The sequence below is a fragment of the Nomascus leucogenys genome, unplaced genomic scaffold (assembly GCF_006542625.1).
Source record: "Nomascus leucogenys isolate Asia unplaced genomic scaffold, Asia_NLE_v1 000865F_78081_qpd_obj, whole genome shotgun sequence".
Taxonomy (NCBI): Eukaryota; Metazoa; Chordata; class Mammalia; order Primates; family Hylobatidae; genus Nomascus; species Nomascus leucogenys.
The window spans coordinates 2,294-73,400 of record NW_022096692.1 but is presented as its reverse complement, the minus strand read 5'-3'; the positions used below and the strand labels follow the sequence as shown (position 1 = coordinate 73,400).

Genomic DNA, 71,107 nt, shown 5'->3' with positions numbered 1-71,107 from the left:
AACCCACATGTGCTCACACTCACGCACTCACGCAGTCACACACACATGCACACAATCCCCCACACACGCACTCACACTCACACACACACACGCACTCACACATGCATACTCAAACCCAAACACACACGCTCACACACATGCAATCTCACACACAAGCACACTCTCAAACCTATACATGTACTCACACACATGCACTCACACCCATACACACATTCACACACACTCATACCCACACATACACTCACACATGGACACCCACCCCTACACTCACACACACACACCTTGGCAAGCAACAAACACGTCTCATTCTGGATAAATGAATTTTGATCCGTACCTTCCACCACATACAAAAATTAACCCAGAACGGATCATTGACCTAAATGTAAAACCTAAAACCATCAAGTCCCTGGGAGGGAATAGAGGAGAAAGTCTTTGTGACCTTGGCTTAGGCAAAGATTTCTTCAATATGGCAACAAAAGCATGATCCAAAACAGAACAAAATGGATAAATTGGACTTTATCAAAATTAAAAAAAAAAAAAAACATCAGTTCTTTGAAAGACACTCTTAGGTGAATAGAAAGACATGCCACAGCAGACTGGGAGCAAATATTTTCAAAGCACGTGTCTGATAAAAGACTTGTATCCAGAAGTAATACAAAAGTAAGAAAACAAAACGTCCAATGAAAACTGGGGAAAAGATCAGAACAGACACATCGCCACCGAAGACGCACAAGCAGCCATCAAGCACGTGCGCAGGTGCCCCCCTCGGCGGCCATCAGGGAGCTGCCACTCGGAGCCACACGGGGGCGGCTGTCTGGCTACCGGAAAGGCCGACGTGCTGACGTACAAAAGCGGCGCCAGTGAGGGTCGCGGAGGGGCCAGAACGCCCACGTGTGGCGGGTGGGGACGGGAGGTGGCGCAGCCACTTGGAAAACAACCTGGCCACTTGTTGAAACATAAAACGTGTGGATATTTGAGCCCGGAGTTCAAGCCAGGGCCTGAGCTAGACATCCGGGACTGTTTGCCTCCATTAGACCGGACTGAAAGGCACAGACAGAGGGAGGAGGCCAAGGCCTGAGCCCTGGAACCCCAACCTCGGAGCTCCACAAAGGCCCAGAGGCTGTGGGCTGTGCGGCCAGGGAGGACCCAGGGCAGCCTCAGCGCCGAGTCAGGGGGAGGCGTCGGGAGGCAGCGTCACCTGCCCGACCGCGGCCGAGGAAGATGCCAGCCGAGAATTTGCACTGGGCTTGGTGACAGGAGGCCTCAGCGAGTGTGATTTCCACGAGTGGAGGGTCCCACTCTTCTCCCCCCGCGGGAGAAGAGCAAGCGGAACCAGTGGCCGCGAGCTTTTCCGAGGAGCAGGACCGCCAGGCAGAGCAGAGGAAGGGGCAGGAGGGCAGCAACGTCCTCCGGCGGGAGCCACTGAGTCCCTTTTGCGTCTGGTGCTGCCGGAAAAAGCGAGAGACGGTGGAGGGCGTCGGGGAGGAGCCCGTGCCGGGTCCCAGAGCCCAGCGCGGGGTGGCCTTTGCCCGGGGCAGGTGCCGCTCAGAGCAGGAGGGTGGGGCGTAGGAAGCTGGGCCCATGGTCAGACATGGTTTCAGCTCAAATACCAGAAGTGACTGTGAAGAAAGCAGGAGTTTGGCTCCGTGGATTCGGGGCCGAGGGCAGAATCGTGAAATAGACGCCGCTGGGAACGTGTACTTGGGGCAGGTCTCAAACGCGCGGGGCCGGAGCCCGGTGGGGTGGTACGTGGTGCCTGCTGGGACCCTGGCCTGGCTGCTCACTTTCCGGTGTCTAACCAGCTATGCAGGCCTGGCCTTTGCCTGCAGCACACACAAGCGAGGGAGATGGGCGCACAGGATCGGCCAGTTTCCCCAGATAACTTAGGCCCAGCCTGTTTTATAAACAGCTTTGAGGCCTGAACTGCACAGACGGACCCTCTCACTGAGGGCACCCCCAGGTGACTTCGGTCTCCAGCTCTGTCTCAGGAGCCATGCTCTGGAAGAAACTCTTCAAAGAAAACTGCACCTGAGACTGCTCTTGTTTAGTTATTCCAACAAGAACAAGTCCCATTTAGGGACAAGAAATGAAATAGGGTCACGCCTTTCATAGGATATAGTGCTGAACAGACATCTTTTATAAAACAGTCCATTGACTGTGGCCAAGACAATTGTAAAATATGGAATCAACAAACACTGAGCTTGGCAAACAGTGAGCACCTCTGATCCTGGGTGTGAGAAACAGAAGCTAAGATGTCATAGAGCGGGGCTGGGAGTCAAGCCAAACCCCGTGTCTCCCTGAAATATGATCACCAGGAACCTCCTCCAGAAGGCAAAGGCAGGCACAGAATCCTGCAGGCTTCACGGAGCCCTGCCCAGGGGCAAACCAGAGAGCTGGGGCCTGGAGTACCCAGCAGGTGATGCCACCTCTGTGCCCTGCCAGGTGCCACCTGGGGATAACTCCAGGGACAGGAGCCCCCAGGAACAGCTGGCTTCACACGTTAGCTCTTGCGTGCATAATGGTTCCGATTCTACAACTGTAATCAATAGGAACTCAATTTGACTTTAATTGACTTCAATTCTTTCTTTAAGAAGAAATGGATCTGATGTGTCTGAGGTCCCAGGTGGAGCTATCGGCCGTCATCTCCCGGCCAGAGCCCGACCACACGGCCACGGCCACAGCCACAGCCACGGCACCCTGCAAGGGATGCCAGGAAATGTGGTCGTTACTCTGGCTGGAGCCCAGATACATTTCAGAATTCTATCAGGGAGGAAGAGCAGGAGAAAAGATAAGAGGGAGATGACAGTCAGTCATTGCCACACAGAGGGAGGAAGAGGAGTGGGGTAGGAGACAGGAGGCAGAGATTCAGAGACAGGAAGGAGGAAATGGAGCAGAGAGACAGAGAGGGGGAGGAAGGTGGGAAGGAGGAGACAGGGGCAGAGAGAATGAGACAACAACAGCACAGTCCTTAAAAGTCAAGCAGAGGGGAGAGCAGGTGCCTCAGCCGCCGCTGTCCACAGCTTCCCCACGACAGACGCTGCGCCCGTCACTCTGTGCCCGTCCCCCATGTGCCCTTCAGTGCTGTGTTACTGTGGCAGCAGCAGCCACGTGGGGCCACACGTTCTCAGCAGGGCGGTCACATGTGAACAGCCTGTGTGTGTCTCTGAGCCTTGGGGACACATTTGCCAGCCGATGAAACTCCAGTCACCCGCCACTGCCAGGGCTCGAGGGCGGAGGGAGGAGGAGACAGGAGAGAGGAGAATGCCATCACACCTCGCCCGGCTTCCACCCGTCACTCTGCACCCGCCGCTCCCACCCGCATACCTGTACATCTGCCTTCTTGTGTGTTTCTTCTAGGTTTCTTTATCCCATTTTGAACCAATTTTATCACACCATAAAATTAAGAGATTGTCCTCTTTAAAACAATGAAGCCATGACAGATCCACGAAGCCTCCCTCCAACGCCCACCCTCAGGCCCCGCCCCGTCCCCCGAGGTGACGCCGACGTGGGTGTGACAAGTGTCTAGGTCTGCCCACAAAACACTGGCCTGGCGCTGTGCCCTGCTTTTTAGGCACAAATGGCATTGGGGCAGCTGTGGCCTCGTGCCTCGCGTGATGCTCCGGCATGGGGTCTGTAAATGGGCCCTGCCGGAGGCTGTTTCAGGTTCAGCCTTGGCCGAGGTCCCAAGTCAACAGGGCCAGCGACGGCCAGGGCCCCAAGGCGGGCAGGGCCCTGCACAGAACGCGCAGGGAGGCTCCCATGCTGGGGAGGCTGTGGCTGCCAGGAAGGCCCGTCCCCCGTGCACCTTTCAGTGCTGTGTGTGTTACTGTGGCGGCAGCAGCCATGTGGGGCCACATGTGTTCTCAGCAGGGCGGTCACACGTGAACTGTATGTGTCTCTGAGACTTGGGGACACGTTTGCCAGCTGACCAAACTCCAGTAACCTGCCACTGCCAGGGCCAGAGGCTGCACTCGAGGGCGGGGGAGGAGGAGACAGGAGAGAGGAGAACGCCATCACGCCCTGCCCAGCTCCCCCCACTCAGAGCAGCCCCAGAGCCATCAGGGGAGGCACTGTGGGGACGTATGCACGGCAGGGACCCCTCTGTGGGCTGCGCATGCTCATCACGGGACCCAGGCTTCTGTTACCAGCGAGCAGAACCCTGTGGGCCTGGCCCAGGTCTCACGAGGACCCAGGGAGGCGCCCCCTCAACGGGACAGAGTGGGCAATGGTGCGGGGCGGGACGGGGTCGGGGCAGGTGCTTCTTGGCGTTCTGATGGTGGCTCCACACAGGCCCTCCACGATGCCCCTGCAGCAAACTTGTGCAGAAGAAAATACTGCAGCGCCACCACCCCACTGCCGGGCACTTAAATTAGTTCCCGGCTTCCGTGACACCCAGCAGCTGTGGGAGCGCCTGGGCAGGTTGCTTGCACATTCCTTCTGGACTTTTCTGTGTTTTCCGCAGGAGAATGCTCTATCTTACTTCATGCCATTAACGTGCACCTAACACCTGACACTCATCACAAACCTTTGTAGACAAATTGCTGTTTAAATTGGAAATAATGGAACACATACACCTCATTTTTCACCCAGCGCTACTTAGCATAAAATAATTTCTTTTATCCATAATACAGTACCCTTCTCAATTAACAAATTGGCTTTAATTTTTAAAGGGATATTTATCAAACATACATCAAATATGACGATGAATGAAGCAATACAAAGCCTGTGCCCGACGCTCAGTCTAGAAAAGTGGGTGCTCACCCCGGCGTCCACCCCCTCCGCTTCGCAGGCCACCGTCTCTGGATCTCGTGTGCGTCTGGGCTGGGCCTTCCCTGTGGCTCTGCCCCACACCTTCCCATCCCCAGCCGTGCCCGGCTCCCCTTTGAACTCGACGCCACGGCCGCTGTCTCCCGCACACGGGCTTAGGGCCCCACTCCCCTTGACGCTGAGTTCCTGAGACTCCCCCCGAGTGGCTGTGAGCACTGTGCTCATTCTCGCAGCCAGGCCGTGTCTGTTCTACGAAACTACCGTTCCACTCTGCTGGTGGGGGCAGCAGTGGCTTCCGGACTCTCCTTCTTTCTTCTTTATTTTTGAGACAGAGTCTTACTCTGTCGCCAGGCTGGAGTGCAGTGGTGCAATCTCGGCTCACTGCAACCTCCACCTCCCGGGTTCAAGCAATTCTCCTGCCTCACCCTCCCGGGTAGCTGGGATTATAGGTGCCCGCCACCACACCCGGCTAATTTTCGTATTTTCAGTAGAGATAGAGTTTCACCATGTTGGCCGGGCTGGTCTCGTGTGATGCGCCCGCCTCGGCCTGGGGCTCCTGTTCTTGTTCGGTGCAGCTGCTGCTGGCTGCCTCCTGGTTTCCAGCTGTGCCTGAATCAGCTCGCCCCACTTCAATAGTGGCAAGGTGCCCTTCCTGGGGGCGGGCAGCCCAGGACCCACAGCCGGGACCCCGTAGGCTCCAGCAGCTCTGTGTGAGCAGCCCTGGCCCCTGGCCCTGTGCTGGAGACAGCGTCCTCCACACTCCGATGTCACAGAGGAAACAAATGCAAACCCTTCAGCAGTGGCCCCCGAATAACTCAGCCTGAGTGGAACCCGAGGGTTCTTTGCAGGACTTAAGTGGCGCCGTTTCTGTCAGACAGAAAATAAACTAAGTTTATGGTGTTTGGAAAGCATCAGAGTTGAGCAAGATCACGGCACCCGGGGCCGCTTGAGAGCAGCAGTGATTGAGGGCTGGGCAGAGGTGACGCAGCTGGGGACAGGCCAGGAATGTCGGCCCCATCCAGGGAGCACAGGGCGCCCCTCCCTGGGCCTCGGGGCTCGGAGGAAATTCAACCCTGTCAAGCTTGGAGGCCTTCGGCGCATTTAGCCATTGAAGGAAGACCCACCGTGGTGGGCCCCAACCAGTATTTTCACATTCACAGTGAGGCCAGCTCACTCCTGCTCCCACCAGCCCATCGCAGGTCAGAGAAAAGCCAGATGCCCTGCTCCACATCTCACACTTCGCTCTTCACAACAGGCAGCCTGACCAGCCCCTTCTCACCTCCCTGGGCACTGCGGCTACACTCCCAGGCCTGGCAAGGCCACGGTGACCTCTGCACCAGCCCATGCAATTCCAGGCTTCCCATCGCCCCTGAGAAGGTCAAAGACCCGGGTTGCTCAGCCAGGCCGCTCCCTCCACCATGGTTCCCTTTGGCTCACTCACCTGCGGCCCGGCCCCTGGCTCTGTGGCCTACGCTCCAGGCCTGCTCCTGCCCCAGGGCCTTTGCGCTCCCCACCCCCACCTGGATGGCCACACACGCCCTCACCCTTCAAGAGGCTCACCCTGTGCTCGACGTAAAATCCCACCAGGGCCCTGGCCTCCAGCCTGCTGCTCTGCCTCTCCCGCCCCCACCCCTGGCTTGCTCTTTGCACCCCTGCCCTGCTCTCCTGCTGGCCGGGGCTCCTGGGGCAGGGGTTCTGGGTGTGGGTTTGCTGTTTCACCCCCTCATCCTGGGACCCAGAACTGTAGACGCACACAGGGCTCCATGTGTGGCCTTTACAGAGCTTGAACTCATTGCACACAGCAGAGAGGAAGGCAGGTGATGGGCAGGCGTCATCCAAAGCCTCAGAGCTGTGGGTGAGTCTCCAAATGGTTTTGTTTGAACGTAACATTAAAAGTCTAAGTTGTGGCTTGGGCTGAATTAGAAGCCACAGCACCACACACACACGCACTCATGAGCAGACACCACACACACGCACACATGAACATATGCCACACACAAGAACATACCCCCCACACACGCACACATGTGCAGACACATCTATGAACATACCACGTGCACACAGGATACACCACACACACGCACACATGTGCACACTCCCCCCGTGGGCTCCTGACAGCAGGGGCTGTTCCCATCACTCAGGTGCTTGCCCCTCCTGGGGAACCGTCCAGTTGTCACCAACTCACTTCTAAGCCACCTATCAGAGCTTCCCAGCCTCAGCCCCGGACTGCGCGCTCAGCCTCTCCACACCCAGCCCGGCATGCAGGGCATGACGTGCGACAGGGCTCAGCCCCTCCATGTCCCTTCTTTCCCCCGGGTCTAGGCTGTCCTTGCCAGGCCGTGGTCTTCTGCTCTTGCCCTGCTCAGCCCCTTCCCTCCTCCTCCGCATTAAACATGGGACTCACCCAGCAGGAACTCCCTAAGTAGCTGGGTGGAGTTCCAGCCCCGGATGAAGGGGAGGGCACAGGACCAGGCTGAGCCAATCAGCATGGCAATAGGCTCGGGGAGAGACGCACAGCCCAATCAGAGCCAGGAGAGGTTGGCTGGGCTCCAGGGGACAGGACGTGAGGCTGGAGTGGCTGCAGCCTTCTGCAGACAGTGGAGGCTCAGGCTAAGCCAGCAAGGCCAAGAGGAGTGTGCAGAGCTGGCAAGACGCTGGCCCGATGATATCGCCTGAGCCGTGAATCCTACTGGCCAACGCCAGGGCTTCCTCAGGTCGTCACTGCAGGGACACTTCCCTCCCTCCCTCCTTCTCTGTCTCTCTCCCCACTGCCTCTCTTTCTAGCTTGAGCCAATTTGAGATGGATTTTCTGTCACTTGCTGTTGAAGGAGTCCTGGTCCAGCCCAGGTGGATTTCATGCAAATGAAACCCACATTATTCAAGTCTGTGTGGAATTGATCGTCTGCGATCGGCGCGTGCCCTTCCCCTTGTGAACAGGAGCCGTGGGTGATACGAGCGCCTCGGCCGGGCCGCCGGGGTCTGTCTGAGGTCTGTCTGTCTCCAGGTGTGTGCTGGGTCTGTGGGTGAGAGGCTGTGTGTGCATGTGCGTGTGCCCAGGTGTGTGTGTGGGAGCTGGATCCCAGGCCTGAGAAGGCTCTTTCTGCTTAGAGTCCAGGGCTGCCTGGCATCGAGCGGGCTCTGCCCCACAGGCCCCAGTGAATCCACATTGCAGCAGGAAGCCACAGGGCAGGAACCTCAGCTTTCCGGTTGGCTTCCATGAACCAAGGACAAGCTTGCTTAAAGTTGTGCCCGGAGAGGCCCGCAGAGCTGCTTCAAAGGCAAAGACCAGCCAGTGGGAGTGTGTTCCCCTTGAGCTCACCCAAGGGTCCCACTCCCCCTGAGACATTTCTTGTCCAGGGCACAGACCCCAGGCCTGGACGGAGCCGGGCGTGTGTGAGACGGGAAGATGTCAGCCGGGGAACCGGCCGCAGCTCCCACCCCTTGATGAGGAAAGAAACCTGATAGCTGTCCCTGCAGAAAAGCCACATGGCTCGCCGCATATCTCCACGATGGTGCCTGTCTTCTCCCATCCTCACTGTCCACGTCTACTCCCTTCTCATCACAGAGCCGAGACGCAGGAGGCTTTAGACAGAGCAGCTTCATCAGGAATCTGGACTGGGCTAAGGTACCTGCTCCCAGCTCCTCAAAGCGCCATCCAGTAAATCTGCACCTATTAGAGCTGACAGCCAGGCTGCCCAGGCTTAAACAATTAATATGCATGAAGACTCCGCAAACACAGAGCAGGGGCACGTTACTGTGCTGGGATGTAGGACGGCTTCTCGGATAAGGTCATTCATTTTTATGATTCTGCTTAATTTGGATTTGCCAGTCTTCCTTTCATTATCCCACGGGCCAGTCTTAATAACCAAGACCTATGTTATGTGCTTTGTGGCATAATTAAAGCCACTGCCTAATTAGAAAAGCATCTACGTCTGACAAAGAGAAATCAGTAACGCAGCTAATGGAGAAAGTGGCGAGGAGTTGCGTTTGAAAGTGGATGGAATCACCTGTTGGTGCCAGAACACACACACACACACAGGCACACGCACATGCACACATGCACACACATCACATGTGCACACATGTACACACATGCACACACATCTGTGGACACAGACATGTACATACATCACACACACGTGCACACATGCACGTCTGTGGGCACACACAGATACATGCACACATGTACACACGCAGACACACATGTGCAGGTACAGGCATGCACACACACACACACACACACACTCCTACATTCTATGTGTGTTTCTGATGACCAGCCCTGTCAAACCAAACCAATCAGCAGTGCAGTTTCTGCCGGGATAGTTGGCTTCTGAGGGGTTAAAGCCATGCAGGGAATCCAAGTCTGAGTTTCGAGTGGGCCCGGCTGAGCCTGCTTTTGTTTACTTCTTTAATCATCCACGGACGCTTGCTGGGGCCTGCAATGGCCAGGCACACCCACTCACGTGGGACAAGACACAGCTTCTGTGGCTGCTTGTAGGGGATGGAAGACTCCCACAGACGCCTGCTAACATCACATGCCCATGTGTCACCACGATGCCACGTCCAGTCTGAGCTGTTCCTCGCCCATGTCCCTGTCCTTGTTGCATAGCTGGCCTCCAACGTGTGGCTTCGTGCAGCGACCAGACCGTCGTGTGACTTTCTGCCACAGTTGCTGGGGTTGGCGCTGGGGCAGACCTGCTGGGGGGTTCTGGGTTGCGGCTGGAGCGCTGGGACTGGCAGGACGCCTCTCTTCGTGCTGCCCCAGGACCTGTCCACGTCGACTCCCCATGTGAAGCGTGTGGGCTGCCTCACAGCCTGGCAGCTCCAGGACCGCTGGAGGCTCCCCTGCAGCCCCGCCTCTGCTGGCAGCACTGGGCCAGAAGCAACTCGCCTTCGCACAGCCGCCCTGAAGGCACGTAGCATCACCCTGGATGTCCTGTCTCAATGGGTGCAGAATCCCACTGGTTTCAAGGGGAGGGACATGGTTCTGGAAGGGAACCTTGGGAAATGGGATTCGTGCCATATTCAAGGGAGTCCCAAGCTCCCTCGCCCATTTCACTCCATGAGGATAGGAGGGGACAGCTGCTGGCAACCTGGCAGAGACCCTGCACCAGGCCCCACCCCACCGGCACCCTGATCTTGCACTTCCGGCCTCGAGAACAGTGAGAAACTCCTCATGTTGTTTATAAGCCACCCGGTCAGTGGCGCTCTGACAAGGCCAGCAGCTCTGAGGCCCTCCCCCTGCTCCAGCCCCCTCCCCCTCACTCCCACACCCTCTGGTTTTTCTAAACTCCTTCTCCCCATTCTAACCCCTCTCTGGCCCCTTCCGGCTCTGGGAAGCCCCGGAGACAGTAGGCCGGGGCCAAGCTGCGGGTTCCCCGAGGCCCCTGGGGGCTGGGAGTGGGGGTTAAACCATCTAGGGCTTCACCAGGGAGGGGCTTGGGCAAGGCTCTGTTTAAACCTCCTTCCCACCACCGCGTGGGCGCCGCGTCCCGCCCTTCCCACCACAGCGTCTGGAGGGTGGAAAGAGTGAGGCGCAACCCCTGTCCCCTCCCCACAGTCTTGGCAGTGGTTTCTTCTCTCCAGAGTTACTGTCCCTACCCCCTGTCCTCTCTCTGCAGCTCCAGCTCTTGCTGGGCGCCTGTGATTCTCACCCCTGTCCCTTCAGGCCGTGGAGAGAAGAACATCCCAGTGCGGTCACTTCCTGGATCCACCTCCTGGATGCCCAGTGTCCTCCGGGTCTCCTGGATTCACTTCCTGGATACCCAGTGTCTGCCGGGTGTCCTGGATCCACTTCCTGGATACCCAGTGTCCGCCGGGTGTCCTGGATCCACTTCCTGGATGCCCAGTGTCCGCCGGGTCTCCTGGTTCACTTCCTGGATACCCAGTGTCTGCCGGGTGTCCTGGATCCACTTCCTGGATACCCAGTGTCCGCCGGGTCTCCTGGTTCACTTCCTGGATACCCAGTGTCCGCCGGGTGTCCTGGATCCACTTCCTGGATACCCAGTGTCCGCCGGGTGTCCTGGATCCACTTCCTGGATATCCAGTGTCCGCCGGGTGTCCTGGATCCACTTCCTGGATACCCAGTGTCCGCCGGGTCTCCTGGTTCACTTCCTGGATGCCCAGTGTCCACCAGGTCTCCTGGATTCTGCCTATGTCCACGTGAGGGCACCATCAATTTCCTGCAAGGATCCTAAGAGAGTCAAGGTACATCTAACCCGAGAGCAGGCAGGGGCTGGACTATCCCCTAGATCAAGCCATGCCTGAAGCCCTACCTTTCAGTTACCTGAGTCAACAAATTCCCTTTTTGGGTTGAGCCATTTCTAATTGGATTTTATGTCTTACTGACTGAACTATCAGGATGGCCAGCGGTAAGGGGTTTCTTTTTAGAGGATGAGGGACACAAATGTCTCTTCTCCAAGGTGAGGAGATGCCTGAAGGACAGGAGGCACTCACAGGAGGCCCTGGAGACAGATGTGCCCCACAGGCATTCCTGAGGACCTGCGGCCTGGCAGCACGGAGACTCTGGGTGAAAACAGAACCTTGTGATCTGCAAGTTCTGCCGCTGCCCTGTCTGTGTCTGTGAAGCAGTGTCCAGAAGGGGCCCGCATGGAAGCTTCTGAGAGCAGTTAGGGGAAGGGGGCCCCACGTCCTCCCCGGAGGGCTGGAGAGGGAGGCAGGCTGTGTCCCCAGTTCAGTCGGGAGGAGGCCGGCAGGCGGCAGCTGTGGAGAGGAGGCGGAGCCCCCCAACTCCTGAGCCAGCAGAGGAAGGAGTGGGACAAAGCCAGCCCCAGAGGGAGACAAGACCCCGGGGAAGAGACCCCTCAGGGCGGCCCCCCAGCCCCCCCCCAGGCTCAGCTTTCAGCCTGCACCCCCATCTGGTCCCTCAGAATGATTGAGGTTTCCACTCTTTTTCTGTCAGATCTCTAGACTCCATGTCCCCACTCTGCCACCTACTCTGTGTGGGATCTGAATAAAGAGACTTAACCTTTCCTGCCTCGGTTTCCCCATGTGTAAAATGGGACAATAACAGGCTCTGCCTCTAAGCCTTGCTGCAGGGATTAAGGGAGCAATGCGCGGTCTGCAGCCAGCGGTTGCAGGGAAAGGCCGGGCACCGTGGAGACGCTTCCCAGCGACACTCGCTGAGCTGCGCCGGGTTCGGGTCTCTCCACCCAAGCTCCTTTTAGGAAAGTGGTCCCTCGGAAGATGGATAAGACCCAGCGTCCACCGGGGTCTGCGTTCTAAGTGTTACGCTTGTGAGGGTTGTCGCATGTGAACAATTCCCTGTGATCCATTCCGCAGGCGCTGGGGAAGCTCCGGGCTGGGCGTGGAGCCGGAGAGACTGTGGGCAGGGCTTGTGAGGGGCAGGAGAGCGGCCAGGAGGCCTCCTTCGCGTTCGAGCTTCTCAGCCACATGTGCAGGGGTGGGCTGGGTGTGGGGGGTGTGTGTCACTGGTGTCAAAGCCTCCTCACTTTTTTTGGGAAAGAAATGGGATGTAAATACATGTGTAAATATCTATATAAAATTCACATTCTCTAATTCAGGAGGCAGAGAGCTGTGTGCCTTCAAACCAGAGTATCTGTAAACTGGGTTTCTATCAGTGAGGGTATAGAGCAAATGCCGGCTCTGTCAAGGTTCACCCCAATGTCGTCTTCTGTGACGTAAGAACGAAGCTGGGACTGGCCACTTCTGCCAGACTTTATCTTGGTAGACAGGTTTCCTACAGCGGGGGCCACCTACACCTGGGGGCAGGCAGCAGGATGCTGAACCCTCCAAAGAAGAGCAAGAACCCTCACTGTGCAGCAAGCCCAGGCCTGGGGGTCCCCACAACCCACAGAGGGGGAATCAGCCCCACTACAGCAAGCCCAGGCCGGAGGGTCCCCAATCCCACAGAGGAGGAATCCAATGGGACCCCTGTGGCTCTAAGAACAGAAAAACCAATTCAGATGTGCTTAAACAAAAAATTAAAAATACATGTGTGCATGCATGTGTGTGCACGCACATGTGTGCACGTGTGTTCATGTGTGTGCATGTGTGTGCACGTGTGTGTGCGTGTGTGCGTGCGTGTGTGCAGGTGTGTGTGCGGGTGTGCGCGTGCACGTGTATGTGTACGTGCTTGTGCACACGCATGTGTTAATTTATTGCAAAGCCAAGTGGGTCTGCTTCGGGAACAGTTGGATCTAGGTGTTCAGACACCAGCCCCTTCTTGGGTTTCGTGGGTGACCCTGGAAGCTCCAAGCTCTCCCCTCTTGATGATAAGGTGGCTGCAGCTCCCCCAGCTCCCAGCCTTGGTTTCATCTTATGGGAAAAGGCTGCCTGTTTTTTTCTCGATGGCCCGCTGGTAATTCCAGAATTCACTCTGACTGGACTGGCTTAAACCACCTGACCAGCCCTGAGCCAACCCCTAGGTCTGGGGTGACCTTCACGCTCTGACTGGTTTAGACCTGGGCCGCGGGATCTGCAGCTGGGCCAAAATGGATCAGAACAGGGGCTGTGGACTTCCACCTGGAGCCGGGACTGGACCTCATGAGGCAAATGATGACCATCTGTGACACGCAGGCCCACATCTATGCTAGAAAAGCCACCCCTTGATATGGGGCGAGGATGGGACCCGAGAGACCCTCGCCCCACCCTGCACTGGCTCAGCAGCCGGGTCCAGCCTCCCAGGCCTCTGGAAAACAAACCTCGGGGGGACGCAGAGGGTCACACAGGGCTTCACCCCCAGCTCGGGTTCAGTCCTGACTCAGAGACGACCCGGCCCCCACGACTGGACCCCACAACGCACAGGGCCCCCGCCTGCCAACAAGACCAAGGTCGTGCACAGCGGTGCTGGGATCCTCCAGAGGATTCCACAGGGGACCGAGGGCCTGCAGGGATTCGAAAACCAGTGCCGGACGCAGCCTTCCTCCCTTACAGCAAGAGCTAGGAGATAAAACAGGCAGGCCGGGAGAGCAGGGCCGGGGTCGCCCCTTCCTCACGGCTGGAAGCCTCCCAGGTGACGGGAAGAATGATGGGGACAGGGGCGGGGCACTTGGGGATCTTCCTCTGCCAGATGGCTCTGATGTTTCCACTGTTGCTGTGAGCAGGAAAGGGTTAACTTGGCAGCTGGCTCCTCTACACCATGAGCATCTCCTCCCTGCCCTGGCCCCTCCCTGCCCTGGAACCTCCTGCCGGAGACGCGGGCCCTGCTCACCTGGCCTTGGCCGCCCCAGTTGGTCTGTGCAATGGCGGGATTCACGGTGGGCACTTGGCCTCACGGCATCAGCTTGACCTCTGGAGGGTGGAGACCAAGGTCAGCCATGTCACGAGACCAGCCCGGTGAGGACCCTGGACACCGAAGCTCGGGGGCTCCTGGCTGGCCTCGCTTGACACATGTTGTCACGCATGGGTGCCAGAGAATCAAGTCCACGGGACCCCCTGGGAGGGGACACCTGGGAGCTCGCGCCCGGCCTCTCCCGGGCTGTGCCTGGGCATCTCTTCCCTTTGCTGACTTTAACCCGTGTCCTCTGCCGTGAGAACCCACAGCAAGGAAGAGCAACCTGTCTGGGCTCTGTCTGTCCTTCTAGCAAGTTGTGGACTGTCAAGGTGGTCTCGGGGGTCTTCCCGCCACACAACAGCTGCCTGGAGGCTCACAGCCAAGAACGGTGCTCACTCCAGCAGTGGGGCTATGACAGCAAGCAGATTTCACCCCCAAATTCAGGACACACAGGAGCGTTCAAAAACCACACACACACACACGCACGTGCACACATGCGCACACACCCGCACGCACGCACACACACACATGCATGTGCACATGCACACATGCACACGCGCACACACGCACACGCCCATGCACGTGCACATGCACACACCTGCATCCACCTGCACACATGTGCACGCATGCACATGCACACACACACACGCACACGCACACACACGCACACACCCATGCACGTGCACATGCACACACCTGCATCCACCCGCACACACGCGCACGCGTGCACATGCACACACACGCGCACACACACGTGCACACACCCATGTACGTGCACATGCACACACCTGCATCCACCTGCACACATGCGCACGCGTGCACATGCACACACACGCGCACACACACGTGCACACGCGCACACACACACACACCGTGCACCCTCAGTGCACAGGCTGGCTAACACACACGAGCCGCTTTCCAAACCGAAGTCATTCCAGCCTCATGCCTGTAGCTGGCGCCACATGAAAACACCACTGTGTTCTTATTTATAGAGTATGTTTCTTTAAATTGGCCTATTTTAAAACTACATGCATTTTTTATTTGAAAGGGAATCTTCATTTCACCGCTGCAAATGGAAAGCTGGCATCACTTGTGTTAAATCATGGTAACCATGAAAATAAGTGGAATGAAAATAAAATAATGTTGTCACACTCTGGATGTGGCTGAGGTGCCAAAGCCTGCAGGCCCAGGCTTCAGCCCTGTTTGTCTAAAGGACTCGTGGAGACGCCTCCAGGAGGAATCAGAGCCTCGGGAGCTGGGCATGCCTCATCCGCACTACTGTGCTGTCTAAGGAAGCTTCATCACACCTAGAATCAGTACCCAGCGCGCATTTGTGGCAAAGGGGTGAAGCGGGCCCCACCTGGCTAGAACAGGGAGCTCCGGGTTCCTGCATCAACCTCCACGCGGCTCAGGGTGCTCCCTGCACCGCCGGACCCTGCGGGCCTGTCCAGCCATCTCGCCTCCCTCTGTCCACACGCAGGGAACCCCAGAGCAGGTGAGTGAACGCCCTGGGAACCACTGCCTGAGTCACAAGGAATGGAATGGGGCTGAGACACGCCTTTCCTCCTCCCCTCTCTTCCCTGCCAGCCTCCCCATCCCCATCTCAAATGAGCTCCTAGCCCAAGAATCCTGGTGTCAGGGTCCCCTGACGGGTGGGGCAGGCTGACCACACCAGGAGCTGCAGAGGGGGCTGCGCTCCTGCCTGCCCTCCCTCAGGCAGCTCCAGGAGGAGGCAAGTGTGGCTGAGGCCACCTGCCACCACCCCACGGTGATAACGTGGCCCCACTGGGCAGCCCTGAGTGCCCAGCTTCTGCAGGACAATGCCACCAGGGGCCCTCCCAGGGAGCATCCTGTCGCGGGCTGGCTCTGCGGACAGAGGCACAGGAGGGGCTGGCCAAGCCTGCCAGTCGCTCCCAGGCCCAAAGGCCAAACTCAGCTGAACTTTATCTGAGCAACAATGCCAATGAATCTGGCGCTTGTCGCGGCTGCTCCCTCAGGGCGGGTGTGAGGGTCAGAGACCAGGCTCCATCCTGAGTGGCGCTGAGGCAAAGCCGTGGCCGCCAGGGCTTGGCTCCTGATTCACCCACTCTCGCAGCCTGGGGGCGACAGGATGGGAGGTGTGCAGGCCATGGATGGAACGGGAATGCCCTTCGCTTCAGACACAAGTGACACCCAGCTCAGCAGTGACTGAGGTCACAGCAGGTGGGACCAGGGCTGGCAGGGCCTGACACAGGGCGCCTGTGCTGCGTGAGCCATGGTACCTCAGCCCAGCTTCCGCGGTCCCCGGATGCAGCTATGGCAGGGGTGCCCCAAGCCTGGGGCGAGGCCCTGGGAAGGATGCCCACAGCCAAAAGTGGGGAGGGGGATGGAGACACACAGAGATAGAGAAAGACAAAGAGAGATACAGAGAGATTGAGAGAAGGAGAGAGGGAGAGACAGAGAGAGAGACAGGGAAGACAGAGGAGGCAGGAGGGCCCCACAGGTGGGGGCTCCTGACTGCTCCATTTTCCCACAGCAGACCTTTGCGCGTTTCTCCCAGGAGCCCGCAGCTCGTGGGGCGGTCCCTGGCCAGCATGGGGGTCGCTCATTTCCCTGGCCGGCGTGGGGTGGGGGAAGTCACTCACTTTCTGGGCCGGTAGTCGGGGATGCTCCGATCCAGGGAGATGCGGTCGCTGAGCTGAGCGTTGTAGCCGTACTCCTCATACTTGCCTTCCGCCTCCTGGCCGTCATCACGCAGGGTGGCCGCCAAGCCGCCCTGGCCCAGGCCTCCTGGCCCCTCCACCAGGCCAATGGGCTTGGCGAGGCCTGGGGGAAAGGAAGAGAGGGAGGTCAGGCAGGCCCAGGACACGCTGTTTCCGCACCCAGGAGATGCCCCTCCTGCCCCTCTCCCCGACGGCCGCTTCCCCCGGTAGAAGCCCAGCAAACTCCCTGCAGATGGCAGGCTGCCAGCTCAGGACATTCCAGAAAGTGCAAGGCTGTGTGCAGAGTGAGAGGGCGGTGCCAGGCGGAAGAAGGAGGGATGAATGGGTGGTGCATGAGGCGTTGAGGGCAGTGGACTCTGTGTGATGCTGCAACGGTAGATATCTGTTATTATTATGTATTTTTTGATTCAGGGTCTTGCTCTGTCACCCAGGCTGCAATGCAGTGGCACGATCTCAGCTCACTGCAGCCTGGACCTCCCAGGCTCAAGTGATCCTCCCACCTCAGCCTCCTGAGTAGATGGGCGCACCTCCATAGCTGGCAAATTTTTGTATTTTTAGTGGAGACAGGATTTCACCGTGTTGGTCAGGCTGGTCTTGAACTCCTGACCCCAAGCGATCCACCTACCTAGGCCTCCCAAAGTGCTGGGATTACAGGCGTGAGTCATGGCACCGGCCAATACTTGTTCTTACGCAATTGTCCAAACCCACAGCAGGTGTGACACTGAGTGAGCCCCCTCGCCGCAAGCCACGGCCCTCAGTGAGTCGCCTGCGTCGGGCGGCATCGGCTCATCAATGGTGACACAGTCACACACGTTCACACCCGGGCGCTGTGCCTGGGGGATGGAGGATGTGAGAACTCCACTCAGTCTCTATCAACCCGAAACTGCTCTGACAGTCAGGCCTACTAATGTTAAAAATATTAACTCAAAAATTGCAACGACTCTAAGATTAGGTGTTTTAAACGCCACGCCACTGCCACCATCCCCACCAGCCCTTGACACCACTCGCCTGTGTAACTTGAGCTGAACACACATCCACATGCGTGCTGCTACTCTGGGGTAGGAAGAACCGCGCCGTCGACACAAGGCAGCAGCCGAGACGTGGCTCACACACGTGACGCCAGCCAAATAATCAACACAGGAGACCTCATCCCGTGTGGCTGCCAGCCTGAGGTTCAAGAACAGACGGAATCATAACCCACCCCATGGCCATCGGGGCAGGACAGGGATGCCGGGGTGGAGCAGTGTTGACTGGAAAGGTGCCGGTGGAACTTCTGGGCTGACAGGGAGGCTCCCCAGCTTGGTCAGGGTGTGTGGAGCGGGTGCCCAAGGGGGCTGGGCCAGGGAAAGTTCTAGGTGTTCAGTTGTGCTGGGCAAGCAGACGTGGCTTGGAGATGCTGTTCCCAGGGGAACGGGGGTGAGAGGGGTGTCTCCCCACAAAGATGGCGCTGTTGGCTGTCTCTGAGCTGGGAGTCTCTGGGGCATCTTGGATTTGGGGGCAGGTGCCTGGGCAGTAGTTTTAAGCCAGAAAGAGGCGGCATGGACCCTGGAGGCTGGGCTGCCTTTTGTCAGCTTGCACAGAGAGGTCTGTGGTCCTCGGAGGAAGGCCAGTGGAAACGCAAACTTGGGAAATACCCGATGTGGACGTCCCACAGCTGCCCGCCTGGGGGGGGCCCTTCTCTTGCGGCGCCAGCTTCTGGGGCCTGGTGAGATCTCTGTAGGATTCCTGCTCCGGGGATGGAGGGACCGATGCCCTGGGAAGATTCCAGTCTGTGACCCTCCAGCCCCTACAGGGCAGTGAGTGGCTTTCTCCCCTCAGCAGAGCCGAGGCTTTGAGCCTCCCGGAACCTCTGGACTTTCTGGAATATTCCATTTTAAATGAGTAAACAAAGTGTTCATATTTATGTAGGACTGAAGGATACAGATTGGACACAGAATTGAAAAATGACACAAATCACTTCCCCTTCTTATTTTAATCCTGCGAGATAAATATGTAATCATGCTATTTTAAAATATCGATACTGCACTTGCATTTTTCACTTTGGAAAGTCTGGAATTGGATGTCTCCCAGAGGCAGGCACAGCAGCTTCTAACTCGAGAGAGAGACACCTGATCATCCGCGGGTTCAGGCCCCAGGTGGGGATTGGCTGCCTGGCTACAGGGTGGCTGAGCGGGGTTCCAGACGGCTGCCCGACGCCCAGCGTTGGACCTGGCAGGAGGGTGGCTGAGCGTGGTTCTGGACAGCTGCCCCATGCCCGGTGCTGGGGCTTTACTTTTTCACTTGTAAAATAAAATATGCATGCATTGAAAAATTCAAACAATCCAGAAAATCATGAAACGGAGAGTTAACATCAGCGTGCTCTGTCTCCTCTCCAAGCGCCACACTTCAGAGGGGATGCCTTGTTCTGATCTGAGTCCTTTTCACTGTGTCTGCTGAAGATCCAGGTCCCGCCTCGTCAGCCTGAGACGAGGTCCCCTGACTTCTTGGCATGAAAAATGAGGGGTTGAGCCCGTTTTCACCCCACCTTCTTCCCCTGCCCCCCTCCTCCTTCCCTCAATTTTTCTTAGCTATTATTTTTAGTGATTCTGTGGCTACCTTGGTGGCCTCAAAAGGAACACTTAAGCCTCTATTTCTGGAAGCTTCAACTCTAGCCACAGCATCTGTAGACTCCCAGCTTCATCAGATGAGAAATGGGCGCCCTGATCCACCTGCCGCTCGGCTATGCCGCTGCTTTTACGTCCCTAAAGGCATCTGTGACACCCACGCTCGGCTCTATCACTGTGAGTGAGTGTCCACAGGACTTGATGACACAGTGGTTCTGAAATGTGAAGCAGGCTGGGCGCGGTGGCTCATGCCTGTAATCTCCGCACTTTGGGAGGCTGGGGCGGGCAGAACGCTTGAGGTTGGGAGTTGCAGACCAGCCTGACCAACATGGTGAAACCTGTTTCTACTAAAAATATAAAAATTAGCCAGGCATGGTGGCAAGCACCTGTAATCCCAGCTACACGGGAGGCTGAGGCAGGAGAATCGCTTGGACCCAGGAGGTGGGAGTTGCAATGAGCTGAGATAGCGCCACTGCACTCCAGCCTGGGCAACAGAGTGAGCGAGGCTCTGTCTCAAAAAAAGCAAGCAAGAAAGAAAAAAAAGCAGCAAATTGACATGCCCACGTCAGGATTACGTAGTTATGATTCACCACGGCACCAGCACGGCATGGACACTAGGACGGAAATATAATTCTATCACCCACTAAACCTGTGCTACTTAATGAAGAACTTTCAGAGGTCAAGACAATGTCATTGATTTTCCTGTTACACTATTAATTTCTCAGAATTATGCATATTTTAACTTGTTTTAGGTTTGGATCTTGACTTTTCATATGCCCTTTTAGAGCAGATACAAAGATAATTAATAAGAATAATAATATCTACCGAGCAAGTGTCCTTCACATGCACTAACGTGTCATTCCCCACAACACCCCTGGGACATAGGTTCTGTATTTCACCCCATTTTGCAGATGAGAAAACTGAGGCTCAGAGGGGTCAGGCAACACACACAAGGTCACAGGGCCGGTCAGCATCAGAACCATGTTTGAACCCAGTCAATGTGGCATGGGACAGCTCCTCCCGACAGCTATGCTCTGCTGCCATGTGAGCTTGGGCCTCCTGGCAATGTAATTGGGGGGTCATAGCCCCGTCTTCCCAGAGACATTCCCAACTGCAGGGCCGACCCTCAGCGCCCTCGCCTCACGGCCTTCTCACTCCCAGGTCCCTTTGCATCAGTCATTTGCCCGGCGGCCACCCCTGGGCCCTCCTCGCTCTAAGCCTGGGTGGGCTCCATCGCCCTGTGGATCCCACGTCTGCTCAGGCCCTGGACGTCCTCTTCATCCCAATGAAGTATATCCCTAAAGACTGAAGAAGGGCTGTGTGGAAAGTAAACTTCCTGAGCCCTCACATGTCTGGAAGTCTCTTTCATTGCTCCTCATGCTGGCTTGATAATTGTGCTGGGTATAGAATTCCAGGCTTGATGGCTTTTTTCCCCTCATGCAGGGCCCGGTGCTGCCTGTGAGTGTTCTGAGGTCAGCGGGACCCTCTTTCTTCTTCAGACTGGCGTTTTGTTTCTGCCTGTCTCTGGAAACTGATTTTGTTGTTGTTGTTGGGATCCTAGATTTGGTCAGGGCGTATCTTGCAGTGAATCACAGTCACGCTTGGCAATCCACACTCATGCCGACGTTCGGCTCCAGGAAGTTTTCTCTGTTAATGATGTGACTGTATTCCCATCTGACATCCCTGTTTTCTCTTCTGTAACCTCTGTTAAGTAAACGTTTCCCCTCCCGGTTTATCTCCTGCCTCCCGACGCTTCATTCTCCATTTTCATTCTCTTGGTTTTCATCTCATCGGCTTGATCTTTTGTCGTGCCATGTTGCCAATTAGCTTGTCCATTGAATTGGTTTTGTTGTCATATATTTAATCCCAAAGGATGCTTCTTGTTCTCCAGTCGCCCCTGCCTTGCATGAATGGCAAACTGGTTTTACTTTATGTGGTTGGCAGCAGCCCCAAAACTGTCCACATCCTAATCCCTGGAACCAGTGAGTGTCACGGTACACAGCTAAGGGGACTTGGCAGATGCCCCCAGCTTTGCCTGAATCTGCTTCATTGGCCAGAAGAAGCGGAGGAGCTGGGCCTTCACTGTGGTCCCCAGTCACTTGCATGGGGGTTAGGGGACACACCAGCCACGCCACTGCTCACAGCTTCCTTGCAGAGGAAGTGAGGGTTGCCAGGCCTCCGAATAAGTGTGTTTTGAAGAGAGAGGCTGCCATTCCCACCCTCCCTCCACCCAGGGGCTCCATGCCTCCCCTCACCACTGCGTCTGTGCTTAAAAGAACCAAGCAGCCCCTGGTCCAGACATTGCTGCCCACTGAGCTGCCTGACTTCTCTTGGCTGAGGGTCCTCCTTGGTCACAGGCAGGTCACCACTGAGTCCCCATCCTAGGACTGTGCAGATGGTAGAGATGGAGCTCAGGGGCCCTGAGCCCAGCACTGGTTGTGCACTGGGGGTGAAGGAGCCTTTGCTGCCTCGTATCCAATCTTCTTCCTTGGCCGGTGGAGTTAGTGCTGTCACTGTCCTGTAGCTGCTGAGAGAAGCTGCCTGGGGGACACCAGTGTCAGCAGGACACAGGTTCCTGGCCATGGTTCTTCACTCCTCTCTGCAGTGGCTTCATCGGGGGTGCTGATTTCCCACCTCCCTGACTCAGGGCTTGGACTGTGAGCTGCTTGTGGAAAGAGGGCCCAAGTGATGGTGTCCCAGTTCCCAGCCTGGACCTTGCAAAGCCAGGTACCTGCCCCGTCTGCCTTTACCACACACAGAGCCCCCATCATGGCTGCCCAGCCTGGGCCCTAGGACAGGCCTCGCCATGGAGAGCGGTCCGGCCAAGCCACAGACCCTCAGTGAGAGGCGGCCCTGCCCCTGCGGCACCATGGGTGTAAGCGAGACCATACCAACGCGCTGTGTCTTGGGGTGCTGGGCACTGTGCTATGGAGCCATTGCCGCCCAACAGGCTGTTCTCTGTGCTGTCCTCTGCCTAGTCCAGGAATAGACAGCACGGGAGGAGGAAGCAGAGGCAGAAACAGCCACATTGCTCATGTCCACAGCACCCATGTCCACAGCACCCACGTCCATGGCGCCCACATCCACAGCACCCACGTCCACAGCACCCACGTCCACAGCACCCACATCCACAGCACCCACATCCATATCACCCACGTCCACAGCACCCACGGCCACAGCACCCACGTCCACAGCACCCACGTCCATGGTGCCCACATCCACAGCACCCACGTCCACACCTGTGCTGGCACCCCTGGAGACCAGACGCGCTCAGTCCCTTCCTCCCCACTGCTTCCCCATCCCCTCCCCGTCCCCACACCTGCAGTTGTCCACTCAGCAGCCAGTGCGAGCTTGTAGAGGGTTCCAGAGCCGCTCCCCTGCTGGGAGCCATGGGCCCAAATCCTGCTGCACTTGCGGTTCCGGCTCCTCACGGCAGCTGCAGCCCCCACAGCAGCCACGGCCCCCCAGCTCCTGCAGCCCTCGTGGGTCACATCCTCGCTCGCAGTATGCCAGCCATGCTCCTGCTTCCTGCCCCAGGGCCTTGGCTCCTGCCCTCACTCGGGCCTCAGCTCTGGGTTGCACCCTGGAGACCTCTCAGGTTCCCGGTGACTGCACCTCAGTCCCTGCCTCATTTTCCTCCCAGAACTCAGAACTCATCACCGTCTAAAATTGTCCCCTCCGCCATGCTCTCTGCTTCCCCTCAATGTGCAAGAGACACGGCTTTGTCCTGCCTTCCTGCCATCTACCCCGGCGCCTCATGTGTTCACAGCGTGTACCTGGCGAGCCGCCCGAGGTGGGTGAATGGATCCCTTCCAAGTGGGTGCCAGGGCACTGCCTCCCCCGATCCCATGGGAGAGGCAAGACCTCCCTCCCCACCCCCACAACGAAGAGACACAGACGCTGAGCCACAGACAAGCCCAGCCAATGCCTCGCGGGCTCTGCTAGGCGGGACCCGGGTCTCTAACTCCCTTGCGGGCCCTGCTGTAAGGTCCTGGTCTCCACATGAAATGGTGCAGAGCCGGGTAGCACCATCCTGGTCCTGGCTGGGCCCGACCCCCTGGCCCCAGCATTCACCCTACAACACTGCGCAGAACGTGGGAAGAGCCTTGTCTTTGAAGGAAAGTCTCGAGGCCCCACCGAAGCCGGACACCAGGCTCCACCACCTCCTGGGCCAGAGCTCCAGCGTCCAGCAGGGCAGGGCGTGCGAAGGAGGCACTGCTTGCTCCGAGGGAGTGGGTGTGAGTCCAGAGAAAAGGGAAGGGGAGGAGGGTGGGGAGAGCGTGGAGTCGGTGAGACAGGAAGTCCGGACCACCGTTGTTCAGTGGAATCCATGGGACACTCATGAGTGCCGTGCGGAGGACGCTGCCTCGCGTGTGCAGGGCTTTCACGGAAAATGCTGGAAAGCGAGATTTTCCCACCAGGAGGAGAGTCCTAGGTGGCACAGGCAGAGGGAGGGTCCAGAACGCACGTCCCTAGGAATTCCGCACACTTGAAGGGGTATTTGGGGTTTCAGCTCTGTTCACCAGGTGTGGGAGTGGCGGGGCCAGGGCTGCCATAATAGGGGGCATTGAGCCTCACCCCACAGTGGGGCCGAGCCGGCCAGGCCTCAGCCTTTAGATGCTGACTTGTGGGGACGCGGGAGCACTGGGGTCGGGGGGGCTCGGGCAGCTCGGAGGCTGCAGGGGAGGGGCCTCCAGGCAGCATTCACTTGATGGTTCTCAGGGAAATACAGTCAGTTCTTGTCATCTGCAGTGGTTTTGGTTCTAGAGACGCCGTGGATGCTGAATGGTGGCTGCTGAGTGCTCGCTCCAGGGGGAGCTCTGGGCTCTGGGGCGCCTCTGGCCACACGCTTTCCCCAGCCCCTCAATAGGTAACTTGGTTTTCCATGTGTTTCTGCGTAAAGATGTCTCATTTAATATCTATTTGACGATTCTGATCTTAGAGCCAACAGCTCCATGACCCACGCTGGAGCCAAGCTTCTCCACACATGCATTTCCTGCAAGGCACGTCTCAGACACTTGTGCCCGGGTACCGACAGCACCTCAGCTTGTGCTTGGGGTGTTCTAAACAGTGAAATCACCAAAGCACAAAAAGCACAAAAATGTAGACAACGTGCCACTTAAGCAGCAGTATGGAGAAGGCAGGGGACCCCGTTTACAGTCAGGGTCAGAACGAGAAGCCGGGGGACCCCGTTTACGGTCAGGGCCAGAACAAGAAGCCGGGGGACCCCGTTTACAGTCAGGGCCAGAACGAGAAGCCGGGGGACCCCGTTTACAGTCGGAGCTGGAACGAGAAGTGGAGCCTGGCCCTGTTTGACCAAAGATCTTGCCCCTCTGAGCCCATCTGTGAATGGCCGTGGAAGATCACGAGCATTGGTTTGGGGATTACAGACGAATTTTAGGGAGGAGGAACATTTGCAAACACAGAATCTGTGAATGATGCAGCCGACAGTACTTTGATATTCTGGTGACCACTATGGACACATTGGTGGGGCTGGTGGGACTGGGGAGCACAGGCCCTCCTGGGGCACCAGGTCTTCACCATTGACCTCCCCCCAGAGCTGTCCCTGGAGCAGGTGGGTCCGATGAATGAATGACTCTGACTAGAGTCAGCAGAGAGATGGGAGCTGCCTCCCCACGGCCCCCAGCCTGTGCCCCTGAGGCCCGGTGAGGCCCCTGATGGTGTGATGCTCCTCCGTGAACAGCAGCCTGAGAACAGTGCTTCTCAAACCCAGCTGTATCACCCGGGGTCCTTGTTAAAACACAGCCCACCAGGCCCCTCCAGGAGTGTCTGATCCACAGGTGCATGTCGGGCAGGAGACTCAGGAGCTCTGGTGACCTCCGGGTGATGCTGAGGCTGCCAGGCTGGGGACCCACTCAGGCTCTGGCCTTGGAGCCAGGTCTCAGAGGCTTCAGGCGTCCTGCTCAGGGTGGCAGCGGCCATGTAGTGCCAAGGTGCTGGCAGAGGCTGGGGTCAGGACTTCCAGCCGGGAGGGCAGGGCAGGAGCAAGGAGAGTCTGGGGGTCAGGACTTCCAGCCGGGAGGGCAGGGCAGGAGCAAGGAGAGTCTGGGGGTCAGGACTTCCAGCCGGGAGGGCAGGGCAGGAGCAGGCACAGACCGGGGGCACCTCTGGGAGGGCAGGGCAGGAGCAGGTGCAGACCCGGGCACCTCTGGGAGGGCAGGGCAGGAGCAGGTGCAGACCCGGGCACCTCTGGGAGGGCAGGTGCGGTCAGAGCCTCTTGGCTTTCCCGGTCATGTTCCCTGGAGCGGGAGGGATCTGTTAATAGCTCCGAAAAGTGAAAATCCCACAGATCTGATTTTGCCTGTGAGGAAGGTCGCCGTGGGAGCCTCGCAGCTGGATTTCTGGAGCTCTCATCTTCCCTGTCTCTTATCTCCAGCGTGGCCTCATATCTTCTTTCACAAAGAATTCCTTCCAAAGAGGCAGGATTGCTTGATCCCCCCAGGAAACAAGGACAAACGATGAAGAAACTGGTAAAAGTGCGGAGACGCCCAGCCTGTGGCTACAGGGCTCAAGACCAAATCCCTCTAAACCCACTATGGGATGGAGCCACCAGTGGTCCCTGTGGCTGCACTGGGGGTCACAGGGAGCGGCCGGTGCTGCCATGGCCCAGGGGCCGGAGATGGGGCCTCCAGCCTGGGAAGCCAGCGGGGCCTTCAGACGGGCACCCGGAGAGTTTGCTCTGCTCTTCCCCACCCCAACGCCCTGGCTTTACCGACAACCCCATGCCGGGCACCATGCAGGCAGGGAAGGAGAGGCCCAGTGCCGGATGCCGTGCAGGCCGAGAGCCAAAGGCTGTGCAGACTGTTGTGGGTTGAATTGTATCCTCCAGAAAAACAGGCAGAGTCCCAGCCCCGGGGACCTGTGAACAGGATCTTGTCTGGAAACGGTCTTTGCTGACGTCATCAAGGTAAGAGGAGGTAGTGCGAGAGTCGGGTAGGCTCTGAGCCAAACATGGTGTGTCCTTCTTAGAAGAGGAGACACAGAGACATACGCAGAGGAGGGGCACACACGTGAGGGTGGAGGCAGAGACCGGAATGATGTGGCCCCCAGCCAGGGATGCCCAGGTCACCAGGAGCTGGAAGAGGCAGGAAGGATCCTCCCCTGGAGCCTGTGCAGGGAGCGTGGCCCAGCCGGCACCATGATTCTGGACGGCTGGCCTCCGGACAGGGAGAGCCTCCAAACAGGGACAGCCTCCGGACAGGGACAGCCTCCAAATAGGGACAGCCTCTGGACAGGGACAGCCTCCAGACAGGGACAGCCTCCAAACAGGGACAGCCTCCAGACAGGGACAGCCTCCGGACAGGGACAGCCTCCAGACAGGGACAGCCTCCAGACAGGGACAGCCTCCGAACAGGGACAGCCTCCAGACAGGGACGGCCTCCAGACAGGGACAGCCTCCGGACAGGGACAGCCTCCGAACAGGGACAGCCTCCGGACAGGGACAGCATCCGGACAGGGACAGCATCCGAACAGGGACAGCCTCCGAACAGGGACAGCCTCCAGACAGGGACAGCCTCCGGACAGGGACAGCCTCCGGACAGGGACAGCCTCCGGACAGGGACAGCATCCAGACAGGGACAGCATCCAGACAGGGACGGCCTCCAGACAGGGACAGCCTCTGGACAGGGACAGCCTCTGAACAGGGACAGCCTCCAGACAGGGACGGCCTCCAGATAGGGACGGCCTCCGGACAGGGAGAGTGTCCGTTTCTGTTGTTCTAAGCCATGCAGTCTGTGGTGATTTGTCACGGCAGCCCCAGGAGATGACCGCACAGCCTCATGCTCACGCCAGCCGTCCAGCCCACTCAGACCAGCGGACACAGGTCGCTCTGGGATCCAAGAGCAGGAGATGCCCACGCTCACCACCCCATCCACTGACGGCCCAGCTGTGGGCTCTTCCCCAGATCTCACAGGGTGTCTTCTTGGGCTGCGTGATATCAGTCCCAAGTTTTCCTCTTTGAAATCCCAGCTTCCTCCTCCAGACAGAATCAACACGGCAAGCTTATCATCTCATCCTGGAATAAGATGTAATTTTGAGAATAATGGGAAATTTGCATCTGTTAGCTCAGCCTTTGAAAGGTCTGTCCCACAACTTTCATGAAAACAAACCAAGCTCAACACCCTGCTGTTCTGAGGTCACAGACTAGTGGTGACAGCTGACCTGTCACACACCAACTTTCAGCACCGTTCCTCAAATGTGGCAATTCACAAAGACAAGATATAATTTCTCACACTCCGGGAGGCTGGGAAGTCCAAGATGAAGAGGCACGGATCTGACTTGGGCCTCTGTGCTGTGTCATCCCATGTGGATAGCGAGAGCGCACACGCATTGGGGGCTGGGGGGAGGGCGGAACTCTTCCTTCCATCAGGAGCCCACTCCCACACAAACCAACTCACTCCCGAGATACCCAACTCACTCCTGAAATAACAAAGCCACTCCTGAGATAACCAACACATTCTCAAAATAAACAACACACTCCCGAGATGACCAAGTCACTCCCACCACAACCAACTCACTCCTGAGATACCCAAACTCACTCCCATGATAACTAACTCACTCCCAAGATAACCAACTCACTCCCAAGATAACTAACTCACTCCCAAGATAACCAACTCACTCCCAAGATGACCAACTCACTCCCAAGATGACCAAGTCACTCCCACCACAACCAACTTACTTCCGAGATACCCAAACTCACTCCCATGATAACTAACTCACTCCCAATATGACCAACTCACTTCCAATATGACCAACTCACTTCCAAGATAACCAAGTCACTCCCAAGATGACCAACTCACTCCCATGATAACCAGCTCACTCCCGAGATAACCGACTTACTCTTGAGATAACCAAACCACTCCCATCATAACCAACACTCACTCCCATGATAACCAACTCACTCCTGAGATAAGCAAATCACTCCCATGATAATCAACCCACTCCCGAGATAACGAAGCCACTCTCACCATAACCAACTCACTGCCAAGATAACCAACTCACTCCCACGATAACCAACTCACTCCCAAGACAACCAACTCACTCCCAAGATAAGCAAGCCACTCCTGAGAAAAACAACTCACTCACGAGATAACCAGCTCACTCCTGAGATGACCAACTCACTCCTGAGATAACCAAGCCACTCTCACCATAACAACTCACTCCTGAGATAACCAACTCACTCTATAATGACCAACTCACTCCCAAGATGACCAACTTATTCCCAAAATAACCGTCACTCCCACCATAACCAAGTCACTCCTACCATAACCAACTCACTCCCGAGATGACCAAGTCACTCCCAAGATGACCAACTCACTCTCATGATAACCAACTCACTCCTGAGATAACAAAACCACTCTCAAGATAACCAGCTCACTCCTGAGATGACCAACTCACTCCCACAATAACCAACTCACTCCGAGATGACCAAGCCACTTCCATCATAACCAACTCACTCGAGATAACTAACTCACTCCCAGGATAACCAAGACACTCCCAAGATAACCAACTCACTCCCATGATAATGAAGTCACTCCAGAGATGACCAACTCATTCCCAAGATGACCAAGCCACTCCCGAGATAACCAACTCACTCCCATGATAACCGACTCACTCCTACAATAACCAACTCACTCCTGAGACAATAAAGCCACTCCCAAGATAACCAACTCACTCTGAGATGACCAAGTCTCTCCCAAGATAAGCAAGCCACTCCCACAATAACCAATCACTCCTGAGATAAACAAGCCACTCCTGAGATAGCCAACTCACTCCTAAGATAACCAACTCACTCCCATGATAACCAGCTCACTTCTGAGATGACTGAGTCTCTCCAAAGATGACCAAGCCATTCCTACCATAACCAACTCACTCCTGAGATAACCAACTCGTTCCCAAGATAAGCAAGCCACTCCCAAGATAACCAACACACTCCCATGAAAACCAACTCCCTCCTGAGACAACCAAGCCGATCCCACAATAACCAACTCACTCTCATAATAACCAACTCATTCCCAAGAAAACTAACTCACTTCTGAGAAAACCAACTCCCAAGATTACCAACTCACTCCCGAGATAACCAATTCACTCCCATAATAACCAAATCACTCCCACGATAACCAACTCACTCGTGAGATAAGCCATTCCCAAGATACCTAGCCCACTCCTGAGATAACTAACCCACTCTCACGATAACCAACCCATTATTGTGATAACTAACTCATTCCCAAGGTAACCCACTCCCAAGTTAACTAACCCACTCCCATGATGACCATTGCACTTCAGAGATAACCAAGTCACTGCTGAGATAATCCACTCCCATAACTAACCCACTCTCACCACACCTAACCCACCCCTGAGATAACCAAGCCCCTCCTGAGATAACTCACTCCCATAACTAACCCACTCCCACCACACCTAACCCACCCCTGAGATAACCAACCCACTCCTGAGATAACTCACTCCCATAACTAACCCACTCCCACCACACCTAACCCACCCCTGAGATAACCAACCCACTCCTGAGATAACTCACTCCCATAACTAACTCATTCTCACATTAAGGGCATTAACCCCTTGGAGAGGGCAGAGCCCCTGCAGACCCCTCTCAATGCCATGGTGGGGGTGAAGCTTCCCACGTGGGGGCAGCGGGCGACGCATTCACAGCACAGCACTGACCGTGTTCCTTGTGCAGGCGTTGCACAAGCTTTGCCTCCTTTAATCCCCAGGGTTCCCTCCGAGCCAGCTGCTTTTGTCACCCCCATGTAACTGATGAGACTACTGAGGCTGAAGTTTGGGCCCATGGCCAGGAGGCAGTGAGCCCCAGCCACACTCCATCACAGTGCTCTGGACTGCAAAGCTCTCGAAGAGGGTGTCCAAGGGAACCAAGAAAGGCACCACCCCTGTATGGTGGCAGGCAAAGGCATTAAATAAACAGCCACTAAGCCACGGTCACTCCCCTTTCAGGAGAGGAAGGGCATCCTCTCCCAAGGAAGCAGGTGACAGTGCCTGCCTGGCCTTGGGGACCACGGCTGCGCTTCCACTCCGGGCCCCATTTCACAGACGGAAGTGCTGCTGCGGTGGGCACGTGAGAATGGTCCATACGAGAACCACACAGGAGTTTCTGAGCCAGACCAAGGTGCCAGCTGGACACTTCCCCTCCAGGGCACGTAAAGGGTCCCCGTCCATGGGGCTGCCCCATCGCCGGCGCCTGCCCCTCCCAATTCTGCCTGGAGGTAGGGATGGCTGTGCGAACATTCACCGCCGGCACAGCACGAGGACTGCCTGGTGGCCACGGGGAAGGAACATGCCATGTGGACACATTCAGGTTGAACCAGCCCTTGGAGGAGGGACCTGGGGCCCCACTCGCTGGCCGGAGAGGGAGGCCAGCCCCTCCCTGGCAAATGCAGCCTCCGCCATGCCCTGCATGACCTTGGACAGGGCAGGTGATGTGGATGCGGCTCCAGGGGGGCACGGAACATTCGTGTGCCACCTTCAAGATGGAGGGGTCTGCATTTTGCTTTTGCCTCCACATAAAGTTAGGGCCACAGATGCCTTCTGTGCCATCAGAGGTAGAATTCAATTGCAGTCATAGCAATGATCTTCCAACCACCAGGTAACATCCGTCGGGCGGTTGTCCACAGAACGCCAGCCTGACAACCCCGAGGGGCTCACGCATTTATCACTTATTTATTAATTGCATATTTAGGATTGCTTATTTCAGAAATTGAACCACTGCGTCAAAGATAGAGAAATTTCGTGAATCTTGGTGCCAAGTCATTTTCCAGAAGGTTTAGATTATTTTTGTTTCACTGCCAGCAATATATGCTTCCACTACTTTAATTAGAAAGTGCATCACTTCTGATTGGAAAAGTCACAAATGCTTCTGGTAGAAAATTCTACACACGCACACACAGACACACACACACACAGGATCACCTGGGGTCTCATGCTGCAGGGAAAACTAACATCAGTATTTTCACACTGCATATTATTCTGTAAGATCACATGTAATGCCTCGGCGCAGCTCAATCCATGTATCTGGTGTCTGCCGCCTGCATTCTGTTTTTATCACTACGTCTTGAGTATTTTCCCATGTCACTAAAAATTCTTCATAAACATAACTTTGATGGCTGCAAACATAAAATGTCAATTTGTAGCTGTGCCATTTATTCACCCATCCATTATCAAAACTCACGGAGCGTCTGCTAAATTCCAAGAGCCGCCTGGGTGGGGCAGGCCCAGGTGGCCCCGGTGAACGCAGCACACACCTGTCTGCCCCCAGAGCTCATGCCCCGTCATGCACACAGGTGAGCAGGTGCCAGCCCAGGGCAGCCGCTTCCATGCAGGTGTGGGTCAGAGGCAGGGGCAGGGTCCCCAGGAAGAGGAGTCGGAGGGAAGAGAAAGGCCAGGAGGGCAGGAAGGTGTCCTGTGAGTGGCTGCGTGTGCAGGTCAGGGCTGTGGCGGCAGAAAGGGGACGGGACGGGGTGAGAGCTTTCTGTGCCGGCTGGGATCTTGCTTTGAGCCTTGCAGGAAGTGGGAGCGCAGAGGAGTTTTGAGCTGAGAGGGAGAGAGGAGGATGGGCACAGTGGTCAGGCTTTCTATGCAGATAAACCACTCCGGGGACCGTCTATGGGGACACAAGGGTGGAACCCAGGGGCCTGTGCAGAATCTGATGTTCCGATCAGCCCTGGGGCGTGATGGTGTATGGACATCGAACACTCGGTTTCCCACCCTCTGTCTGTCTTTCTCTCTCAGGAGAGCCTCCCTGTGTATTTCAGGACTAGCCATCCCCCATGCGCACTGTGGCTGTCACCCCTGTGGCCTTCACCGGGTAGTCCCCGTCGGACCCTCCACCGCCGGGATGCAGTGATTGCCCGAGGCTGGGCAAGCGCTCTGTGTGGATTCATCGCCAGGAGAGAGGCCCCCACCCCGGGCATCTTGAGCAGCACAGGGCCACCAGGGTGTCTTCATTTAACACGAGGTAGCTGCCCAGAATCCACCACCAAAAACGGAAGCAGAGGAGAGATGAAAAGCAGCACGCTCACCCAGGCACACCCTCACCCGGGCACACCCTCACCCGGGCACACCCTCACCCGGGCACACCCTCACCCAGGGACACCCTCACCCAGGGACACCCTCACCCAGGCACAGCCTCACCCGGGCACACCCTGACTTGGGTACCTCCTCGCCTGGGCACAGCCTTGCCTGAGTGGCCTCCTGGAGCTCAGTTTGGGGAATGTTTGGTCTCAGTGGGCCCTGAGAGGGGAGCCAGTGAGGCCCTCGGGTGGACAGCGTGGCCCAAGTGCAGATGTGAGTGCCAGGCCTGGGGTTTCTCCTACTGGCTCCTCACAGCATTGGGGGATGGGGACCAGGGAGCCCTGGGTGGGGCTTGGGTCCAAAGGAGCTGAGTCAGGGCTGGCAGCATGGCCTTTAGGACGGTGGCTCTCACAGTGGCACCTGGGCCAGGGGGGCTCACAGCGGGGCCCACCCTCAGGACAGAGGGGTTCACGGCGGGGCCAGACTCAAGACAGTGGCTCCCGCCCTCAGGACAGCAGCATCCAACTCACCTGGGAGCCTGTAGGGACCCCACGTTCTTGACACCCTCCCCAAACCTGCCGAGTCAGAACCTCCCGGGGCGGGGGGCCTCCAGGGGACCCTTACACAGGCAGCGTCGGAAGCGGCCGTCCCAGGTCAGCGGATGGAGCCCGTCCACACCAGAACCACCTGTGGAGTCTGATGGCGCCGGCGCCTGCCTGGGCCTCCCCACGGAGTTGACGTAACTGCCGGGGCGTGGCCTGGACGCTGGAACGTCTAAACCATCCCCAGGTGACTCTCAAGCGCATAGCAATGGGAGCTGCTATCCGGGATGGTGAGGAGTCAGCCTGGCTCCAGGGTCCCAGCCAGGAGGTGACCCACTCAGGGGCGCCCCGGAGCCATGCAGAGGCCTGTTGGGGGTGGCTCTCCTGGGGTCTGGGGGCCGAGGTCCAGGTGGGTGGGCAGAGCGGGGGTCTAGACTGTGGGCAACAAGTTCTTAAGGGAAAGTCAGGTCAGACATAGTGGCTTGGAGGACACAGATGCATCTCCAGGCCCTTCTGGGTACCCCCACCCGCCCGGGCACTGCCAACGGAGTGCCATGGGGCACCCACTTTCCCCAGGACGTTCTCCATGCCTTCCCCCCTGCTCAGAGCCGGGGACACCGCTTGGTTTTGGAGGCAGTGATTTGACTTGCGAGAGGAAAAGCAGCTTCCTTTTGAGATTCAGGGCTGAACACAAGGCTCCCTCCCCGCCGTTCATCATCACTGCGGTAATTGGAAAAGATGGCTCACTTCCGCGCACGGCCGCCGCGTGCCCGTGGTCATTCTGCTTTTATGGAATCATCATTTGAAGTTCCTTCCCCATGACCCGAGGGAACGCACTGTTCTAATTACAGGAGGTAATTTGGAAGACAATCACCGGGGAGGACACGGCCGTCTGGGAGCGAGACGGGGAATGCGATTTCCATGGGGGCTGACTCCGTTTGTGAGCAGTGGGCAGGTGGGGGTGATCTGGGCTGTGAGGGAACCTGTGCCCGCGTCTCAGCCACCTCCTCTCGATCCTGAGGACCCTGAGGAAAACAGTCAGGGAAGTTGAAGGATGAACAGATTGTCACTTGGCGTGTGTGTCTGGGGAAACAGGGAGTGTTGGGGACTTCGGCTCAGACCCACAGATGACTGCCAACCAGGGACTCGGGTCCAGAGATGCCAGATCTTCTAAAATTCCAACAGGAAGTGCCAGTGTACAGATTTATACCTCTACATGTCAGCAGTGGATTCACATTTTGGAAGAAACGGCATTAAGTTAACAAGTACACACTGGGTCTATCTAGATCTGTTCCTCAGGCAGGACAGGTGTGGTGGGATAAATAACAGATCCCAAAGGCATCAGGTTCTGATGTCTGGAACCCATGAGTCTGTCACTTTCCATGGTCAAAGGGACTTTACAGATGTGATTAAGTTAGAGAGACTGAGACGGAGAGTGGCCCCTGATCACCCAGGTGCACCCTGAATACAATCACCAGTGTCTTATAAGAGAGAAGCAGGCCAGGCGCAGTGGCTCACACCTGTATCCCAGCACTGTGGGAGGCCGAGGCGGGTGGATCACCAGGTCAGGAGTTCGAGACCAGCCTGACCAACATGATGAAACCTCATCTCTACTAAAAAAAAAAAAAAAAAATAGTTGGGCGTGGTGGCAGGCGCCTGTAGTCTCAGCTACTCAGGAGGCTGAGGCAGGAGAATCACTTGCACCCAGGAGGCAGAGGTTGCCATGAGCTGAGATCACGCCACTGCACTCCAGCCTGGGCGACAGAGTGAGACTCTGTCTCAAAACAAACAAACAACAACAACCACAAAAAACGAGTGTCTTATGAGAGAGAGGTGGGCTGGGTGCAGTGGCTCACACCTGTAATCCCCGCACATTGGGAGGCTGAGCCAGGAGAATCACTTGACCTTAGGAGGCTGAGGCTGCAGTGAGCTATGATCATGCCACGGCACTCCAGCCTGGGCAACAGAGTGAGACCCTGTCTCAAAAAGGAAAAAAAAAGAAAAAGACACATGGAGGGAGACTCGACGCAGACAGAAGAGGAAACAGCTGCGTGTGATGGAGGCAGAGGGTGCAGCAATGTGGCCAAGGACGCCTGGAGCCCCAGGAGCTGGGAGGGAAGGACAGACCCTCTGGAGGCTGCACAACCCTGCCCATAGCTCAGCTGCAGCTCAGTGAAATCCACTTGGGGCATCTGGATGCCAGAGCTGTGAAAGAAGAAATGCGTGTCATTTTAGGCCGCCCCGTCTGTGGCGATCTGTGACAGCAGCCCCAGGAAAATAATACAGGAGGCAGGAGGCTAAGCTGGTGCAGGCAGACCCCGAAACACTGCCCTGGGCCCCAGCGCTGCCCTTGCTGGGTGCCGCCGCCCCTTCTGTTTGCTGGTCTCGTTCCAGCAGCGCCCAGGTGGTGCCTGCACCTACCGGGTTCCCAGACACTGCTAAAGGTAGGGGAGGCCTTGCGGGATGTGGGGCAGCCCCACGAATGCAGGGCGGGCCAGGGAGGCAAGGCGGGGTGGGAGGGACCCTCGACCACCGGGGCTTTCCCAGGCCAGGGCTGAGACAAAGAGAGGGGCCCAGGACCCACCTGGCACCTCGGGGTGCCCATCCTGTAATCCTCACACTGCCCACGATGTCAGCACCATGCTGTCCCCATTGCATAGACAGTGAGGCTCACCGCGGCCACGCAGAGCCGCCAGGCTGCGGCTCCTGGGCCCTTCCAAGCTGCGTGTGCACCGGCCGCACTCACGCCTCACCCACGGGGCTCGGGATGGCTGCACTGTGACTTCTGTGCCTGAGGAGGCAGGAGGTGGCCGTGGAGCAGGGGTCAGCTGGTGCCCGGGAGGATGCTGCCGACCCCGCCCCTCTGCCCCCAACCAGGGAGGTTCCTAGAGCCCCCTGTTTACGGCCCTGCAGGGCGGTGGGCAGAACCTGGCCCCACCCATTCAGCCCACGTCCACCGGGCTGCAGGCATGTCTGTCCCACGCGACACTCTCAGAATCCTGAGTTTTTGCCAACATCGAAACCCCTGCAGATTTCACCTGAAACCCTGGAGTTCCCGATTCCTCGGGAGGATCCAGCAATCTGACAGCCCAGATCTGCCATGCGGGACAGAGATGGGCTGGAGTGGATGATGGCCCTGGGACACCCACGGCTGACTGGCCCCACTCCTCTAGCTGCCCGTGGGCCTCACGCAGCCGCCCCGGAGGGGTCGTGCCCCAGTTTAGATGAATGGAGCGGGATGGTGGGTTGAATGAGGGCCCCAAAAGCTATCTCCACTCTGAACCTGTGGATGTGGGAGTAAGGTCTTTCCAGGTATAATTCAGGTAAGGATTTCAAGATGAGGTCATCCTGGACTCGGGGCAGGGGGGCCTAAGTCCAGTAAGGAGCATCCTGATTAGAAAATGAGAGGGCTCGGATAGTCACAGGCAGAGAAGAGAGGCCACGTGACGACAGAGGCAGCGACGACACCACGACCGCCCGGTGCCCCCCGAGTGGGACAGGCCTGCAGCAGACCTAGGCCCCCAGGGTAGCTGGCCCTGCCAGCACCGTGACTTTGGACTTCCGGCCTCCAGAACAGACAGAGAGTAAGTCTCCGTTGTGTACAGCCACCCAGTCTGTGGTCAGTGTTACAGCAGCACCAAGAATCGCACAGGAGGGCAGAGAAAGAGACCACGCAAGGGGGCAGTTAGAGGGCAAAGGCCCAGCAGATGCCCGGGCCACCACCCGTCCCCTGTTCTTCAGCAGCAGAACGACAGTTTGCTTGATGGCAGCGGGCACAGGTGAAACCCCGGCCTCCCTGGTGACCTCGCAGCTGAGGGTGGCGCCCAACCAGCACCTAGTCAGCAAGACTCGAGTGGAATTTGCTGGGTGGAATTCTGAGAAATATGTCTAAAAAAGCAGACTGCTGGAATCGGAGGTTTTCGCCTTTTATCCACAGCCCTGTACCGTTTTTCATGCCTGAAACCAGGACTCGATGCTCGGGGCTGGAGCAGCCAGTGTGTGACCATGGGGCCGAATGCCTCCAGCAGGAAGGGAGGAGCTGGGATTCACGTGGGGCTGGGCTTGTGAGGGTCCCACCAGCCCTCCAGGTTTCACCGGCCACACTGCGGTTTGGCATTTCAGACGGGGTCTGTAACATGTAGAAGTAAAGGAACTGAGGCACGCAAAGGCCGGGACTGTCAGGGACTCTGAGTTCCCTCACCCAGAGGAGCCGGGGCCGAGTGCCAGGAGCGAGAGGGCACCCGCGTGAGGTCAGGCTGCCTCCAACCCAACAGCCCCACCCAGAAGGACGGGGCCCTCCGGGAAAGCAGGCATTCCTGCCGGCTTCCTCTGGGTCCCTGCCCCCGGAAGAGTCATTTCACACTTGGCTGCATGCTTTCCCAGCACATGATACCTGGGATATGTGGGCGGCTGTGATTTTTCAACTTGGAAGGAAGTGGGCTTTCAAGCTCCCAGCTTCTCTTTGAGTCACTGATTTCCATCTGTCACAGCAACTGAAGCCAATATTCTGAGAGAGGAAACAGCACAAATTGAGAGGCGGCCGGGCACAAGATAATCAGGGAGGAAGGGGCAGAGGGAGGGTGCCGCTAGGAAGGTGGGAGCCACGTGGGAGCCACGCTGTCCTCCCACACAAAGAGGAACTGGGTGTGGCTGTGGTCTGAGGGAGGTGATCCTCAAACAGCCCAAACCCGGCTGTCCTGTTTTGGAGCCTCCGCCTGTCCACACCCATCCTTCAGGGCACCCGCTCTCCCTGGCCACATGGCGCTGGCAGCCCAAGACAGGGACTCGGCCCCAGCTAAAGTTTCCCATAATTTCGGCCTCTGTGAGCCAGACCAACCTGCCTCCTGCTGAAAAGCACTAAGAATACTGGATTTAAGCAACAACATCAACTTCTAAAAAGCAATCAATACCTGACAAGATGGCAAGAAATTGCTAGGCCAGAAGTGAAGGGAAAATGGGAATCAGAGAAATGAGTGGGCCTGCAATTTGCTTTTTTCTAAGAGGGTGTTCTCAATACTGCGACTTTGACATTTCGAAGAGGGAGAAAGGGGGAAGAAACCAGAGGTGCCAAATAGAAAACTCTCCCTCCATAAACAGGGGTGAGGGTGAAGCACTGGGGGACCCGCCTTCAGGACATGCAGCCTTGGCGTGGTCCAAGCAACCATCAAGACCTGAACTCAGCGTTAGAGGAGCAGCACAGGCAGGGGCAGCAGGGGCAGCACAGGCAGCCCCCAAGAGCCTAGAGGAGCAAACACAACCCTCTCCAGAGGGCAGTGCCTCCAGCCTAGGCCTCGGGTTATGCCTGCAAATCAATGTTCAACAACAATGACCAGCACACGGTCAAATGTAACAAGGCACACAAGGAAAAGAGACACTATGAGCAAGTGCCGGCAGAAAGAACAGAGGTGGACTCCAGACCAGGGCAGCTGCCGTGGGACAGTGGGCCCTCCCTCCACCCTCAGATCCCAGGACACCAGCAGCCTCCACTGTGACCTTTGTCCAGCAAGCAGGACTCCACTCTGTTTGCAGTGAGGGAACCAGCAGCACCATCACCTTCCAGCAATCCAGGCCCTGCATCCTTTGTGTGCGTGCGACCTTGGCTGTCCCCTTCAGGGAGTGTGGAGGGCGGAGGAGAGTGTAGAAGCTACAGCAGACAGAGCATCCCACCAGCTCCCTTGCCCCTCTCTTTATTTCCACTATAAAAATGTAAACTGATTTAACGTGCCTGGCTATTAATTTTGATGATTACAAAGTGAAGATAAAAAAGACAGACCCTGTTTTGCCTTTGTAGATAATGTCTCCCTCTCTCTCCCAGCTTCAATTTTATCCACTCTCTCCAAATACAACAGCTAATTTCACTACAGACTGGTCTTTTAAGATTCCCTGGGGACCCAAACTAATAACATATTGTCAGTAGTGAAAAGACTGACTGCCCTTCTGATACCATGAAGTCATGAATATTTTGCAGGACATGGCAAGACCTGTAAAATATATTCTCACTGAGACTAATACAGCGTTTGATAAATCTTCATACATAATACTTGTGTTCAATGAATATGAATATTTATGGGGCCAAAGCAAGGGAGATAGGGAATGACTGGAAGTATGTGGTGGGAAGCATTTCCTGGCCCTCTACTTCCCTCTGGAAAGCATGCTGGGCTCTGGAACATCCCACGGCTGCTCCATGCAGCAATAAATGCCAACCTGACCCAGGTTTGGGTTTAAGGGCGGCTGGGAGCAAGGATGAGGGACACTTGGGAGTCCCATCACCTTGGTGGCCACCTCTGAGAGAAGCTGCTGAGAGGAGCAGAGTGGTTGGACCCCCACCCCTCCCCACGCCCACGCTGTCCTCTGACAGTGCACACGCCTGGCTCCACTGGGGTCAGCTCTCTGCTCAAATCCTGACTCTGGAATCTCCTGGAAATGCCTGTCCTTTGGACACAGCCCAGCCTTGAGAGTCACAGACAGGAGGAGACCTCAGGAACCCACACATGGAGGATGGGAGGGGAAACTGGCCCTGCGCTTGCTGAAGCCCCCAGTGGAGTCCAGGGGACCTGGCTTTCCCTCAGCCGCTTGCTGAAGGAGAGCCTGCCCTGAACCCCTGTTGCCAGGGGGCAGCAGAGGCTCCGTGTCTCTGCCCCCAGGGTGGATCCCCTTCTGCCGGGGCCCAAGCCAAAGATGAGGTTGTCAGCCCAACACTTGTGTCAGTCTGGGCTGCTGAACTCCACATGGATGCACTGGGACGCAACCTGCCTTCCTGGCCTTCTTTCCTAGTCCAGCATTCCAGATATTGTCTTCCCTTTCTCAATGCTTGGCTGTCCTCACTCTATAGAGTCTCCTACCATATTTATTTATCCTCCACTCATCCACCCACCCATACACACATCCACCCATCCATCCACCCACCCATCTATCCGTACATCTACCTATCCATCCACCCACTCATCCATCCACACATCCACCCATCCACCCACCCACCATCCATCCAACCACCCACCCATCCATCCATACATCCACCTATCTATCCACCCACCCATCTATCCACACATCCACCCATCCATCCATTCACCCACCTACTCATCCACCCACTCATCCATCCACTTGCCTACTCATCCATTAATCCATCCACCCATCCACCCACCCATCCATCCACTTGCCTACTCATCCATTAATCCATCCACCCATCCACCCACCCATCCATCCACTTGCCTACTCATCCATTAATCCATCCACCCATCCACCCACCCATCCATCCACTTGCCTACTCATCCATTAATCCATCCACCCATCCACCCACCCATCCATCCATACATCCACCCATCCATCTACCCACCCACCCATCCATCCACCCACCCATCCATCCATCCACATATCCATCCATCCACCCACCCACCCATCCATCCATACATCCACCTATCTATCCACCCACCCATCTATCCACACATCCACCCATCCATCCATTCACCCACCTACTCATCCACCCACTCATCCATCCACTTGCCTACTCATCCATTAATCCATCCACCCATCCACCCACCCATCCATCCACTTGCCTACTCATCCATTAATCCACCCATCCATCCACCCACCCATCCATCCATCCACATATCCATCCATCCACCCACCCACCCATCCATCCATGCATCCATACATCCACCCACCCACCTGCCCATCCACCCACTCACCCATCCATCCACCCATCCACCCACCCATTCATCTCTCCACCCACCTACCCACTCATTCACCCATCCATCCACCCACCCATCCATCCATCCATCCACATATCTACTCATCCACCCACCCATCCATCCATCTATCCATACATCCATCCATCCACCCACCCACCTGCTCATCCACCCACTCACCCATCCATCCACCCATCCACCCACCCATTCATCTCTCCACCCACCTACCCACTCACCAACCCATCCACCCACCCATCCATCCACACATCCACCCATCCATCCACCCACCCACCCATACATCCATCCACTCACCTACCCACCCATCCACCCAATCCATCCAGCCAGCCATCCATCCACCCACCTATCTACCCACCCATCCATACATCCACCCAACTACCCAGCCATCCATACATCCACCCATCCACCCACACATCCACTCACCCACCCATCCATCCACCTACCCACTTATCCATCCATCCACATATCCACCCATCCACCACCCATCCATCCACCCATCTATACATACATCCACCCATCCACACATCCACCCACCCACCCATCCAGCCAGCCACCCACCCATCCATTTATCCATCCACCCACTGACCCATCCATCCTACCAGTCAATCAATATTTACCAAGTACCTATTATACATCAGGCATCACACTATCCATCTGTCCAAATCCTGCCCCACTTGAACTCTCTTTCTCTCTCCATCTTTGCTAACTTTTCTGGGATCTACCTTGTGGGAGGCACTCTGCCAAGCACTCACATGCACCATCTTGTCTAATCTTCTCCATGATCCTGTCATGGAGGGATAATCATTTTTCACTTTTCACAGATGAGGAAACCGAGGCTCAGAGAGGAGTAGTGATGCCCCAGATCACCCCGTTGGGATTAGGACTCAGATCCATCCAACTGTGAATGTGCAGCTCAAAGATTCCTCTTCCATGAAGCTGTCCTGACCTTCCCCTTCAAAGCAATCCCCTCTCCTGCGCCTTAGAGAACAGAGAGTGCAGGCTGCCACCCCCCTGCCTGACTGTGAACTTCCAAGGGACACCTTCTCGGGGCACTGGGCACACCCTGCTGGGCTCTGCACAGTATGGCAGTAGTTCGGTGAATGAAGTGTGAATCCGATCAAACCCTTCCCCCGATGCCCCCTCCAATTTCCCTTGGAAGCCTGGAGTTCATGCATCTTGGGTGGAGTGGAACTAGCTTCCGTGCAGTGGAGTCAGGCTGGAAGGTCGGGCAAACCTCGGATGGCGGAAATGAGGAACCACAGTGGCATTTGCCAAAGCAGCTCCGTTGCTTACCAAGCACGACCTTGTGCCCAGCACCACTCCCAGAGCTTTGCATGCTCCCCTCGTCCAGAGTCCTCACAACAGAGGTGAGTGCTGTTCTCACTCCATTTTACAGGTGAGGAAGCTGAGGAGCAGGACGCTGGGTGGCCTGACGGAGGTGGCACAGGGGGAGGTGGTGGGGCTGGGCTCTGAGTCCAGGCGGCCCAACGCTCCAGTCACATTTTAACCGCAGGGCTCTGCACCGAGCAACTAAGATAGTCAGGGTGGCCTCCCCGTGTCCACTGCAAAGTGCTCGAGCCTCAGAATATTAACAGGCATTTTTCACAATTTTCTCAAAATAGTGTGAAAATAGCCCCTGGCAGACCCTGTCTGTTCTTTTCTGACTTAGAAATAAAATCAGGGCTTGCTGGGTTTCACGCCGGAGCTACACACAGAGCTGATGCGACTGAACTATTCTGTTGAAAGTAAAAATAGCCCCTTTCTGCCGTGGGACGTGGGTGAGGTTGCGCCGCGGCTGCTGATCTGAGAAGGTCGCGTCTTCTGGGCCAGTCTCTGTGAAGGCCACTGGTTCAGATCCCAGTTCTGCCATTACTAGGCTGTGCATCCACACTCAGCCCCGGTGTCCTTGCGGGAACACAGGGTCCAGAGACAGCCTCCCACACGCAGTGAGCGGGCTGAGCCGCCCACTCATAGTCCCCACCGCATCACACAGGGTGCGAGTGACACGGCCTCAGGGGAAGACCCCTCTATGCTTGGGCTGCAATAAACCCCTGTGCTGGGCCCATTCCGAGACGCCAGTGGGGACTTGGAGCATGAGAAAGGGGACAGCCTCTGGCCCCGAGAACAGTCTCCAGAATGTTCGACAGTGGAGGGTGGTGGGGACGCGGGGTCCTGGAGAGGGCATGGCGGGCAGGCAGCCCCCGAAATGGCCGCCCACTCCCTCACGCCTGCAGGTCTTGGGTTCCATCATGTTTCCTCATCAGCTTTTCGCCTCCTCTCTCACTGAAAGAAGAGGCAGGCAGAGGCAGGAGCCAGCCATGGGCTGGGAGGCGACTCCACAGACCCCAGCGTCCCAGTCCAGGCAAGGCTCTCCAGCAGAGGCGTGAAGCTGGATCACAGTCAGTGCCTGTCCCTGGCCCCGACCTGCAAAGGGGATGCCATGCCTGGCAGACATAGCCATGATTCTCCACCATACAGCCTGCGGGTTCTTCCCCAGCCCGACCCCACGTCCCCATTTCACGATGCATTTTTATGCACCTATTCTGGGAGGAAACAGAGATCCCCTATAACTGAGCATATACTTCCTTTAAAAATCTATTTAGTGCTATAGCTTCACTAAAAAAGAAAGAAAAGAAAAGGAATTTGCAGTTCTCAACCTCAGATGACCTTGCTTCCTTCCTCCCTGGGAAACGGAGAATCCAGGAGCACCCGAGCTTCCCACGCTAACCACCTGTGCGCAGGGAACGGCCGTCCAAGGTGCGAGGTGCTGCCAGGACCTTCCGGGGCTTCGTCCCTCCTCCTGCCAGGGCGTGTCCCTGCTCTCTTTCCTCTGCTTCAGCAAATTCCCCTGTGCTCTGTGTGGTCCCTCAGCCACCCTTTCAGATCCGACAGGAACGCCCACCCCAGCCCACTCCCTCTGCAGCCACCCAGCCTCCTCCCCATCACGAGCACTGGTGTTCACATGGGGTACTCAGACCCACGGGGACATGTGGCGAGACCTGGGCAGGTTTGGCTATCACACCTAGGGAGGGGGGAGCAGCTACCAGCATCTAGTGGTTGGAGGCCAGGAATGCTGCATGGCCTGACCCACATCCTACACCCCACGGAGTACAGCCTGCACCCTACACCCCACAGAGCACAGTCCCATCCTACACCCCAGAGAGCACGGTCCCATTCTACACCCCATGGCACAGCCCCATCCTACACCCCATGGCACAGCCCCATCCTACACCCCATGGCACAGCCTGCATCCTACACCCCACAGAGCACAGCCTGCATCCTACACCCCACAGAGCACAGCCTGCATCCTACACCCCACAGAGCACAGCCTGCATCCTACACCCCACAGAGCACAGCCTGCATCCTACACCCCACAGAGCACAGCCTGCATCCTACACCCCACAGAGCATGGCCCCATTCTACACCCCACAGAGCACAGCCTGCACCCTACACCCTACAGAGCACAGTCCCATCCTACACCCCACAGAGCACAGCCTGCATCCTACACCCCACAGAGCATGGCCCCATCCTACACCCCACAGAGCACAGCCCCATTCTACACCCTACAGAGCACAGTCCCATTCTACACCCCACAGAGCACAGCCCCATTCTACACCCCACAGAGCACAGCCTGCCCCCTACACCCTACAGAGCACAGCCCCATTCTACACCCTACAGAGCACAGTCCCATCCTACACCCCACAGAGCACGGCCCCATTCTACACCCCACAGAGCACAGTCCCATCCTACACCCCACAGAGCACGGCCCCATTCTACACCCCACAGAGCACAGCCTGCACCCTACACCCCACAGAGCATGGCCCCATTCTACACCCCACAGAGCAGAGCCTGCACCCTACACCCCACAGAGCATGGCCCCATTCTACACCCCACAGAGCACAGTCCCATCCTACACCCCACAGAGCACAGCCTGCACCCTACACCCCACAGAGCATGGCCCCATTCTACACCCCACAGAGCAGAGCCTGCACCCTACACCCCACAGAGCATGGCCCCATTCTACACCCCACAGAGCACAGTCCCATCCTACACCCTACAGAGCACAGTCCCATCCTACACCCCACAGAGCACAGCCTGCCCCCTACACCCTACAGGGCACAGTCCCATCCTACACCCCACAGAGCACAGCCTGCATCCTACACCCTACAGAGCACAGTCCCATCCTATACCCCACAGAGCACAGCCCCATTCTACACCCCACAGAGCACAGCCTGCATCCTACACCCCACGGAGCACGGCCCCATTCTACACCCCACAGAGCACAGTCTGCACCCTACAACCCACGGAGCATGGCCCCATTCTGCACCCCACAAAGCACAGCCTCATCCTACACCCCACAGAGCACAGCCTCATCTTACACCCCACAGAGCACAGCCTCATCCTACACCCTACAGAGCACAGCCTCATCCTACACCCTACAAAGCATGGTCCCATCCTACACCCCACAGAGCACAGCCTCATCCTACACCCCACAGAGCACAGCCTCATCCCACACCCCACAGAGCACAGCCTGCGTCTACACCCCACAGCACATCCCCATCCTACACTCCACAGAGCAAGACCTGAATCCCACACCCCACAGAAGCAGCTGGTGGTGTCAGCTTGCCCAGCTTCAGGGACAGGACCTTGGGCTGCCCCCCAGGCTGCGCCCTCTCTCCTGCTCCTTCCACTCGCGTCCTTACAGTGTGTGCCCAGGCCCAGGCCTTGGACTTGCCACTCTTCCATCCACACTGGCTCCCCAGCGTGGGGTCAGCTCCCTCCAGGACCACCTCACCACGGAGACCTGCTGTTTTTATGAATTCCAGGATCATCTGTGAACAGCACAATTGGATCACACTCCAGTGAGTCTGTTAAAAGCATTAATTTGTTACCCATAAACATGTAAATACACCATAATTTTAGTAAGCCTGTGTTGAGATTTTGTGTTTTTAAAAATCTTCCTAAAAGCTCAAAAACGCAGTGGCCAGACCCCCCTCACTCGGTAGAGGCTGCGCCCAGCCCTCCCCAGCTGGCCTGACCTTCGGGCCCCTCCAGCCCCAGGGCCCAGCCTTGTCCCTTCCATCCAGGGCAGGGAAAGGAGGAGGGGTGTGAGTGGGGCTGCACAGGGGCTGCTGGGAGCCTCAGGAAGATCCACGGTCGACCTGGCACCTCTAGATCTCATTATTTCTCTGGTGCTCCACAGGGTCCAGGATGGCGTTTCAAATAACAATTGCACTTGGTTTATTTACTTAAACATAAAACACTGATGGGCACACTGGCTCATGCCTGTAATCTCAGCACTTTGAGAGGCTGAGGAAGGTGGATCACTTGAGCCCAGGAGTTCGAGACCAGCCTGGGCAACATGGTGAAACCCCGTCTCTATCAAAAAATACAAAAATTAGCCAGGCATGGTGGCGAGCGCCTGTAATCCCAGCTACTTGGGAAGCTGAGGCAGGAGAACCGCTTGACCCTGGGTGGTGGGGGTGAAACCCTGCCTCGAAAAAATTAAAATAAAATAAAATGCTGACAGCCAAGGGCCTGAGCACAGCCCCTCTGGCCAGGCAAGCGTGGGCGGCAGGACTCTGACCAAGAACACTGGATGGCACATGGGGCTGGGTGGGCACTGGGCAGGCCTGACCCAGAACGAGAGACAAGGTGGGTGCTCGGGGAACCCACATGGCTGCCTCTCCTCAGGGCCAGAGGTGGGGCCCTAACAGCACCTGCCCTTCGTGACCCAGCTTTCAGTCCAGCCTCCAACACAGGGGCCTCAGGCCACCAGGGACACGAATCCGCCATCCCATTGGCACAGGGCCTCAGGGCCTCACAGGCGGCATCCACACTTGAACCCTGGCGCAGTGTCGCGGCTGCAGCTGTAGGATCACGCAGAGCTGGTGACTTGCAGGTTCAGGGCCACCCTAAACCTCCTGGTGGATCCTGGGATGTGCACCCTGACTGACCTCCCAGCTGGGGCTGCAGCCTGGCGTGTGGGCAGCATTGATGCACAGCGCACGCCGTGGGCCGCCTGCCCTCCTCTCGTCTGCCTGGTGATTCCAGCTGTGGCCGGGTCCACTCAACCCTACACATCGTGGGAGCAGGCCCAGCCCCGCTCCTTCCCCAGCCTGGGGCCAGTTATGACCAGGCCAGTCCCACAGGGCACTTCTCCCACCCTCTGCCAGTGGCTGACCAGGTGCTGAGAGACGACACAGTCCTAACAGAGAGGCAGGAAGCCTGCGTGTCCCCAGACATCCCTGCAGGGCCCCCCGCCTTTCAGGGCCCCGCTCATGCACACCGGGCGGCTGCACGGGTCCTTTGGACGCCGGCGGCGACTCTCTGGGAGGGAGCAGCAGAGACAGACCTGGGTGTCCGTGGCCGCCACCGAGCCACCAAGCCTGCAGCGTGCGTGCCTTCACGTGAGGTGTGCTCCCCGTGGTTGAAGCTAGTTGTGATGGTGAATTCTGCGTCCACCGAGAGGGCCTTGGATGCCCAGGTGGCTGGAAGTATTGCTTCCAGGTGCGTCTGTGCAAGATTCAAGTCTGAATCCGGGCTGAGGAAGAAAGTTCCGTCCTCCCCAGTGCGGACAGGGACCAGCCCCTCCTCGGAGGCCCGGCTGGAACAGAAAGGCAGAGGAGGACAGCTTCATGTCGTGTGTGAACTGAGACCTCCCTCTGCTCCTGCCTGTGGACATCGCGAGGAGCCCCCAGGTCTCGGACCTTTGGAGTAAGTTATGCCGTTTTCCTCAATGTGACCCCGGCTCTCAGGTCTCTGCACTCAGGCCAAAGGACCCCACCCGGCTTCCCAGGCCTGCAGCTTGCAGACAGCAGATGGTGGGGCCTCTCGGCCTGCACAGTCGCGGGAGCCAATCCTCACCCTACATCTCCTCTCGGGTCTCTATCCACTGGCTCCGTTCCTCGGGAGAGCCCTTGACCCACACACCAGCTGAGTTTGCTTTTCATCAAGCCTTTCTGTCTGGGGCAGGTCAACACCCCACTCTGCCACGCACACAGCTGTGCCCAGCACAACACGCGGCCACAGGTCACCTCGGGTCACCTCAGGTGCTCCTCCCGCAGCCCCACGTAGACAAAAGACATTCCTCAGGCCTGGGTGCCCAGCCTCCCGCGTCCTTCTAGGGAGAGCCGGATTTCCTGTGGAACCTGTGTCTTCTCCACTCTCAGCCTCCTGAGGTTCAGAGGGCCTCACTGACCCCGCCATGCAGGCAGAGATACGAGGCAGGCGCTCCTAAGGAGAACGGGGCGGCAAGCGGCCCCTGCCGCTGGGTCACGCTATCCCCTCTGCCAGAACCACTGGGCCACTGGGTCCCGTTAGCGTTCACTCTGTCAGACTTGAGTTTTCTCTGGCTGAAAATCAAAGATGTCAGCTGCTAACAGAGCTGGCGAGCCTCAAGCTGCTCCTGCAGCGACATCCCCAAGTCCGTGTGGGTACAATGTGCCGGGGCCGGCCGCCAAGCCCAGGAACCTCCCCACAGCACATCCACACATGCGCTTGTTTTATTTTTATTTGTTGTTGTTTAAACTCAGACTGAGAGGCACAGAACGCCCTGGGGAGAGTGCTGCCTGCAGAGCCGGGACCTCACTTCCTGGGTTCTGATTCTGCCTGGAGGACGCGGGTGCGGCAGACACGGCCCAGAGCCCTCGAGGGCCACAAGGCGCAGACGCCCCCACCTCGGATCTTTCCGGATTCCTGGGGAATCTGTCGTCTCTGCAGAAGCTTGAGTTCACATTACTTAACAGTTTCTTTTAAATCGACTCATCTTTTAAGTTAAATTAATTCGTTTCTTAAATAAGTGATGGGTTGGCACCAACAATAGAAAACATGGATCGTTTTACTAGTAAATACCAGTAAACAGAATGGAAACGGAATGCTGCATGGAGAGTCTGGCCAGGTGTGTCTGTTAGCAAAGCGCATGTGCCCGGGAGAGGCCCCTCTCCGATGCCGAGGTCAGAGGCCAAGAGGGGGTCCTGGCACCGTGGGAAAGGGTGGAGGAGAGTAGAGGGAAGCTCCCGCGGCGTGATCTGATTCTCTCCAACTCCGTGTCCCTGGGCCAGCTCAAAGCGTCCGCCCCCACCAGGCGCCCTCGGGGTTGGAGAAGCATCAGCCCATCCTCATCTCAGAGGCGAGGGGAGGTGGGCGGTGCCAGTGGGGGGGGTCCTTCTGCTGTGCCGGGTGCCTCCTTCAGTGCCCACAGGGCCCCCCGAGGCTGTTGCTCTGGGCATCCCCCCTTTACAGATAGGGAAACCGAGGTGCAGGGGGCGTGTGACCGGCCCACAGTCGTGCAGCTGAGGAGGGAGGAGTTGGGTTTGAACCCAGGCGGTCGACGCCACAGTCAGCAAGGCAGGTGCCCAGGGTGGACTCTCGCTCCAGGGGCCTCCTGGTGTCCCAGCGGGGAGGAGGGTGCCTGGCAGTGGGTGGAGCCAAACGCTGCTCAACATCCACAACCCACCCACAGGGCAGCCCCGCCACGAAGAACTGCCTGGCCTGTGCCAGCCCTGACTGAGTGTGCCTGTCGGTCTGGAGTCGAGGCCCCGTGGGTCCGGAGTCCAGGCCCCCGTGGGTCCAGAGTCGAGGCCCCGTGGGTCCGGAGTCAAGGCCCCCGTCGGTCCGGAGTCCCGGCCCCCGTGGGTCCGGAGTCGAGGCCCCCATGGGTCCGGAGTCGAGGCCCCCGTGGGTCCAGAGTCGAGGCCATGGTACACCAGCTGATCCGGAGACCTTGGTTTCCCGTCTGCTAATGAGTTGCCCGTCTCACCTGGGTCCTGGCAGATCTGAGTGAAACTGAAAATGTGCTTCAAGCAGCTGGCGAGATGGGCACCACCAGAGATGGGACCTCAGTGCCCCCGCGAAACAGGCACCCACAGTGTCACATCCCTCGTCAAGAACCTTCTGGCAAGGCCGGGAGCCTGGGAGTGCAGCCAGCATCCTTCCGGGGCCAACGGGCTGTCCAGGAGACCAAGAGAGAGCCTGGCAGCCCCCCGCCCTAGCACCTCACCATCTCCCTCACTTCGCGCAGACCACCCCGACCCCAGGGCCCACTGGGGCCTCTGCACCTGCCACTGACACCCAGCACTTCCCCCAGATTCTCTCCTGGCAGCTCCTTCTCCTTATTCACAATTCAGAGAGTGGCTCCCTCCCCACCCACCTGTGTGTGTCCCAGGTCACTGCAGTGGCACCGAGCAGGGAGGCTCCACCCCACACACCTGTCCCCTCACACAGGAGCCCACACACCTGTCCCCTCACACCTGTCCCCTCACACAGGAGCCCACACACCTGTCCCCTCACACCTGTCCCCTCACACAGGAGCCCACACACCTGTCCCCTCACACACCTGTCCCGTCACACAGCAGGCCGGGAGTCGGATGTCAGGCACGCAGGGCCACACTCCCTCTGAAGGCCGTGGGTAAGACACATCCTGCCTCTCGCAGGGCCCCCTGGGCTGTGGCCGCACCACCCCAGTCCCCGCCTCTGCCCCCACGGGGCCTCCTCCCCTCCAAACCGCCACTGTCTCTCCTCGTCTTATAAGGACCACAGTCATTGGATTTAGGGCCCACTAATCCCCAGTCCTGGTTGAGGGCATCTTAACTAATTACTTCTGCAAAGACCCTGTTTCTAAATAAGCCACATTCCGAGGTTCCAGGTGGATGTGAGCTTCCAGACGGACCCCGTTCAACCCGTAACCGTCCCCCCCACCCAGGTACCCATTCGTCCACATCACTCAGGCCTCCTCATAGGTTCGGCTCCGTCTGAGACCATCTGGACGATGCCACTTGCTCACTCCCTGCCTTCCTCCCTGGGATGTCAGCCCCTGAGATGGGGACATCTCTGCTCAGGCCCGCGTCCTCAGCGCAGTTCAGGAATGCAGCAGGTGCTCACGAATTCGCCAGGAAGGAACGGACGTGCGGCACACGAGGTGGTGCCATTGCTCACTGAGACAGGCCTTCAGGTCGTAGGGGCTGGGCCCGCAAATGCCAGATCGAGCACAGCAGGCACCCGGCATCCCCGTCCGTGACTCAGTTGCCCCACAGAAGGCTCCGGGAGGGGTGAGTGTTTGCACAGGGAATGGGGGCGTCTCCCCAACCCCAGCTCCTGTCACCCCTTCACAGTTTGCCCCCTCCTACTTCCAGAACTCAGGCAGCACCATGGCATCCCCAGGCACGGGAGTGGGGTTTGTAGGCTCTGCGAGGATGGAGGCGGGAGCAGGCCTGGGCGGCTTCCTGGGAGGGCCTGGTGAGCCCAGGGGACCGGGCGCAGAGCCCAGGGCTGAGCTGCTTCCGTGCTACGAGATGATACAACCCTTGGCACCTTTTAAATGCCTGGAAGGTGAGTTTCTCCTTTCTGTGAATGGCAACTAGAGGGGGGACTGTCAGACTTGGGCTGACACCAGTCCCCTCGCTGAGTGGCGGGGCGGCCATCGCTCTCCTCACCGTCCCGTACGGGAAAGCCCAGGCCACAGGGGCGTTTCCTGGGGCACGAGAGCCGTGCATCAGCCTTGCCCCCTCCTCCAGCGCCTCCCGGTTTCTCCACCCCCTTGTCCCTTCACAGGCAACTGTGCTTGTTCAAGAGAGAATGGGCCGCTGACCACACGGGTCTCAAGACACGGATCCCATCCTGCCCGTTTGTCCTCAGCGGGAGATCTGACATGGAAATTTACAGACTTATTTTTGTCAAGTTTCCAGCCAATGAAGGATAAACTGTCCTTTCAGAAAATAGTTCCAAGGCCCTGAAATATGCAGGTTGCTGAGCTGAATTGTAAATGCAAACACTCAGCCCAGCACACGCCGACGTTGGGGATCGCCGCCTGCCTGGGTCGTTCCTGGAAGCTCCGGCTGCTGCGTTTGCAGACAGAAGGCTGTGGACCGGGCCTGCTCTACGCAGGTCTGCTCCGCCCCGAGGGAAGCGGCTGACAAGCGTTTAGGAACTCATCTCCCCCAAGACTCAAAGGCGCAGGTCTGCACAGAGCCCACCCTCCAGGTCAAGGGAGCGTCTATGGTCAGATGGGGTCAAAATCCCCAACGAATCTGAGGGCAGCTGTGGGGAGGACAGCTGTGTGTGAGCGCACGCAAGGAAGAGAACGTGCAACCAAAATGTCGTTCCTCTTCTCAGCCAGGAAATGCCAGGCTCCTCCGAGTGCCGGAAGCCCCAGAGGACGTCAGAAAACAGGAGAGGTAATTCCCGTCCAGTAGCCACGAACCAGCCTCATCATCGCAGTCAGAGTAGGGGCTCTGGCCGTGGGTAGTAACTATTTTTTCAGTTTTTGTAGTAAATCCACAATCATGGGGAAGCTGTGAACCTCGGCCGGGGCAGGGGCCAGGAAGTTAATGATCCGGGTGGAAAAATGGTCACCATGTCAACGCTGCTGCCATTTTTGAAGTGAGACCTGCGGGGGCCGGGACTGAAGCCTCCAGGGCGCTGCAGCTGTCTTCCCGGCCACGGCCACTCCGGCTGTTTGGATCAGCAACGTGGGACGTTGTGACACACGGAGGGAATTCAGGGGAGGGTAGAGATGATGAAGTCAAGCTGGAAAGGCCGCCTGAACCAGCAGGAGCCATTTGGGAAATAAAACTCACAAATGAATAGGAAAAGCTTTCTGCTGGAAACCACATTTCCCAGCAAGGAGAATTTCTCAAAGCATTTCCAAAATGGAAATGCTTACGCAGAGCAGATGCTTGGAAAGCCCTTTTTAGAAACCCACACCTGACACCCTCCAGAGCTCTCAAGGGAGGGTGTGCTGGAGCCGGCAGAGTGGGGGCCGCAGGACATTCCAAGACGCACGCGGGGCAGCAGCCAGGCATTGCCCAGACCGACCCTGTGCGCCTCCAACCGCGCCTTCTGCACGAGCCGGTGCGCCTCGGACGGCGCCTTGTGCACGAGCCTGTGCGCCTCGGACGGCGCTGTCTGTGAGCTCCTACCTGGTCTTCACTCATCACACGGGACTGATGGGGCACGTGCTTTGCGCCGGGCATGCAAGGGATGCTGTCCTTGTGCGGCTGATGTGCCGGTGCCGCGTCCGAGACCCTGGACCAGCGGCTGTGGCAGTGTGGGCCGACTGCCTGTCACTTGTGGCAGCGGGGCGCCTTTGGACTGGCTCTCCAAGTTCATGCTGTCAGCTGTGCAGTCAGCCTGCTGCTGAAGCAGGTGCCATAGCCTGGGCTCTTGTCGGGGAGACACCCTCCCATCCAGACGGCCGCCCCTCTGCAGCTGGGTGCAAGGCAAGTGTTGGGTGGCCTGGCATTCTCCCCACACTGCCCCTTTCTCACCTCCCTGGCCTCTCCATGCTGGTCCAGCCAGGTCTTCACTGGTGGTCACTCATGGTGCTAGGACTCCTGACAGTGTTTTGCGTCCGGATTAGAGGTCTGGGACCCCAGTGTGGCGAAGGCAGCCTGGGGAGATACGCCCCTTGGCAACCTGACCACCTCTTCCCCAAGTCCTCCAGCCCCACAGGAACGTCCCCTCAGCTGCTGCTCTGAACACACACACTGGGGCTTCCCAAAGCAGGGGCTGCGTCCCAGTGGGCCCAGCTTGCAGACATGGCTGTGGGCCATGCACGGGCACAGCTCTATGAGACACTGCCCCTCTTCAGGACTTGCTCTCCCGAGTTCTTCTGGCGTCGTGCTCATGTGGCCCCGACTCAGGCCTCCCTGGGGGACAGGGCAGGCCTTGGTGGGGTGGTGCCTGCTGGATCCTCCAGGCGTTCCCACGGCACTCAGTCACCTTCTACTCACGGGTGCGCTGGAGATACACAAGTGTCTCTTAAGTTCATTTAAACAAAACAATGAATTGTTTGGAGAAAAACCCTCTCACTTGCTCACTGGACAGATATTCGTGGAGCGCTGTGTTCGCGGTACCACCAGAGGCCTTGGATGGACACGAGCAAGCTGTCACACAGTAATGGGGGGGATGCATGAGGCACATGGGAATTCCTGAGGCTGGAGGGAGCCTGAGTCCGTGTCCCTGGAGGGGGGGCCATGGGCAGGATGAGGGTGCAATGAGCGTGCACCACGCCCCAACCTTCTCTGGCCAGCAACCGGCTGGCCACAGTGGGGCCTTCTGTTTTTTTAATTTAAACTTTTAGTAACTACAGAAACCTAGGCCCCTCTGAAGCCAGCGCCACCTCGCTGGACCTCTCTGGGCCCCGTGGCCCACCCCGCCCCAGGCTCTCAGCTTTCCTGCTGCTCAGGCCCGGACCTCTCAGACCTGAGCACGCCCTGGGACCTGGGCTGGGGCAGGTCAGTTACAGGGAATTCACACGTGTGCTCTGAGTTTTAGAAACGACCTCCCTCACAACCAACCAACAAAAGGAAAACTTCCCGTCGCCGTCCCTGGCTCCATCCTCCATTCAGAGCCCTTTTTCCTGAGGGGCAGGAGGGCCAGGACCGCGCCAGGCGGGGGCGATTCTCCTCTCCCAGCAGAGTGAGTCCAGCCGCTGCGACGCAGGCGACCATGCTCCCTGGTGGTGACCTTCACCTGCTCCACACCCACAAAACAAACAGCCCGGCGTGCCTTAGTGCTGCCCCGGCCTCACATGGACACAGGGGTGGGCTCTGCAAGCGCCTAGAGAAAGTAGGGGCTCTTTGTCTCTCTCTCCCCTTCCCATCTCAAGGGGCTTGAAAATGTTCTTAAAGGCAGAAGGGTTTGAATGCCCAGACAACTGAACGGAGACAGTTCTTCCCCCTCTTTTCCTTGAGTGTAGAGGCTCTGAAATTTAGTGTTTATGAGACTTACTGTGTCTGCTGCACACGAAACCATGGATGCTGTCTTTTATGTGCAATTGAAGATATTCAGAAGGATGGTTTTTGTGTATAAACATTTTTTCCTTGCCTTGAGCGCTGAATTTAGAAGCAAACCCTGACGTACACATAGAAGTGACTGCACAGAGCTTCCTTCGTGAGCCTCCCTCCAGGGCCTTATGAACTTGAATCTGCACACGTTCCTTAGGAGTTCCTTGCCAAGGTCAACGGACATCCCAAAGAAAGGCCACTGGGCCAGCGGAGGCAGGGTACGGGGAGAACTTTGGATTCTGGGCCCCTCCCCACCCCAATGGCCCTCCCGCTCCTCCAACTCCCATGAAGACGTGGACTTCCTTCCACCAGGCCCCTCCCAGCCAGCAGAGGGATTCCAGGAGGCAATCAAGGCAGGGAAAAGGGATCAGTCCATCTTGTTTTGGATTTCCCCCTCTCCTTGCTGAACTCGAATGGATTAGTATCGAGTGGGAGCTCCCAGGAATCAATTTTGCATCCTGGGATGTCACGTTTTGGAACAGTCTGTGATGGAAGAGCAGGCCGCCTCCTCCAGGGAGCCTTCTTCCACACCTTTTAACACCAAGAGCCTGTGCCAACATCGGAGCAGGTAATGCTGTTTCAAACGGCCTCATGGGGACAAACGTTGGGCCTCTACCGCACCGCCCTCCCCGTACGGCCTCACCGGGGGTGAGAGTAATCTTGGTGTCTCCCACCATTTCCTGGGGCAAAGATTGACCGACTCTTGGGTTTAGACACTGTGCCAGGCCCGCTGGTCACAGAGAGGAACGCAGCACAGCCTCATCACAGAGGGGGATGAAACCCGGCCTCACCAAAAGGTTGAGGGCAGAGACAGAGGCAGACAGATGGCAGGGGCCGTTCCGAGAAAGGCTGACAAGGGAGAAAAGCTGGGATGAAGGAAAGAAGGAGAAATGGTTTTAAAAGAAAGAAAGGAGGAAGGGGGAGGGAAGCGAAGAGGAAGAAGGGAGGGGACAGAGGACAGGAGGAGGGGAGATGGGAGAAGGCAGTGGGGGCGGTGGGCTGTGGGGGAGACACACTTTCCCGGAATGCTTCCTTATCTCCCGCCAATGTCAGCAAATCAGATCATGGGTCCTGGCTTTTTCCACCACCAAGAATCCCGGCCGATTCTCACCTTGAAGGGTGAGGCAGGGAAAACGACTCACAAGGCCGAACCGCCCTCGTGGTGTTACACAACCTCAGCGTGCTGCCAATGTTTTTACGTAATCCTCCGGCTCTCCCCATAAAACAGACCATACCACCGTGGCAAGCGCACTTCAATAGAGCCATGTGCTACTGCCGGGCACGCCGCCTCCCGGGAGATGGATCGCACCGCCGGGCGGCCGGGTGGCTGCTTGAACTACTTTTCTCCTCTCGTGGTTCCAGCTGAATCAGAAAGATCAGAGAAGCCACAGAGCTCACCAAGCACAGCTCTGCGGGAAAGTCAGGGATTCTGTGGGTGATGGGAAGGCGCTCGGGAAGTCCGGGTGCTCTGAGCCAGACAAAGCTGGGACAACCCCTCGTCGTGGGGATTCAGCTCCCCCTCCCACCCCACGGCCTGTCTGCAGCCCACCCTCAAGAGAGGGTGCGGCTCCTGAAGGAAACGCAAGACCACCCCCCGCCTTTGCCCCCACACACAGCAGGCACATCCGGAGCCCCCACCTGCCCGCGTAACCCCAGCTCCCATCACCTCCCACTCGAGCCTGTTACGGATGCTTTCTGGAGGAGGTTTGCTGGGGCTGCCAAGGCAGAAGCCTGAATCATCGGCACAGAACGGAAAGCCACACCAGCTAGTGATGTAGGCACATGCAAACTTTCTCCTCCTTCCTGGCGCCCCGGTGCAGAGCGGCCTTGGGGGCAGCTGCTCCTCCGGGAAGGTGGAGCAAGTGGAAAAGTGCTTGCTCTCAGTAGCTGTGGCCGCTGGCCCTGACCTGTGGTGACGCCGGTGCTGCCTCTCAGGCTGACCTACGTCCGCTCGTGATGAAACAGACCCACCAGGAGCTGGTGGCTTTCATGGATTCTGGGGCTCCCAGGCACCACAGCTTGGGTCCCCGGGTAATGAGTCCTGCCAAGCCCCGCTTGATCCTCAACTCCATTCTCCCAGGGGTCTCAGGTCTCAGCCTCAAGCTTCTCCCATAACAATTTTCTAACGCGGCCTCGGGCACCCCCAGGACAGGGGGCCGCCTAGCCCAGTGGTCGAAGCATTTGGGGTGTCTTCCGGCCTCAGGGACAAAGGACACTGCACCAGCAGCCCCCCAAGGGTGGCATCCCCACCCTCCTCTTTTCCCACCTTCAAGAGTGGAGGGGTCGGCGCAGCCTAAACCTGACGGCCCCCACTCCTGGAGCGCCAAGCCAGCCCCCCACCCCACACTCCGGGACCTAGGCACTGCCTGCTCCTAGAGCAGCTCCAAAGAGCCTCTGCAGAAGTTCCCTCGGAGAGCAAGTTTGTGTCATTGTGGGGGCAGGGGGACTCCTCAAGTCTCCACTGGAGGGGTGGGTGCGGGGGGGGCACCCAGGTTGCTGCCCGCTGCTGAAGGGGCCTCCACGGCCCTTCCCTTTCCTCTCTCCTGCATATTCCCTCCCACAGGGGCGCAGAGGGGCGCGCACCCGAGTCCGGCCTGACCCATCGCACCCGGGGTGGCCGCTGTCCCGGGCAGGGCTCCCCCTACTCCGCCCCGGCGCCCCCGCTCACCGTTGAGCTGGGTGTAAACCACCTCCTCCAGGTGGTCCAGGCGCTGCAGGATGGCCTCACGGTCCCCCAGCGCGCCCACCTTGGCGTGTCGGCTGCGCACCCGGCGGTCGCCGCTCACGATGCGCACGAGCTCCTGGGAGCGGCCCTGCAGGCGGCAGTACACGGAGAACAGGACGATGCCCACAAATACCAGGACGTTCACCGTCAGCAAAGTTCGGATCTTCCTGGCCACCGCCATGAACACGGCTGCAGCGGGGGCCTCACCCGCGGGGCATCCCCAGCATCCCCGCCCGGGCCTGGGCTTCGGCTTCGGCTTCGGGGACCATGAGCCGCCCGGGGCTGCGGGGGCTGCGGGGCTCGGCCGGGAGCTGTCCCTTCAGCACCAGCTCAGCGCGCCCGGCCACGGCCGCCGGGGGTCCCCCAGAGCGCAGGGGGCTGCCCGGGGCTGGGGTCGCGGGGCACGGCCGGCATCCCCCGCTCAGAGGGCGCGGCCTCGCCCCGGTGAGCGGTGAGGGGGGCCGGGGGCGCCGGCGGGGCGGCGGGGAAGGCGCGGGCGGGCGGCGCTCGGTGTCTGTGCCGGCTCCTGTCCTGCCAGCTCCGCAGCCACCGCGCCGGGGCAGAGTGACGCGGCCTCAGCTCAGCTCATCTGCATCCGCGGCTCCAGGACCGCCCCGCCCCGCCTCCCCCGACCCTCAAGGCCGCCCCCCGGGACCGCCCCGCCCGCCTGCCCCGCCCCCCCACCGCGCCCCCCGGGGACCCCAGCACAGCAGGTCCGGGGGGCGGGGCGCGGGGGGGAGCCCGGGCCAAGGGCGCGGGGAGCGGGGGGCGGGGCAGGCGCGGACCCTCCCTCCCCAGGACCCGCCAGACGCCCGGGGCTCCCAACGGCCAGCACGGTCCCAATCGACCCCAAGCTTGACCCGAGGGCAGCGGGGCCTCCGGGAATGCCTGGCCAGGGCGGTGTCGCCGGCGTGAATGGGGGAGGGGGCGGCCGGGGCAGGACCCGGGTCAGGGCCACTCTGGTGGTCTCCTGCCCACCCCTCCCCAAGCCGAGCTCCCGGCCTCCCTCCCTCTCCCCAGTCCAGGGCTGAGGACTGGGGAAGCTGAGTCCCGGGACGGGAGGGGTGTCGGGAGTGGGGCTTGGGATGCAGCCGGACCTCCCGGAACAGCAGGGGGCCCTGGAGCCACCAGGAGGGGAGAAGGCCCCCTCCCTGAGCCAGGCTCGCAGGTAAGACGCGAGGCCACAAACCCCGGCTGCCCCCACCCGCAGCCCAGGCTCTGATCTGGCCCCACACCAGCGTTTTGTGGAGGAGACCCTGGAAGCCAGGGGAGCTGTCAGCCAAGCCGCGCAGCACAGGGGCCCAACTTCCACTGGCAGAATGCAAGCACCCAGGAGGCAGGAGTTTCACCCGAAGGCAGGGTTCACCCCTGTGTTCCCAGAGATCGGCCACATAGCTGGTGCTCAGTAAACATTTGTGGGATGAGGGAATATGATGGAGCATTTATTAAGAGCATGGTTGTGCTTGGCTCTGCATACAGAGATGAGTAAGACAAGGGGCTTCACAGCTCTTGGCTCTGTATGTCCATGTGTGTGCACGAGTGTGCATGCATTTGCCTCTGTGTGCCTCTGTATCTGCATATGTGCACATCTGTGTTATCAGCGTGCATGCATGTGCATGTGTCCACGTGTTTCTGTGTGCATGTCTGTGTGCCCACGCGTGTGCGTCTGTGTGTATATCTGTATGTGCCTGTGTTCTGTGTGCATGTCTCTGTGTGTGCCCACGTGTGTGCATGTATGTGTTTGTATGTATATCTGTGTGTGCATGTGCCTGTGTCTGTGTGCATTGTGTCTCTGTGTGTTCACGTGTGTGCATGTGTCTGTGTCTGTGCCTGTGTGCGCGTATCTGTGTATGTGTCTATGTATGTCTGTGTGTGTCTGTGCATGTTCACGTGTGTGCATGTTTCTGTGTTCCTATCTCTGTTTGTTCATGTGTGCATGTGTCTCTGTATATCTGTGTGCATGTGTCTGTGTATCTATGTGTCTGTGTTTGTGTGTGCATGTGTCTGTATGTGTCTGTGTGTCCGTGTGTGCATGTGTCCGTGTCTGTGTGTGCATGTCTGTGTGTTTGTGTTCATGTGTGCATGTTTCTATGTATATGTCTCTGTGTGTTCATGTGTGTGCATGTCTGTGCATGTTCACATGTGTGCATGTTTCTATGTATATGTCTCTGTGTGTTCATGTGTGTGCATGTCTGTGCATGTTCACATGTATGCATGTTTCTCTCCATGTGTGTCTCTGTGTGTTCATGTGTGTGCGTGTCTGTGTGTTCATGTGTGCATGTTTCTGTGTATATGTGTCTGTATGTTCGTGTGTGTTGTCTGTGCATGTTCACGTGTGCATGTCTCTGTTCATCTGTTCATGTGTTCATGTGTCTGTGTCTGTCTGTTTGTATGTATATCTGTGTGTGCATGTGCCTGTGTGTGTGTCTGTCTGTGTGTGTGCATGTGTCTGTGTATGCACATGTGTGTAGGGGGATCCGGGGGGTTCTGGCTCTGAGCTTAGTACCCTATTCTTCAAATATCCGTTTCTTGGCATCAGGCATGACAGCCTATCCAGCTTGGAGGTTTTCTGCCCCTTGGCTGAGGCTGGGCGAGCCGAACACCCATTTCTTCTTTCTTTGTTGAGCCATTCTTTTCTTCCCCAGGATGTTTATCCTAGGAAATCCAGAGGATCAGAACCAGGCAGGACCTGGCACTGGGACGGAGGCAGCTGTCTGCAGGGCATTTACCATAGATATGTATCACCTGTTCTGAGACGGAGCCGGGGAGGCTGTTTTTAATCATCCGGGAGGTGATTACTATGCAGCCAGTGTGATAAACCCTGGTCTGTTTTTGATCAATAGCCATTCCCGTGTCCCTCCTTAAAATGCCGTATTTTTCTGCTTATAAAATGCAGGTTGTAAAATGTTTCCCGACGTTACGAGGACAGCTGCTGGAATAATGATGCAGGTAGCTGGCACACACACAGTGCAAAGGTTTCACCAGGTCTTCTATGCCTATCAGCTGGCCAATACGAGCAGCAGCCACGTTCAGGTGTAATACAAACTGGCGTTACCTAATTTTCCATGTGAGGAAATTGAGGCACACAAAGGGCAACCGGCTTGCTCAAGGTCACGTCAATGGCAAAGCATGGATCTGGGATTCAAGCCCAGACAATTGGGCTCCAGAACTGACTTTATTAGTCATGATCACTCAAGAGAAAACATCAAGCACTTTTCATTACATGTTTAATGAAAATGATGTTAAAGTGGCTTTGTAGGAGAAAACATTTCATTCATGTAAATACATTTTACTGCATTCTAAAATCTAGCAGGAAAAGATGTGGCCTGCCATCAAGATTTGGGTACATTTCATTGGAAATACAAGCACACTGGACATGGGAAAATACTGGGGAACTTTACACGGAAGAGAATGCATCTGATAGTCTGGCGAACTAGCATTTGCTGGATTTTTAGGACATACGGGAGGCTGGGTGCAGTGACCTCCCCCAGCAATCCCAGCAACTGGGGAGGCTGAGGCCGGTGGATTGCTTGAGGCCAGGAGTCCAAGACTAGCCCGGGCAACATGGTAGAACCTCATCTCTACGAAAAAATACAAAAAATTAGCCGGGCGTGGTGGTGCACAGCTGTAGTCTCAGCTACGTGGGAGGTTGAGGTGGGAGAATCACCTAAGCCTGGGGAAGTCAAGGCTGCAGTGGGCCGAGATTGCACCACTGTACTCCAGCCTGGGTAACAGGGTGAGACCCTGTCTCAACAAACACACATACAAACAAAACACAAAAATATATATATGCTGAATGCTCAGTGAGTTGTAACATGTGAGGCAGCCCCCAGGGGTGCAGAAATGAACTGCTGAGAAGGCGCATGTACCCACGGGGTGCAGAGATGAACCCTGAGGAGGCACACACACCCACAGCTCCCCCTCATCTTAGCACCACAGTGCCAGCCCCACCCCATCTTTGATAAGCCCTGGACTTCCAGGGCCTCCCTTAGACAGCCAGCCCCTGCCGAGTCCCTGAACGTAGCTGCGGTCTGGGGTGCTGACCCTTGGCACTGGGAGAAACCCTCACCAGTAGCGTCGCCCCCCAGTAAGCCGAGATCGCACCACGGCAGCATCACCAGGGAGGCATCGGCGGACCCCGGGGAGTCACATGGTTGTCACTGCAGAACTCTGGAGGGGCAGGCTCTCGCGTGGGTGGGGCCATGGAGGACGCAGCGTGGGATTTAAAATGAACCCAATGAAGGGAAATGCTGGTTCTTCAATGTCCATGAGCTCAAGCCCTGTGGGAAGTTTAGCCTCGATTATTTTGCACAGATCTGAACAGCATTCACCCCCAGCTGGATGTGGCCCTTTCATCGAAGCACAGATTGGAACTCAAGGTCACTGAAGTGCTTTCTGGCCGCATCATGGAGAGAAAGGCATTTTCTCACTCAGGCATCACCCCGGGAATGTGGCGTGCCGTGTTTTAGCATCTAAGTGTGTCCCCCGAGGAGGCAGCGTTATGCCGTGATCACAAGTGACCCCCAAATCTCAACGGCATAAACGACACAGGGTGATTTATCATGGGATTGCATGTCCACCTGGGTCGCCGCAGAGCTCTGTTGACTGGAGTCGCTCGGAGCCCCCGGCGCGAATGCTGGAGGGCTGGGCCGGGGAGGCGCGCTCAGGGGCTTCACGCTGTCAATGCCCCACTCCAAAGTGACTCCCGCTGCTTCCACCCGTCACCTGCTGGACAGAGACGGTCACATGGGCCCCTGCTGGCAGTGGGGTGGGAAGGGAGATCCTACCGCGTGCTTGGAAGACGGGAGAACAGGGGTGTTTCGGTGAGTAGGGCTCTCCCTCAGTCCGCACAGCAGCCTTCCAGCAAATCGGGATTTTATACCAAACTCGCCCCACGCCCCCAAATGCCAGGCTCCCCAGGGTAGCAACGAATGACATATTGTCCAATCAGACTTCAATGCAACTATGTCACAGAAGACACGACTAAAGCAAAACATGACTGGGTGGTGCACATTTTGATTTTGGTGAGGTTGGGTCTGGGTCTCTGCTTCCCTCTCCTGGGCCAAGATCCTCTGGACGTGGAGTTCAGGAATGAGGGTGGGACCTTCCCCAGGAGACCCAAGTGTGGGCGGCGGTTGCTCGCACCAAGTCCTCACTGAGAGTGACCTCAACAGACATCCATTGGCAGCTCCAGCTCAGGCCCAGGAGACAAAGTGGGGGTCACTGACACCCCAGACCAGATTTTTTTTTAAATGACTGAATCATGATTTGAACATTGGTCTGCTGGATTTCAAGATCTGTGATTTTTCCACTGAACACGCTAGCTCCTGGGACAGCAGAGTTTCTTAGATTGGACCTAATAACACACGGATCCCCTCCCCTCCTGCTTTTCTGTATTTTTTTTAAATTATTTTGTTTTTAATTCACAAATATTGTATATGTTATATGGGGTAGAATGTGATGTTGATATATGTTTAAAATATGGAGTGATTAAATCAGGCTAATTTACTTTTTTTCCTAAAAGGACCTTGGCTTCAGAATTAACTTTAATCTTCATTCCACTTTGCTCATACGGCCTTGAAAAGATCAGTCCTTGTAGCACAGCCGGGACTTCAGCTCTGAACCACTAGCGAGGAGGGCGTTGGTCTGAGCCTGCTTTTCCAAGTCCTATCTTCTCTTCTTGGGTTCAGGCAGCAGATCCGACTGTAAGTGGCTTTAAAGAGACAGCAGACATGTTTGTGGCAGTTTATTCATTGCCCCTGGATGCCACCCTTACATGCCCCCTATGTGACAGCTGGCGGCCCACAGCCCATTAACTCTGCAGATGGGCACAGCAGGCCTCGGGGAGGTGATGTGGGTTCAGTGTGCCGAAGAGGAAGAGATGCAGGGGACTCAAACCCACTGGCCGAGGCACCACCCACTTCTCCAGGCAAAGAGGTGAGTCCCAACCAGTGAAGAGACGTGAGAAGTGGTGCCAGGGCGAGAACGTGTGTGTGCTTGTGTGTGTGTGCACGTGTGTGTGCACATGAGCTTCTGTATGTCTGCACCTGCAAATGTGCATGTGTGCATGTGTGTGCATGTGCGCCTGAGTATGTGTGTGCATGTGCACCTTTGTGTGCCTCAGTATGTACACGTGTGTGCATGCATGTATGTGCATGTGTCTGTGTGCATGAGCCTGTCTGTGCCTGCACATGTGCATGTGTGTGCATGTGTGTGCTTGTGCGCGCACATATGTACACGTGTGTGCAGACATGTGCATCTGTGTGTGCGTACGTAGGTATACGTGTGTGCGTGCGTGTGTGTCGAAGTATGTACGCATGTGTGCATGTGTGCCTATGTACATGTGTACCTCTGTGTGTGTGCCTGCACATGGACATGCATGTGTGTTTGCCTGAGTATGTACATGTGTGTGTGCATGTGTGTGCATGCATGCCTCTGTGTATGACTATGTACGTGTGTGCATGCCTGTGTGTGTGTGAGAGAGAGAGAGAGGGAGTGAAGGAGGGAGAAAGAGAAAAAGGGAGAGAGAGGAAGATGGAATGGGGATAGAAGGGAGTTATAATAAAAATGGAGGACTTTGGGTGCATTTTCTGCTAATTTTTTCTCCCGAAAACACTGTAAAGGGGTTATATAATTCGAGTTTCCTCACTGCTGAGATTACGTTTACCCCTTGGGTCCTGACCCAGCTTTGTGATGACTGTGGTGCGATCCCGGTTCCCTGGCAGCACTTGTCAACAGGGTCAAATGCCTGTTCCTTGCTGGTCTCTTCTGTGGAACAAAAACCTCACCTAGGAGGGTTTCAGGTTTTGCCTCAATTTTTATCAAATCTGTAGAGGGCATTTCTGCACCAGATACTGTTCCAGACATTTGTCAAAAATGCATTCTCTGCACCTTCAGAGCAGCCCTTTGAGAGGGGGCATCCGTGCTACGCCCGTAGTGTAGATGGGGAAGCAGAGGCAGCTGGAGTTTCCATAACTGGCCGGAGGCCGCGCAGTTACAGGAGATGGCGCTGGGGCTCTGCCCGGGCAGTCTGGCTGCGGAGTCCAGCTTTTAAGCTCGTCTCTAAGCTACCTCTGCTGCCATGAACCATCCTAAAATAGATTTTTTTTTATACTACGAAGGGTTCATTTTTCCTGTTTCCTCCTGGCCCATAATGTGGATACCTCGCCCCTTCATTACAGGTGCTCAGGGTGGTGAACAACTCACCCACCAGCATATTCAAACCACGGCCAAACAGTGGCTGAAAACAACAGCAAGCAGCCACCTGGCACAGGGATCTGTCAGTGGGCTGGATGCGACCGGGAGGAGTCAGCTCTGCGCCTGGGGCCCCGAACCCCGACTGGGGGTGGGGTCGGCTCTGCGCCTGGGGCCCGGGACCCCGACTGGGGGTGGAGTGGGCTCTGCGCCTGGGGCCTGGGACCCCAACTGGGGGTGGGGTCGGCTCTGCGCCTGGGGCCCGGGACCCCGACTGGAGGTGGGGGCTGGAGGAAGCTGTGCTCAATGGATGGCCCAGCACTCACGTGTCTGAGGGTTGTGGCTGGCCTTGGCAGAGGCCCGCTCCCGGCAGTGGCTGAGCTGTCAGAATCCAGCACCTGCCCCTCCACGTGGCCTGAGCTTCCTCACAGCATGGCTGCCAGGTTCCGAGCTCCAGCCCCGGGAGAGACGGCCAAGCAGGAGCTGCATCGTGCTCCCCCATTTCCTGTTCTTGATTCGCCCCCACTGGGCACTGCAGCCTTCCTGCCAAGGCAGCTCTCAGGAGTACGGCTGCCGCACGCAGAGGCATTTCCCCACACGGCCCTCCTGTGTGCTGTAAATGCCTTCAGCTCCTCAATGGAACCCACGCGTGGTGAGCGCTGCTTCCTCGGTGTAAATGCTCCCCTCATAGCTGGTTTCAAGCCGACAGTGCAACCACTGAGGCCAGAGTCAGGAACAACGGCTCTGCACGCTGGTGGAAATCCACTCCGGCTCACACCAGCGCCTCGGCCGTGGCTCTGTGGAACTCTCTGTCCCAGGGGACCTTCTCCTGGCTTTCGTGTCCTGCCCCTTCCCAGATTTCCCCACCTCTCTGGCTGTGCCTTCTGTACCTTCCCCGCCAGCCCTGATGTGGGCACGGCTCACGCCCAGCACTCCTCAGCACTTCCTTCCTTCCCAGTTCCGCCCATGATTTCCTCCACGCCTGCTCCATTTCTGAGTGTGGGCCACTCCCAGGCTGACACCTGTGTTCTGTGTTGCACGGCTCAGCACGTGGGCTTGCACAGTGGGAGATGCGGCTTTCCATGAACAGCCCCAGCATGTGGTCCGGCGAGTGGCAAGGTGGCTCTGTGGTGGCCAGGACTGAACCCGGGGTCTTGCTGCTCTGCCACCTTCCACCCAGATCTGCAGCTCAGAGCCGAAGGTGACATTGGGCCTTCTGGCCAGCGGGAAAGAGTTAGGAGAGGAGAGGGTGGGACCTGCTTGTCTGTTGAGGGTGTGGGCAGGAAGCACACAGGCTTCACTCCGCCTCCACAGCCAGGCGTGCGGGTGATGTGGTGGCATGTTGGTGACGTGGCAGTGTGCGGGTGACATGGCGACCTGCAGGTGACATGGTGACCTGCGGGTGACATGGCGGTGTGTGGGTGACGTGGCCACCTGCGGGTGACGTGGCAACCTGCGGGTGACGTGGCAACCTGCGGGTGACGTGGCGGTGTGCGGGTGACATGGTGGCGTGCGGGTGACGTGGCAGCATGCAGGTAACGTGGTGGTGTGCAGGTGACGTGGCGACCTGCGGGTGACGTGGCGGCATGCGGGTGACGTGGCGGCATGCGGGTGACATGGCGGTGTGCAGGTGACGTGGTGACCTGCAGGTGACGTGGCGGTGTGTGGGTGACGTGGCCACCTGCGGGTGACGTGGCGGTGTGCGGGTGACGTGGTGGCGTGTGGGTGATGTGGCAACCTGCGGGTGATGTGGCGGTGTGTGGGTGACATGGTGGCGTGCGGGTGACGTGGCGACCTGCGGGTGACGTGGTGGTGTGCGGGTGACGTGGCGACCTGCGGGTGACGTGGCGGCACGCGGGTGACGTGGCGGCATGCGGGTGACGTGGTGACCTGCGGGTGACGTGGCGGTGTGCAGGTGATGTGGCGGCATGCGGGTGACATGGTGGTGTGCAGGTGACATGGCGGTGTGTGGGTGACGTGGCAGTGTGTGGGTAACGTGGCCACCTGCGGGTGATGTGGTGGTGTGCGGGTGACGTGGTGGCGTGCGGGTGACGTGGCGACCTGCGGGTGACGTGGTGGCGTGCGGGTGACGTGGCGACCTGCGGGTGACGTGGTGGCATGCGGGTGACGTGGTGACCTGCGGGTGACGTGGCGGTGTGCAGGTGACATGGCAGCGTGTGGGTGACGTGGCGGTGTGCGGGTGACGTGGCGGTGTGCGGGTGACATGGCGGCGTGTGGGTGACGTGGCGGTGTGCGGGTGACGTGGCGGCGTGTGGGTGACGTGGTGGTGTGCAGGTGACATGGCGGCGTGTGGGTGACGTGGCGGTGTGCGGGTGACATGGCAACCTGTGGGTGATGTGGCGGCATGTGGGTGATGTGGCGGCATGCGGGTGACGTGGCGGTGTGTGGGTGATGTGGCGGCATGCGGGTGACATGGTGGTGTGCAGGTGACATGGCGGTGTGTGGGTGACGTGGCGGCGTGCGGGTGACGTGGCATCCTGGGCGTGGGGAAAGTGGGAAGCATCGGCCTTGGCTGAGCAGCTGCCGCCACCTGTCCCTGTGTGAGCAGGAGAATGGCTCACAGTTTGCGTGTCGGGGTTCTCCAGAGGAACAGTCACTGGACGTGTGCGGATGTGAAGGCAGCTCATTCTCGGGAATGGCCCACAGGATGATGGAGCCTGAAAAACCCCAGATCTACAGGGAAGACCCTCAGGCTGGAGACCCGGGAAGAGCCCGTGCTGTCGTTCAGGTCCAAAGGCAACTGCCAAGGAGCCCTCACGTCAGGGAGGGAAATCGGTGCGGCTCAAAGTCCACGATTTAAATGTCAGTCTCATCCAAAAACACCCTCGCAGAAACAAACACCCTCGCGGAACCATCCAGAGAAGCGTCTGACTGAATGTCTGGACCCTGCGGCCCAGCCAAGTCTACACGTCAAATTAACCATCGTGGGCCACACAGACGCCTCTCTGGGTGGTGCGGACTGTGGCGGCCTTCACGGTTCTCTTAGGCTAGAACTTCCCTTCCACGGGCAACTTTCCCTCCCAGCAGGCCCACGGCCCACACACCACGGCCCCACAACTGTCGTCCTCGGTGCAGGGCTTGGTCCACGGGGACATGTGCACCAGCAGACCCCACAAGGCCACCCACGCGTGTGCAATCCCTGAGAGAGACATGCTAGACCACGACCTCACAGCCGCTGCCGTGCCTGTCACGTGGAGAAGCAGCCTGAGGGCACCAAGGCAGAGCCGGCCCTCCCCAGGGGAGACCTCGGATGGGGAGAGAATAGGGGCGAGGGGCCGGCGGGTGACAGGTTTCGTCTCTGGCTCCAAGGAGGAGGGCTGCCATTGCCTCCAACTTGCCAGAAGTGGCACGAACAAAATCCTCCTCTCCCTTGAGCTGGGTTGAACTGGGTCCGCATTGCTGCAGCTGTGAGAGTCTGGCTGTGCCCATGCAGCGTCCTGAGCGGACATCACCTTCTGCTCAGAAGGGACATGTCGTCTGGCCAGCATCGCCTCGAAGGCAGGATGCCTCCCCCTTCGCCAGGTCCACCTCCTGACGAGACGCACGGCTGGGGCCCAGGAGCGCCACGTGGCCGAAGTTTAGGTCACTTCTGCGGCAAGTCTTGCTCTCCCCGTCAGCTCCTTGGACGTCCCTCCCTGTCACAGCAGGTTAAAGTGGGCTCTGATGCGACCGTTGGTGTCCATGTAGCAAGAGAGAAGTTTGGGCACGGATACACAGAGGGAAAAGGCCGCGCAGAGACCCGGGCAGAGGCTGCGGCAATGTGGGGCCAGGAGGGCGTGGCGCGGCCTTGCCAGCTGAAGGCCGGCTGCCTCTGGTGGGCCTCGCCGGCAGGGCTGGAGAAAGGTATCAGCCAGATTAACGGCTGCACAGCCAGCACCACAGTGAGTGGATCCGCTCGAGCAGCGGAGCCACGCCTGGCACAGCAGCTGCAGTTGGAGGCCCCACCTGGGCCAGCCTCAGGCGCCCACTGCTTCCCCAGGACACATCTGTTTTCTGTGCAGGCCAGATGGCTGAGCCGAATGGGGCTGGGGGTGGATCACCACCCCTGCATCTTCCAAGGGCCTGGTGGAGACACCGAGCTCTGCGGCCCCTCGGCCATGTGGTCTTGCTTTTGATTTATGGCTTTTTTTCAAAAGGTGGAATGAGCTCTGATGTCTCCCGCCAGCATCTCCCTCCACCCCAGCCCTCACGCCACAGGGCAGGGAGCGGACGTGGAGTCTGCCAGCTCTAGTGTGTCCATTCCAGTTGCACACCTGGAGCTGGGAAATGGCCCTGGGATGCATCCCGGGACCCACTGGGCCTGTGGTGTCAAACCTGAGCTGAAATGGCACGGCCACCTGCCCTCCACAAGCCCCCCTCTAACTGGAGCGGGCTCCCAGAACCAATGTCCGTTCAGAGCCCGTGTCCAGGAGTCCCCGAAAGGTCTAGTTCAGACCCGGTCACCAAAGCAGAAGCCCACAGGTCCTGTCGGGCAGGGCGGGGAAGAGGAGCCCACACTTTCAGGGGGGCCCAGGGCCCTTCCTGAGGGGGTTTGGTCTGTAAACCGCTCGCATCTGAGAACCTGAGACCTGCTGGCAGGGCTGAGACTGGTTTGATGACTCCGTTAGACTTTTGTTAACCTAAAACCGTCCTGTTTATGTAGATTAGGTAAAGATTTGGGAGGCCTCCCCTCGGTCCTTGGAAGGAGTGCGGTGGTGGGTCACCGATGCCGCGGGTCCACGATGTCCCCTCACCTTCAGCTTCACTCCAGTTTCTGTCACTCACAGTCAACTGCAGCCAAGAATACAAAAGCCCTGGAGGAAATCACTCGCGGGTTTTAAATTGTGCTGTTCTGAGCAGCACGATGAACCCTTGCACCGCCGGGCTCTGTCCTGCCCGGGCCAGGCACCCTCCCTGCGTCCAGCGTCTCCGCGCTGCACACACTACCAGGCCGCGCAGGGTCACTCTACAGGAAAAGGCATCACGTACGAGACTCGGAACCACCTGGGGCTTCGGGCATCCACTGGGGGTCTTGGAAATAGCCCCCACCCGCCAAAATGTGGGGGACGACCACGCATGCGTGAGGCTACCCTGACTGCCGCTCGGCCTGGCCGTCCACATGGTCACACCTCCCGCCCTCCCTTGGCAGCGGGTGAGTTCTGCCTACGGCTCTGCCTCCCGGGATCCGTTCATCCCGTGGTGCTCCTGCTTCCCGAGGCAGTGACTGTGTTTCCCACCAGAAGGTCTGCCCTGCAGAAGGAGCCATCACGGAGCCCTCCCCGGTGCGGGGCCCCCACCAATGTGTTTCTCCCAGCCGTGGTGACAGCCTTGTCCCCGGGCCCCTTCTGGGGTGGCCGGCAGGTCTAACGACAGGTCCGGCCTGACACTGCAGCCTCCCTGGGCCTCTGGATTCTTCCCTCCAGTTACACCAAGGCAGGCGTGCCATTTCCAGGCTTCTCACTGGGCCACCATGGGGCCTGTGTTCCAGACAGCCAGACAAGCAGCTCACGCCCATCCTGCTCCCCGGGCTGCAGCATTCCGCACAGGAGCTCTGCGTAGCGAGCCCACTTCCAGAGTCAGCCCCATGCTGCGTTCTGTTCCTCCATTACCCACACCCTTAATATCCACCCCGCATGCTCACCCTGGCCCGATCCCTGGAACGTGCTTGAGCTCCGAGACGAACCCTCCTTCCCGTGCCTGATTCCCGGCTTCGCAGCCTTTGCCTGCTGTGGACTGTGTGTGCTCCAGCATGCGGATGAGCTGCTCAGAGCTGCGCAGTGTGTAGACGTGGGCTCTGAGCACTTGGGGGTCTCCCCAAGGAGGGAGGACCAGCCACAGGCAGCTGACGAACACGTGGGAGGCTGGAGGAGGCAGAGTGGAGCGCCGACGTCTGACTTGGGGTGGGGGGACCCAGGCAGGGACAGGAGGAGGGTGGGGGTAAAACACTGGGGGAGGGTGGGGGAGGAACTGCTGGAGGCTTCCACTGGGCTGGGGGTGACGTGAGGGGTCCCAGGAGCTCAGGTGGGACCAAGAGTCCCAGCACGGTCACCAGGGCTGCCAGTTCGGTGTGGTCGGCTGGTGTCTGGGTGCAGGCGCCCCCTGGGCTGAGTGTGTGCAGATGAGACTGTTACACAGATCAGCCCCAGGCCCATACCTGGCACCATGACAGCTGTGCGGGCCAGACAGGGCCTCCCACAGCCTCTCCAGGGCACCCACGCACAGCACACGTGGCAGGCAGCCTCCTCCTCCCGCTCGACGCCTCCCATGCCCCTGCCTGTAGCTGGTCGCAAAGTCCAGGAAACACCTGCCCGGTTTTCTGTCCTGTGGGTGGCTAAGACCCCGGCATTGGACCCATGAGGCGACCTGTCTGAATGCAGAAGACACACAGGCCCACAGTCCTGGCCACAGCCCCGAGAAACCCGCTGCTTTCCCCTGGGGACTATTGACCGGCCGCCTCTGTGGCCAGACACAGGCCAGGGAGTGCACAGAGGCCGGTCCCCCACTACAAGCCTGAGATGCAGCAACCTCACCGCAGAGCAGAAAGGCCTCACTGCAGTGGGCGCCCGGGGCCAGGATTTGGCTATGCCCAGGGCAGGTGTGACAAAGGCGGCCACATACATGACGTCATCTCTCACTGTCCTGCACCATGCATCACTTTGGTCAAATCAAACCCCACGGAGTGGGGAATGGGAAAACACCAGAAATTATTTTCCTTGCAGGTACAAAAGAGCCATGACTTTTGTTGCCCTAAAAATGAATTCACGGAACG

General features: G+C 57.8%; 1 protein-coding gene across 1 annotated transcript; it reads right to left on the bottom strand.

Moving 5' to 3' along the window:
• Nucleotides 1–16,615: 16,615 nt before the first annotated feature.
• On the bottom strand, nucleotides 16,616–57,718 carry LOC115834019 (polypeptide N-acetylgalactosaminyltransferase 9-like). Its single transcript, XM_030808807.1, has 2 exons — nucleotides 57,088–57,718; nucleotides 16,616–16,828 (listed from the first exon to the last, which is right to left on the bottom strand). Exons 1-2 carry the CDS (start codon nucleotides 57,323–57,325, stop codon nucleotides 16,644–16,646), a joined length of 423 nt encoding a protein of 140 aa, XP_030664667.1. The 5' UTR covers nucleotides 57,326–57,718; the 3' UTR covers nucleotides 16,616–16,643.
• Nucleotides 57,719–71,107: the final 13,389 nt, after the last annotated feature.

Excerpts from the sequence above, each read along its gene's own strand:
- LOC115834019 (XM_030808807.1), bottom strand. The coding sequence starts at position 57,325 with ATGGCGGTGGCCAGGAAGATCCGAACTTTGCTGACGGTGAACGTCCTG. Across the intron at positions 16,829-57,087 it reads GGTTTACACCCAGCTCAACG|GCCTCGCCAAGCCCATTGGC; the intron begins GTGAGCGGGGGC and ends CCTTTCCCCCAG.